This window comes from Hermetia illucens, chromosome 1 (assembly GCF_905115235.1).
Source record: "Hermetia illucens chromosome 1, iHerIll2.2.curated.20191125, whole genome shotgun sequence".
NCBI lineage: Eukaryota > Metazoa > Arthropoda > Insecta > Diptera > Stratiomyidae > Hermetia > Hermetia illucens.
In genome coordinates, this window is record NC_051849.1 from 163,530,577 (window position 1) to 163,602,665 (window position 72,089).

Genomic DNA, 72,089 nt, shown 5'->3' on the forward strand with positions numbered 1-72,089 from the left:
GAAACAGTTTTGTACAAAATTTGGAAAAATTGTAAGCTGAAGCCAAGAACCGTGCGTGGATTTCATCGCCATAGCAGTTATCGGTTTTTCGACCCTAGATAAGAGAAATTTTCAACGGTCCAAAGTTGCAGCCTCCTATCTTCATTGCTTCCCTTTAACCAGTGCGATTAGGTGTTGTCAGTTCTTTGTTCTTTGGCGCTGACTTTGCCCCCATGTAATTCGTCTTGGCTTCATTAATGTACAGTCCGTGATTTAGTGCCGCCTGCTCGATCTGGATGATGGGAGACTGTACATCTCGGGTTGTTCTTCCCATACTATCAATATCGTCAGCATAGGCCAGCATTTGGCTGAATTTGAAGAGGATGGTGCCTCTTGCATTGATGTCTGCATCGCAAATCAATTTCTCCAGGGCCAGGTTGAAGAGGACGCATGATAGGGCGTCCTCTTGTCGTAGACCGTTGTTGATGTTGAAAGGTCTCGAGAGTGATCCTGCTGCTTTTATTTTGTTTCGCATATTGGTCAGGGTCAGCCTAATCAGTTTTATCAATTTCGTCGGGATACGTCGTGTCGTATGCGGCCTTTAGGTCGGTGAAAAGATGGTGTAATTGATGGTCATATTCCGACAATTTTCCATCGCTTGCCGCACAGAGAAAACCTGATCTTTTACTGATTTTCCTGGAGTGAAGTTTCTTTGGTATGAGCGAATGATGTTCTGGGCGTATGGTGCTATCCGCACTAGCAAGACCGCGAGAATATCCTATAGATGGTACAAAGCAACGTGATTTCTCTATAATCGTTGCACTCGCTTTTTATTCAGGAACAGATCATGCTCGATTGTCAGGCATTTATTAGCTGTTCCACACTTTGAGCATTAGTTGATAAATTACTTGGTGTAATTGGTCACCTCCATATTTAACCAATTCGGCTGTAATTCCATCGGCGACTTATGATTTTTAAGACCATGAATTGCACGGACTGTTTCTTCCTTGCTTGGTGGTGACAGGACTTGTTCGTAATCAGTTGGCGTGACCACCAACTCGCCGATATTTTCGTTGTAGACTAGTTCATGAAAATAGTGTGTAGTGAATGTGTTTAGAATTCGCTGTCATATGACTGTCAGAGGGGATTGAAGTTGATGTTCTAATTAGAGCCAACCATGCCAACGAGATAGTGACCTGAGTCTATATTGGCCTCCCCTATATGTTCTGACATTTATTAAGGCTGAGAGGTTGCGTCGTTTGATCAACAAAGGTCAATTTGGTTGAAAGTGATCCCGTTGGGAGAGCCCCACGTATTTTTGTCGACCGCTTTCTGCGCAAACCAGGTACTTCCAACGACCATTTCGCCCGATACTGCTAACTGAATTATCTGCAGTCCGTTATCATTGCTATCCTTACGAAAGCCCCTACTGTTGAAATCTCCAAGTATGATTTTGATATCATACTTTGGACAGGCTTGGAGGGTCTGTTCGTAGAAGCTATCCTTCTCCGACTCTGCAGTCTCCTCTGTAGGGGCGCGAACGCTGAGGAGGCTTATGTTTCTAAGTTTGCCTCGCAAACGCAAAGTTCATAGCCTTCCGCTTATGTTTTCAAAGCCGATAAGAACAGATTTCATTGTTTGGCTGACTAAGAAACCTACTCCGAGGACATGGTTAACAGAATGGCCACTATAATATATGGTGTAGTGGCTCTTCTCCAGGAAACTGGTCCCTGTATATTGGAACAGAATATGGGCTAGCTGCTGAGTAGCATAAAGTAACATTTTGAAAATAATAATGACGCTAACTACAATTAATTGGCAATACGATGCAAATTCAAGCTTTGAATAGCAAGAAGATGAATGTTCTCAGGAAACTGGTTGAATGGTAAGGGCCCTAGGAATCCTAAAATGGAATCTTCTTCTCCTTACTTACTCTTTGTCTTCTTCGATAATTAGTCAGTGGGTCTAGATTGGGTTCATCTAAACTCGCTACCAAGTTCTCTCTGTCGTGAACCTGCTCCGCTTTGGGTTGAGTGGTTTTCAAATTACCCGGTAGCTCGCCGACACATTCCCTTTCGATCCGCCTTTAGATCGTTTCCTATCGGCTTGAATATAGACTAATATTTTCATCTTCATTACGGCGAGGCGGCGTTCATTTTCCTTGGTGTCTGCCCAGGACTCGAACCCATAAAAGCCTGCATGAGGACCGGGATTCATTGACCTGTCGATTTTAAGGAATACCAGTTATAGAGCGATAGAGATATACATGAGGTTCATTAGTGGCTGGGATCACCGAAGAAGCTCATATGACTGATAGCCATCATGACGATTAAATTAGATTTGGTGGCCAGAGACTGTTTTATTTAGTTTGTGTTATGGATAGGGCTGGAATGGTGTAAAGGTGATAATTTTCTGGCAGGTGTTGGCACTACCCAAAGTGTCTCGTGTCTGACTGCAAAGGAAACATTTTCTTGTAGCCACCCGAGTAAAACATATAAAATTCAACTATTATTGCTTGACATAGATAAATCTACATTTTATTTGACTTTAGGTGTGTCTGGCGAGGGGTTGCCACTATGTTGACCGTCTGGTAATGGAAAACTTGATTCCTGACACTATTCAGAAGAAAATACAAAAGAGTACCCTTTATACTATGACGTTGTTAAATAGACGCTTTAATCAACTGTATTACCTACCGAATCAACGACTCAAACCCCGTAGTACACAATTATAGGAGCACAACCTGTGCCGCCTTTCCGCAGACAAATTTCCAAGTTTCATATGTATTTTGACGAAGGTCTCAGGTCCGGGGGCTTCTGTAACTAATAATGGCTCTGACGGAATAGATTCAAATGCTGATGTCTTATCGGTTTTGCGGTAGATATCCTTCTTCTGGGTTAAAATAGCGTATATCACCGCAGAAATTATGAGCACTAGACATGTCAGACCCAGGCGGAATTGTGGCCCTGTAGCAACCAATCCTTTGGTTTGGGAATTACTATGAAATGAACACTACTATTACTAATTACTATGAAAATGATTGATCGAGGTTTTGAACTTGCTTATTTACATTTGAAATCAACCTTCAGACCTTTCTTAAGGTTTTGTGTAAATCAAAACCTTATATGTGGTCCCCCGTTAGTTGGGGGCTTAAGAATACACTCAAAGCTTTCCCTACTTGTTGTAATAGGCGACTAAAAGTGATAGAAATTTGTGGGCTAGCAACCTGCAAATTCTGGAACGTTGGATAGGGACTGACCTGGCGGTAACGACCTGTGGCTATCGAAAACGACCTATGATTCGTTTCTGGATGGTAGCGAAGGTGCTCAAGATGCTCGTTTTCTCCAACTTGAGCGGGAATTCCAGCGATATAAACTAGACATTTTGGAACAAGGCAAAGTAAGATGGTGCGACTCTGGAGAGTACTCCTCTCCCTCTTGCGGCAATGTGCCTTTGTATTCTAGAGAGCGAAGTAGTACCAGACGCGTCTCCGGTGTCGGTCGCTTTCTTGACCTGGGAGCCGGTTTCTGAAGACTTCTAACTGCTAGATTTTAATCTAGGTTGAGGAGCATCACAATTGTACAATGGTTCCCACTATCGGAGACTTCCGACGTAGCGGAGAAGGATGCTTTCTATTAGCAATTAAATGTCGTCCAAAGCAAGCTTTCTATGAGCAACTAAATGTCGTTCAAGGCAAGGCTTCTGATGGTGACATTGTGATCGTGATGGGTGATCTGAATGTCCAGCAAGGTCATAGTGACCGTAACAATAATGGGGAAAGGTTCGTGGATTTCTACACTTTCCACCGCCTCGTCATTAGTAGCACACTGTTCGAGCACAAAGCCTATCATAAGGTCAATTGGGTTTCAACTGACCGACGCCATACGAGCAATCAGATCGACCACTTCGCGATCAGCAGTAGATTCAGGAAGAGAGGCGCTAGTATCGGCCTCGAAAGGGATCACTATCTGATGGTCGCTTTTGTTCACTTGCGTGTTGCGTCTGCCACTTCTAGCAAGGCTGGGGAGCTGCGACCCCTAAATCCAGCACCGACCGCTTGTACAACCCAATTGTCACAGTGGGAGAGCTATCTTGCTGATCGAGCGGCAGATTTACTGAGTAACAACCCTAAGAATATCGATGCCGCCATCAAAAATCTCTCTCTTTTCTTGCGTGCTGCATAGGTCATCCGCCACGTCCTGAAAGGACGTCATAACATCAGACTGTCTGTACTGTGATGTGAAGAAGTGTGAAGTGATTGAAGACTCTACTAGGCTACGAGCAATGGCGGCGCGCTCGAACTTCTGGTGACAGCCGAGCAAAATCCTGGGAATTTCAGCGTAGTGCACGCCGTGATAAAAAAAATTATTCGCTATTGCGCTGGTCAGGGAAGTGGAAAATGCGGCAGATCTCAATGATTTCCGAACTATATACGGCATCATGAAAGAGCTTATATGAGTTGCAAATGTTTCAATTGTCCTGTGAAGGACGTTAACGGTTGACTTGTCATTCACGATGATGAACAATTAAAGAGGTGGAAAGAACACTTCACCAGGGTTCTGGTGGATGAGATGACTGGTCTCCGTAATATGTTGATACGGACTTTTCTTCTAAGCAGAATAGAAATCATTTCGGAGTAAAGCCGCTGAGCTTTAAGATCTTCCCACAGAGTTATTTATCGCGGCAGTTACTGCATCCTCTCGTACCGCAATCTTGGAAATCCGAAGAAGACGATAATTGGTAAGATTCCAAAAATGGGCATCCGTTTTAAGTGTGACAATTGAAGGGGTATCTGCGTGCTCCCTACCATGGCAAAGATAGTAGTTCAAATAATCCTGTAACGCATCGAAAAACATCTCGAAAGCATGATTGACACAGAGCAGGCTGGTTTCCGCTCCGGATGCTCTTGCACTAACCACATCAACACCCTACGGATATTTGGAATAGTGCGCCGAATGTATATCTTCGCTTCACCAGCTCTTCATCGATTTCGAGGAAGCTTTCAATGGCGTGGACTGGGAGTATATCTTAAGGTCTCTATCTAGGAGGGCATTCTGGAGAAAGTAATAACTATTGTCAGAGCAACATATGATGGCGCAATATGTCACGCGCTGCACCGAGGTAAAATCTCGGAGGATTTTGAAGTTCAAAGCGGAGACCACCAGGGTTGTATCCTGTCAACGATATTATTATCTTCTCGTTATCGTTAATGTTCTCCATGCTGCCGTGTGTGAATGTGGAGGAATTCAATGGGCGATGACATCTTTCTTCAAACACCTCGAGTACGCTGATGACATCAAGGTTTTCAGTTTGACTGCATTCGGTGCTCTATATAAAATCTGGCAGTTATCTCAACACTTAGATCAAGTTGGGATTGTTCTCTGCTAGTGTTCTTTCTGTGTTGCTATATGGGAGTAGAACAGTGAATTCAATTGTTACTCAAAAGTTCCAAGTTCATCGGAGTACGCTAGACTGACACTATCTTAAACGACCAACTTGGTCGGCGCTCAGCCTTGGCACTCGTATGCGATGTGATAGGAGGACGGAAGTGGCAGTGGATAGGTCACACATTGAGGAGGGGTGATAACTGCATTGCAGGCTATGCCATACAGTGGAATCCACTCTCCCAAGATGGCCGACAAGTGGGTCGCCCCAAGGGCACTTGGCCCATGTGTATCTACCGCGTATCAATTGTAACACTCTTCGGATGATTGTAAAGATCATTTGTTGATGTTTTATCTCCAAGACTTCCTCAAACCGCGGGTATTGTGGCATCCTTTTTCTCCTTGCAGGTATTACGGAGCACTTTGTGGTGGATGACTTCAGGTTTCTCTTTCAGCTGATTGGCAGTTGGGATTCTGGGTGGAGTCATAGTTCGAGCCCGGATGCTGGAGCCTGTATATGCTCTGACATTCATCAAGGCCGTGAGGTGGAGGCGTTTAATGAACACGTGGTCAATTTGGTTGAAAGTCGTCCCGTCTGGAGAAACCCATGTAAATTTTTGGACCGTCTTCCGCGCGTGCAAGACTGCTAATTGAATAACCCGCAGCCCCTTATCATTGGTGTTTGTTTCTATGTCAGCTATGGCCACTGACAAACTGCATAAATACGGGTTCTATTTTGATGGATCTTTTCACTGCCTCGTGGAAGACTCTGACTTTCTGACTCTGTAGTTTCTTAATGAGGCTTATATTTCCAAATTTGTCTCGCAAATGCTTATGTTTTCAAAACCGATAATAGGATGTTTTATTTTTAGGCTGACTAGGAAACCTACTCCGATGATATGGTTTACAGGATGGAGGTTATAATATTTGCTACAGTTGATATTTTCCAGGAAATCAGTTTAGTGCATTTCTTGTAGCGCTGTTACATTAGCCAGGACATTGACTAGCTGCTAGGTAGAATTCGATCTGTAAAGGGAGCCAAAATTGTTAGTCCGTTTTTTTTCTCGGCTTCGTCGTTGTAAAATCCAGCTGGTCTGAGGTTTGTTTTGTGGTTTCTTAACAATTCTTTTTCCATTTCGGGTTATCAGCTCTGCCTAACCCCCAACTTAAAGGACCAGTTGGTACAATTTGTCCCGCTTTTATGCGCGAGAGACTCGCCTCCATCCTTCTCTCTCTGCAGTTTTTCATCAAGAGTGAACTCCCGGCGATCACCACTTGGAGATTGAGAAAGGGTTTGGTAGTAGAGCTGTTGGTGTTGGTTCAACAGGTGTATCCCAGGTTTTATGGTGTATAGTGTGTACTAATTTTCGTTTTGACCTGGAAGGTATACTGCCCTTTGACCGGCGGCCGCTCAACGCTTCAACAACCATAAATTTGCTTTTCTATTTTGTTCCAAATCTGAAAATGCAGCTATTAAAATTCGTATCAAGATTAGGCTGCTCCCTGTTAGTGCTCTCTCTCTCTCTCTGTGGTACTGTGTGGGAGTACTACATAGAACATGAGCACTACTGTTACTCAGAAGCTTTTAAATTTCACCACGTCATGTCATCATGTCTGTGTCTAGCTGCAGTGTATTTTTGCCTAAAACAATAACTAATGACCGACTAGATCGGCGTACGGGCCGGATATCCGTGGAAGTGTTAATGAGAATATGGGAGTGGCAGTGGATAGGTCACATATAAAAGAAGGACCATAACCTCATTGTGGATTATACCATGCAATAGAACCCGCTGTTCCAAGATGGCCAGCTAGTGGGTCGCCTTACAGCTACGCGGCATAGATCGGTCCAGGATAAGAAGAAGCTTCTCTGAAAATCCTTGATAGTTATGCCTCACATTGCGGTTTGTAGCAACCGCATATATATTTTTCAACAGCCCCTTAGAAAAACGTATGCCATTATTGAAAGCAGAACTGCCAGTCGATAAGAATTAGCTTCAGGTGGTGATTGTCCTGACTTTTGTCACTTTCTTCTCGGATGAAAGCGTTTTAATTTTAACTCCATTACTTCAAGAGTCAAATCAACTTTTTTGGTAGCGTTTTCACTTATCCTGTGATAAAATCATAGTCAGGTATATTTTTGGTGATCCGTGATCAGTTGGATTCACAGTTGATGGATTTTTTTAATTAGAACCTTCCATGGCTAAGGAAAGGATTGCCTGCTTTTTCCTGCATCGATCTCATTCTTCATTTTCCTGCTTCAGCGATTAGATTTTGTCAGACTTTTCACAGCCTTTTACGAGGAATACCAGGCATTGCTAAGTGAACTTTATAATTGAATGCTTTATCTTACTAAGGTGGAAATTTATTGAACAAATGAGAAAGTGTTGGTCCTTTCTATACTACCGTCGTAAACCAAATGTTATTTGATGGATATTTGATAAGTATTCTCTGATTTGTCTAAAGCGTCTTGACCAAGAGAAACTGAAGCTATATCGCGTTAAAAGCCCATGGACTACCCCTTTTATGACTGGAAATGAGACAGAACATTATTTGAGAGAGTGTGGCTCAGATTCGATTTGTTAATGAACAAACTCTACTAATTTTTTTATAACAATGCAAAAAGGATTTACTTTGAACTTCTATATCCTTTTATTTGGCTAATTTAATAAAGTTTTTGATAGCACTGAGGATTAGTTCAAAGCAATAATTTTGTGCTCAGTATTATAACTCTAGATTATGTCGCAGAGATCGCTGCGACTACTTTAATCCCGTGTTCTTTCATCCAAACCTGTTTTCTAGTTGTAGCCATAATGTTGCTGGATATAAACAGATTGTTATACTTGGATTAAGTTTTTGGTATAATGTAATAAGTTAATTGTATTGCAAATGAAATCGGAATACTTCATTAAGCGTGCGTGATCAGTTAACTAGTATAAAAGCTGAATATCGCTGGCCATCATGCATCAGAAACCATCGACAGCTGGGAGAATCGCAAGATCTACCAAGAGAAGTGAAAATTTTCTAGAATTCAAAGATGAAGGTGAATAACTGAAACTCTGCATAATTAAAGAAGTAGTTTAACTCTTAAAATATTAACAATTTGTTTTCAGTTCGCCGCAGCCGTAGTCATCCTTGCTGCCCTTGTGGGCATTGAGTGCTCAATCATCCCCCTTGCACCAGCCCTTTCTTACACTGCCGTAAGTGGTCCTACCTTGGTCGCTGCTGCACCAACAATTCTCGGTCCAGGAATCGCTACTATTCGAGGTCCCGCTATTAGCCCTCTTGCTCCAGCTGCGGTTGCTATTGCGCCAGCTCATGCAGTCGTTGCACCAGCTGTTGTAGCTGCTCAAGGAAGCTATGTAGCTCAAACACGTGGTGCAGTGCATGTTGCTCCCTTAGACGGACATGCAAACTCAGCCGCATCAATTAATTTGCAGCCTGCCCCCGGAACTATTTAAGGATACAAATATTTTCTTATCTTGATCCTGCATGCCATTGATAATCTGTGCCAAGATTGTGTTCTCTTATTAATTTATTAAGAAAATTATTTATAAGTCAAAGCAATAAACGAGATCTCCTTAATCAGTTGTATCTTAGTTCAAAAGGTAGATGAATAGTGGTGAAAATGATGATGGGAGGTGAAGCCAATGTTTACCTGATTTGCTGCAAATAGGATGGGACAATTTTTGAAGACCTTTATGTTCCACTAGACTGACTTGAGTTTCGGGTACAGATCTGCACAAGTATGTATGAACTAATGTATGAAAAGTCCACAATCTGTGCTAAATCAACCGACGCGTCTGATATTTGAATTGAATTGTCGTCAAACTTTATTTTAGCATCTTCCTTCTAGGTAGTTTACCTACCCTTAGTGGTAAAGGAACGTATTGAAAAAAGCGGAATGGGGTTCCTAGAAGTCCTGAATGTGCATCCACTTGATGAGGAATGGGTTCAATTGTCTGCCACTATTTTCATTCATGAGAAAACCTTTTTTTTTTAAATGAGGACTAACGTTTTTGTCTAGGGTAAAAGTAATCCATCAGGTGCTGCCTTACCTCTTCCTGTAAGTGATTTCTTTTAATACTAAAATAAAGTTACACCTGCTCCTGCCGCATTAGACCCAAACTGGGCTCTTTCCGCCTTGAATATGCTTCAAGTTCATGTTGAATCTCGCCCGTCCAAAGTAGGAGTGAATCAGCATCCTATAAGTTCCCTGGACCTGGACGCCGACCAAAATCAAAGTGGCTTTTGATACTTGGAAGTTTTGGTAGTTATGCGCCAAACGTTAGGAGAGACAGACCAAGGGGCTTTTTGTTTTGGAGAAATTAAATTAGAATCAATCGTCCGTCTCTGATAACGTATCATAAATGTAGAGCGGAACTCAGCATCATACTAAACACCGTTTCCCTGGCGGGTACATTATACTCTTTGCGAGACTCGGTAATGTTCTCAATCAGAAATCAGGGAAAGCAACTTCAAACTAGGTTACAGATAAGACTTTTGGAGAAGTACTTAGAGCTAATCTAGTCAGTATAGTTTCCAAGGCTCATGCGTTGCATATGTACGCTGAAATAAAAGTCTGCCTTAAATGACCTAGTTTTATGTAAGCGAAAACATCTCAAATCATCTTGATATTTGCAAATAAGAAAAAAACTCTAATCTAATCTAATCATGTGAGAGATGAGCTTCTTATTTCAAAGAACTTTAAATTTCTCATACACAAGTCAATCATCAGAACTCACAAGAACTAGGGCCAAGCGTAATGGAAACGTTGGCAGAAATGACTAAAAAACTAAAACAAAATAATTCTTTGCGACTTCATTCATATGAACTTGCTTCGTTGTAGTATTGACGAATTGATATGGGATGATGACGTCATACGTGTTGTAGAATGCATGAAATTCACAAAAAATGGCAAAGTTTCACCCCCTATAACTTTGTTAATAATAGTTGGATTTTCTTCATTATTATTATCCCTTACACTCATGCCAAATTTTGTACTTTTGGGACGGACATAAGGGGGGTTATCGGGTAAATTTCTAAAATGTGGAAATATTATTATTAACTTTATTTGTGCAGATATCGGAACCGGATGTATTTTCAGGCCTAGATTTTGTAGAAATGCACCACTGCATTTTTTCAGATTTTTCGGTTGGATAGGTTCTGAAAACGAGACCTGTTACATTTTTTGGGGGACATATTTTGAGCCCTCACTCCCCTATGTTTCACCCGATATCAAATATGGAATCAGTTTCGAAAAGTTCTAATTGAGCCCTTTAATTTGGTACCCCACATGACATTTTATGAAAAAAAATGTTGCACCCTCCATTCACATGCATGGGGAGCCCCCCCCCCTTAAACTTAATACAAAATGGCGCCACTTGCTGCATGTAAAGGGAACAACAGATCACATACTCTTTTCAATTTTCGTGACAATCGGTCCAGCCGTTTTCGAATAAACCGGCTGTGACAGATAGACTGACAGACAGGCATACAGACATAATTCCAGTAACCACAGACGAAGCCTTGGACGCAGTGAAAAAGGTCCGGGATGCCGCAACCTCAGGCATGGATCGAATCCCCAACAAGGTGCTGAAATTGGCAATGAGAATGGCACCAAGTATGTTTGAAGAAGGGTCCTTCCCTGCAGAGTGGAAAATACAAAAGCTTATATTTATCCCGGAGACAGGTAAGCCGATAGGTGAACCAACAACCTATAGATCGATCTGTCTTCTGAATACAATAGGCAAGGTCCTCTATAATCGGTTATATCCATTATTTGATAGCGGAGGTTATTTATCGAATAAGCAGTTTGGCTTCCGGAAAGCTCGGTCAGCGGTTAATGCTACCAAATTGGTTTTTGAACTAGCCAGAAAAGCCTGCGACGAAGGGAAATACTGCGTACTGGTGACTCTTGACATCAAGAACGCGTTCAATTCTGCCAGATGGAATCATATCATCGAAGCGCTCATCGCGGCACACACACCAAAAGACATACTAAATATACTCTTCGATTAGTTCCAGCAGCGGAAGCTACTTTATGATATGGGCGAAGGGTCGAAAATGAGTGTAATAACGGCAGGAGTTCCCCAGGGATCTGTTCTGGGCCCTCTGGTATGGAACTTAATGTATAATGGCGTTTTACGGCTTCCAGTAGCTAAACAAGCTGTTGTCATAACATCCAATCACCCCGACGAAGTATATGTCTATATGCGATGAATATATACGAACGAGACTATACGGACGATCAAGTCTTGGCTTAAAGACCACGGACTGGAGGTTGCCGAACACAAGATGGAGTTGGTGCTCTTTACAAAGCGACGGAAACAGAAAACTGTTGAATTTCGCATCGGGGCGCATGTTGTTAGTTCTCAGCCATCGCTGAAATACCTGGTAGTAATATTCGGCTTCAAGCTGAGCTTTAAACCCCACCTAAAGCTTACTGGGCAGAAGTGGTGACTATCAGCTCAACACTGGCAAGGATGCTTCCAAATGTAGGCACCCCGAAGCACAGTCGACGATTACTTTTATCGCGAGACGCCAGCTCTGTACTTTTATATGCGGCACCAGTGTGTGCGTCGGCGACAAAAATCGTAGAAAATTGCGAACAGCTTCAAGCTTCATATCGATTAAGCGCTCTCCGAACATGATGCGCCTACCGAACAACATCTTATGAGGCAGCATGCGTGATTGCGGGGATAATCCCGGTAGATATTCTAACCGATGAGGCAAGTCGTCTGTACGAAAATCAAGAAAAGAGCCTAAACAAGTAAAGTGAGCGTTTGCGGTCACTGGTTGCATGGCAAACAGCATGGGGCCAAGCGGAAAATGGCCAGTGGACACATAGGCTTATCACAGACATAAGCATGCGGACTATGCAGAACCACGATGAGACGAGTTTTGATCTGATTCAGTTCTTAACCGGACACGGTGGATATAAGAGTTACTTTTATAGGTTCGGGCTAGATGAATCGCCCGATTGTCCTACGTGTGAAAGTACAGCCGAAAATGCAGAACACGTTTTCTTCGCCTGCCCCAGATTTCAAAGCTCAAGGAGAAAGCTTAAGACAGAACTAAATAACCGTTTTACGGTGGAAAATGTGATAACGGTAGTTGCACTGGTGAAACGGAACCATCACTAACTAAAAACAGCAGAAGTATAGCGAAGACATAGAAAGGAACGCAAAGCGGTAGCAGCTCGTTTGGAGTGAACAGTTAAGAACTGAACAGTCCCGTGAAGCAATACCGAAACGGTGGTCCCGCGGGTAGAGTGCGGGGAAAATATGCGAGGTTTTAGTCGGTAAGATTCAGGCATGCCTGTCCTAGATTCCAGATGCGTATCCATGATGGATTTCCTCCCGCCAAAAAAAAAAAGACAGACAGACGGACAGATAGACATCGACTCGATTCTAATAAGGTGATCATTTTTAAGGTTTCACACAAAACTTTAGAAATGATATTTTGAGAACGATGGGGTCCTAAGTCCGCATCAACTTAATGCTGGACCGGAGCAAATGGGGAGCAACTTACTCCCTCTTTCCTGGTCCACGGATCCTTCGCTTAGGGATTGCACCCAAACTTCACAGAAATGTCAAGCGATGATGGCTTTAAAAATGATCTTTCCGTGCATAGATCCCCGCTGAACTCATCAAATCAAGCGCCCTATGCACCATAAAATAGGTTTTTAAGTTAGTTCTCCCCATCTAAAATCACGAACAGATACCGCAATAGCAACCAAAGAATATAATTTTCTCTATCCACAAAAAAGGTAACAAGTTGACATGTGGCAATTACGGAGGCATTTCACTAGTTAGTACGTTCTATATGTATAATCTTCACAAAAAATCTAGAGAGAAGAATTAGGTTTTCGATTGGAAATTCAACATCGATGTCCACCAAATATTCTTGAATTTGGAGCGGGCATATGACAGCCATCATCAATTTCACAATGACCGGTATCCGGTTTAGGCCTGACTTAGTATGTTCCTTACTAAGGTAGACCTACACCGGATACCGGTTATTGCAATATTGACTGAAATGTGATATAAAAATTAATTCTTGACTTGGGAGTTCCAGTCCCACACAACGGCGCAGGTTAGAGTCAATACTAAAACAGTCTGGCACTGGAGTTGTTTCGGGTCGACTCAAAAGGCACGCTGCTTTATAAGCCGTGCTAAATCGTCACATACTCGGACAATATAAATATCAAGGCGCGAGCTTTCACATCGGCAAAGGAGGCTTTTATAAACCTCGATAAAAGAGTAAACTTTAGTTAATCTACGAATTAATGAAAACGAGATGCAAATTATGATGGAAAGGAGAAAAATGTCGCCCACTACATAAAATATAACGTACTGGCTAGTACAACTTAGCAAATGTAAACAACTTCAGTGCGTTCAACTGATGAAAAATGGAAATGAATTTGATGAAATAAAAGGCATAATTCAGTCGGCAAACGGAGCCTTCTACTCAATCCTAAAGGTTTCAAAAGCAGCTACATACACAGGAAAGCAAAGCTTCGAGTATATAAAAGATAATAAGTCCTATTCTATGCTACGGATGTGAAACATGGACTCTAACGCAAACTTCGGAAAACCTGGTCAATACCTACGAGAGAAGAATCCTGAATAATAAGAGCTAAACGAGAGGGCGACCAATGGTGAATCAGATACGATCATGAACTTCTCCAAATATGTGGCGACCCTGATGTTTCCAAATTAATAAAACTTCGGTACGCATGCATGGTCACGTTTAGCGTATAAACGACCGAAACCGGGTATTCGAAGGGAGGATAGAAGGACAAAAGCCGGTAGGAAAACTCTCTCTCTCTTGAAGAGAAGAGCGCGTCACTGCTGATCAAGATGGTTGCAGGAGTGACATCCTGAAGGGCAATGCCCAAAATGGGATGAAGAGCCCCGACGACTGCAACAATTAGATGCACTCCTTTTCTTAGCTCCAATTCTCATCGTCATCAGCATGGCAACCAACAGATTGTGTTCTTCGAACATAAAGAGTAGAGAATGGGATGCCATGTCGAAAGCAGCTCCAATCCAATAGAAAATCCACATGTGAATAATGTTGTTACCGGGCATTGAAATTGAAGCATTTAGGAGACGGCTAACTAATGGTGTCCTGCTTTCGAAGCAAAAGCACTCTATACATAAATTCAGGATGGTTTCCATTGTATCGTTGTATATTCCGCATTACTGCTCAGTTGACTATTCCAAACTGCAGCTTACGCAAATATGAAGAGAGGATCATCCAGCGGCCATCATCTGTATACGTACGGCATTCTAAACAGTCTTACGTTCACTAGCTGTCATACTTCCATCAGTAAGATTCTGCTTCGAAACCGCGTGTTGAAGTATAATTGAATAGCTGACGACTCGTGCTTTTTATAGGCGCACTCCCCACATGAACTTAGGTAATGATTAGACTTCATCACAGAATTGACCATAATATGTGATTTGCCCAATGAATATTTACTTTGAGGTGGCCAAGAGGCTATTGGGAGAGAAAGCTTTGGTTGCGCGCCTAGAACCCTGAAAACCCAGGATCTACTTCATAGAAAACAGTAAAGTAGAAAGGGTCATCAAGCGCGAATGTCCGGAGGCAACCAATGCTCGGATTAATACCATCTTAGAAAACTCCCGAGGCCAAAAAGTCGCTGCCGTGGAAATTGCCTAACACTACTGGGGAAAGGAAGAATTGGTTGGGTAATATGAAAGATACGAATTCAGACCCCCCCCACCAAATGTTACAGATTCTTAAATTATGGGCACATATTTGCAACCACCAAGGGAAGCATTCTGGACGTAACTTTTGCGTCGGAATCACTGGTGTCGCTGGTCGACAGGTGGCGAGTTTTTGAAGATTTCTCGATAGGCAGCCATCAATACATCGGATTTAAAATGGTTGATGCGACCTATCGGTGCGCGCCACCCCAGTGCTCTTTTTGTGCGTGAAACGTCGCGAAGGTAAATACCAGGAGATATGTCAAAATTCCTCCTCCTATGGTGTCACTATAGCTAACACTGTCGTAGATTTAGTTATGAATCCGATGAGCTCCGTAAGGAGTGTAACAAACCCCAGCACAGAGTTTAAACGACCAAGAAAAGACATATATTTCAATGGCAAATTCCAGATCAGCTAAAAGGGAACTCCGCAGCGCAATAAATAGAATCAAATTTTGCTGCTGGTACGACCTGGCTCAGGAGGTGAATGGAGACCGCTGGGGACTCGATTACAAATTTGTGCCTTAAAAGTCAGGGATTTCGCGGAAACCCTGTTAACTTAGGCTGAACAGACAGACCCCATTAAACGGGCTCAATTCCCAGCGCATCCCATCCCATCAGCGTGAATGGCCGCTATGACTGCTCACTTTTCTCTTTTAAAGAGGCATTCCTATCTATGAAAACAAGAAGAGGCTAGGAATAGATGGACGGTAGCCCGGCAGACGTGTGCAAACTACATTAGTACACCAGCATCGGCTGGATCTACTGCTTTTTTCCTTCACGATGGAAGATGGCGAGGCTTGCTTTGATTAGCCAAGGGAAAGGCGACCTTGAGCTGCTGTCGACATACCAACCACTTTGTATGCTTGGCACTGCCGGAAAAGTGCTCATATGTAGACACGCTGAAGCGATACGTGTTGCCGCAGATTCATTCGCACGACAGTTCAGTTTTAGGGCAGGGAAATCACCAGCGGATGCTATAAAGCAAGTCCAGGATGCCGTGCCTCGAGGAGAGACATACAGCTGCCGAGCTGAACGGGAGCTGATCCTCATAACGCTTGAAGTCGGAAATGCCTTTGGATAGACATTCTAGACACACTAAACGATGCTTTCCACCTGTTGAACTATCTCTTACGGATATTGAACGATTACCTGAGGAACCGTTCGCCTTTTTATAAGACGCAAGAGGCTCAGAAGAGGATGGATATCACGTCGGTGGTAGCACAAGGATCCATACAAGGGTCGGACCACTGGAAGGTTTCCAACGGTCGGTGAGTCGATAATCGAGTCGAAATCAACTTTTAGGTAGCTTGGATTGACGCTCGACTCAAAGATGAGCTTTTTCGAGCAAATCATCGACCCTAAGTGGGCTAATGGCATTCATTTTGGGTGCTGGTGCTTGGGTGCTATCAGGAGTCATCTTATCTGCAGCGCAGAGGTGTGAGCTGATGCTCTTGGCAAGGAGCTATATCATAACCTTCTTCCAAAGATACAAAGACGGGGAGCTTTGTGCGTGGCGTCTGCTTATCGCGCTGTGTCAGAACCGTGGCCGTGATGTTGCTTTCGAGAGTGTTGTAGTTCTTGCTAAGGAACGTGAAGTCATATGCAACCATAAAAGAGAACAACTAATTAAGATGGTTTCTCGTGAAGAACTTTTGGCAAAATGAGACAAGAGGACTGCCCAGGTCATTGGCAACTTAAGTGCTTGTTTTTTTGAGTAGGTGAAAATCTTCAAAAGACACTGGCCCTGACACGCCCGCGTGTGGGATTCTTACCCACTAAGACCACCCCCTCGGTTCTTCCTTTCCTCCACAAACCTTGGACAACCTTAGCTCTGGGTCCTCTGGGACACCATCGTAGTTTGGACAATCGGGTGAGGTATCTAGTTTAAACCAGAAGAGGTACTGGCGATATCCTCCATGCCCCGTGGAAAACTGAGTAAGATTATAATTAATCTCACCGTGCCGTCTCTCCAACCACTCCTTGATGGCGGAGATCATCATCAACGGCACAACAACCGGTATCCGGTCTAGGCTTGCCTTAATAAGGAACTCCAGACATCCCGGTTTTGCGCCGAGGTCCACCAATTCGATATCCCTAAAAGCTCTCTGGCGTCCTGACCTACGCCATCGCTCCATCTTAACCACGGTCTGCCTCGTTTTATTTTTCTACCATAGATATTGCCCTTATAGATTTTCCGGGCTGGATCATCCTCATCCATACGAATTAAGTGACCCGCCCACTGTAACCTATGTGTGTCATGGTATCGCTCATAAACTTGGTCATTATGTAGGCTACGGAATCGTCCATCCTCATGTAGGGGGCCAAAAATTCTTCAGAGGATTCTTCTCTCGAACGCGGCCAAGAGTTCGCAATTCTTCTTGCTAAGAACCCAAGTCTCCGAGGAATATGTGGCGCGGCAGGATTTGCAGCATTCGAAATTTTTTTATACAAGGGATCCGAAACAAGAACACTCAGCCAACTTGTAGACCAATGAACTACACAGCGCGCTAATCATATCTACGCGCCATCATAGGCGGTTCCTGCCAATGTCCTTTGACTCCCTCCACAATTTTCAGAGAAACTTGCAATCCGCTACTACTCTTCTGTGTCGCATAGTTCTACGGCAACCTATTCGTTAGTCATCCTGGGATAGTTGATGCAATTCGATGGCAATTAGTTAGTAATCGCCCTTCCTTATTCGTTCTCTTATCAAGACTTTTCATATTTTGTCTGTATTAGCCCAGAATACCCCGATTGTACGATGTAGATATAAACTGATAAAGGCTTGTAGCATTTGAGTAATGGTGGAGATCACTTTCACATAGTGCCGCAGAGAGAACATTGGCCCAGAAGAGTCATTTTCAGATTTGGGAAAAACCAGCGAAAGTGGTTTAGTGCTGCTACTGCATCGAGTGACATTAAATGTAGTGCCATTGCCTGCAGAAACGAGACTTCCTGAATACATAGCAATGACCTCTCTGGGCGAGAACTTTGGTTGGTGGTGATGTTGGTTTGTAACCTTGATGTTTTGGTAATAACAGTACTTAAAAATTTAAATGGGGTGGTTACCAACCCATATATTTCTTTGCCTTTTAGTTGCCTTTTAGTTGCCTTTTACGCAAGCCGGAAATATTTTGAATGCATTTTAAAACTTCACCACCGAGTTTAAAAAAGACTTGGGATGTGATCCTTCCCGCTAACGAGGGGGGGGAATGAAAGTAACGAACTAATGGTAGTCAATATCCATAAATCTTAACAAATACCCGCGTAGACATATGTTTATAATGATGTACTGTCGACTTTTAAGTGCTTCTTCTTTAATCTTTTGTGGTATGCAAGTCATCCAATTGCTATGGGTTGTTCACCTTCTGTTCAATTCCTTTTGAAATTAATGTTGCGAGGTCTACCTACACAAGCTAGATAAATGCATGTCTAAATCTATGTAAATCAAGCAAATTTCAAATGTGGTGAAGAAGATCCTAAAGTCAAGTCAGTTAGCTATTGAATCGATGTTAAGGAGATTGGAAGTATCCGGCTCCTTTGAATTCACCAAATACCAACTGAAATTCAAAATCAGGCTCGAAAGTCGAAGTCCCAAACCTGGCTTAGAATCCATAGTTCCATATAACAACTGGAGGTCTGTTCCTTTTCCTGCAGAACAAGTTCATTTATATAATATATTCAGCACTTATCCCGGTAAATACCACAGAATAAAAGGAAATGCCATTGGTAACGTTGCTTGATTCATTAACATTTATTTCGTAACAAACTATCATAAGAACACAACATGATCATTTTCATCACCGCGGTTATATGGAGACCCTTTGTACTTCCAGTGAAATTGAAAAGATGCGACCTTAAACTGTTCCTGGGGCAGCTTCTAGGTTGATTGAGGCAGCTGAGTTGGCATGACCCTCCAATGGAGCGACATGAACTGCTCCACGTGTTTGGGCAACATAGCTTCCTTGGGCAGCAACAACAGGTGCAACTACAGCCGGTGCGACAACAGGAGAAGCAATGGCAACAGAAAGCGGAGCAACAGCTGGTCCTCGGATTGTAGCAATACCAGGGGCAGCAGCGATAATGCCTGGACCGCTAACTGCTGTATAGGAAAGGCCTGGAATAATGACCGAGCATTCAACGCCAAAGACGGCAGCAAGAACGATTGCGACAACGACGAACTATAAGAACAATAAAAAGAATCTTTACTCGAAAAGCAACTGAATTGAGTTAGTTTTGGATTTTTACCTTCATATTTGTATCTGTCTTATGCTTCCAACAAAGGGACTGCGTTAGATTCTTCCTTTGAGCTGTTGATGGCTTCTGATGCTAAATCAAGCAATCCGCCCAGCTTTTATAGTTGTCTTACTTCACGCATTCAAAGAATATTCAATCCATCTTGTAACTGTAACAGAGAGCAATTATTGCATTATTCTTAGAAGCTCGACTGCCCTGAAGGTAATGTAGCTCCCAAGCTAATGCCGTCATCAAACGGGTTCAACGTAAGAATCTACATCATTATCATGGAGAAAGTTGCCCCGTCTCAATTAGCATCGATTGAGTGATTATAGTTCTTTGATAGAATTCAATAATTGAAGAAAATTCATTATAAAAGAATTCAGATACATATAAGGTGGACAGGTTTTATTTGAGTTTCCTTTTATAAAGGAATAATTACTGCTCCTTTCATTGCAATCAACTGGGTTTGACTATGATCTAGTATGAATCCATAATTTATGAGGTACGTCAAACAGTTTAGATAGTGGGAGTCAAGGTACAGTTAGATATGAATGGAGGCAAATTTGTATGTGCAGAAGCTACTGGATTTTCAGTTTTGTTGTCAGTCAAATATGTCCTTGAGTTTCGAGATTCCTTTTTCATAAAACTATTATTTTGATTAGGTTTCAATTCCTTGTAGACAAGTCTAGAAGAAAAAGCAGAGCTTGAATATACCATGTTTATTTTCATGTCATTGGCAATGAATTTTATTCGTGAAATTGCTGGCGAATATATTAGACTGTTGTTGCTATTTTTATGCAATTCTATCATTTTAAACTTTGATACCGAAAATATAAGGTAAATATTAGAATTCACATTCAAAATATTTCTTACCTGACAGAAACTTTAATAGCTAACTTTATCTGAGTTACTTTATCTACAGTTATAAATGAGGAATTTCAACTAATAAAATTCCATAGTGTTGTTCTCATAATTTTGTGGCACCAAGGAAGACGTTTTTAAAAAGGCTTCTTCCATTGTCTAGGATTTTATTTAATGACGAAGTGGATCGCATTGGGCATGGGACTGGCGACCGGGATAAAGGACCCCTCTAGCTTCACTCCCACAACATCCCACAGAACTTTCAGGGAATTATTTCGAACGAAGGACAGTTAGTAACTTAGACTGAGATCGAAATGAAACTAACCACTCAAGGAATTTTGCCGCGCATCAGCTAGGATGGCGTTTAAGAAGCTTCATATATGTTTTGATTATATATAGCATATTGTCATCTGAAAACAATTGTTCATTCGTAGACGGCCAATGTTCGCTTGGTGAAGCCTCAGTAGAACTGATGTAAATATAAATTCGGGCAGTCAAAGTGTTGTATAGGGGGGCGAAACGTGGATTGGCATCAAGGGCTGAGTAGGGCCGACAACCATACACGGAGCCTCTGACTGGATGGACAACACAACGGCGAAGCCGACATCGAAAACGGACTAATGATTTGTGCATTTTCTAATGGAACGTGCAGTTCCTGCACAAAAGGAAGGGAAGCAAACCGATAACCTGTCCCAATATAACACGGTAATATCGTCGCAAGTGATGCGTTGGATAGGGACCGGTTTCTTGGAAAAAAGCCGCAATACCATATTTTATAGTGGTCATTTGGTAAACCATGTGGTCGGAGTAGGTTTCCTAGTTAGCCAAAACATGAAACCAGCTGTTATCGGCTTTGAAAACATAAGTGAGCAGCTATGTAGTCTGCGTTTAGGAGGCAAATTGCGAAATATTAGCCTCATTGACGTTCACGTCCTGTAGAGGAAAGTCGGAAAAGGATAACTTGTATGAGGGAGTAGAGTTTACTCCCGAAATCGTCCCAGATATAATATCAAACTCATACTTAAAAAATTTTAATAGCCAATTAGCGACGCTGCCTTTATTCGAGCGATACGTTGGCTCCCGTCGTTTACAAAAAACTATCCAGCCAATAGTGTTGCACGAAATGATTGTTGAAAGTACTTGGTTTGCGGGGAAACCCAAACATACCTGCGCCTTTCCAGATAAGCGTAGCCGTAGCATACATAACATGTGAGCGAGAGAACGACCGTCTGGTTGTTAATAAAATCCGGCTCAGCTAATCCGCATGGGGGAGTATGATCCAGCCCTGAAAATCTATAAGAGAAATAGCGATGGTAGAAGACGAGGCAGACCCTGCCTCGGATGGAGCAATATTTTAGGCCAGGACGCCAGGCAGCTTTTAGGGATATCGAATTTGTGGACCTCGGCGCAAAACTCGGCTCGGAGGTCTGGAGATACTTACCAAGGCAAAGGGTAGTATAGATCCCAGGGCGAAATGTGGATTGGTATCCACGATAGAGCATAAAACCTGGGAAACGTCTGTTGAACCAACACCAACAGCTCTACTACCAAACCCTATCTCCACCTCCACGTAGTGATCGCTGGGAGTTCTTTCTTAATAGAAAACTGTAGGCGGAGAAGGATGAAGGCGAGTCTCTCGGTCCTAAATACGAGAAAATTGTATCAGCTGGTCTTCCACGGTAGGCGTTGGGTAGGGCTCACAAACCTCACATGGAAAACAAACCGCTACGAAGTCACGAAAATATCCTCGGACTGGATTGATAATACAACGATGAATCCGGCAACGACAATGGAATAACGATTTATGCATTCCCTCATGGAACGTGCGCTCCCTGTGCCTACTTGGAACTGCCAAGTAGCTAGCCGATACCTTGTCCAAATACAAGGCTAATATAACAGCACTGTAAGAGATGCGTTGGACAGGGACCGTTTTCCTGGAGAAGAGTCACTATAACATATATTATAGTGGCCATCCAGTAAACCAAGTGTTCGGAAAAGGGTTTCTTAGTCAGCCAAAAAATGAAACTTGCTGTTATCGGCTTTGAAAATATTATATAAGCAAAAGGCTATGCACTCTGCGGTTCCGAGGCAAATTTAGAAATGTAAGCCTCATAAACGTTCACCCCCCTACAGAGGAGACTAGAGAGTCGGAGGAGGATACCTCTACGAGGCAATTGAACGGACTGCGGATTATTCAGTTAGAAGTATCGCACGAAATGGTTGTTAAGTAGTTAATTTGTTCCGATAGCCGTCCACAATCAAACGTGGGCCTCTCCACACGGGACCACTTTCAACCAAATTGACCACGTGTTGATCGAACGGCGCCACCTTTCAGCCTTGATGAATGTCAGAACATATAGAAGGGCGTATATAGATTCCGATCACCATCTCGTTGGCATAGTGCTCCGAGCTCGAATTGCAACAACACCCAGAATCCCCTCTAACAATCAGGGGAGAGTAAATACTGAAGCCATCCATAACACAGCCCTCCGTAACTTCCATAAGAGGGAAATGGATGCCGCAGTAACTGGAACTAATAGATGTCCCGGAGATGAAGCATTAACAAATGATCTTCACAATCACCTGAAGAGTGTTTTCATTGATATGACCACAAATATATTTGGCCCCAGGCACAAGAAAAGTCGGAACGGTTGGTTCGACGATGAATGTAAGCTAGGAACGGAACGGAAGAATGCAGTTTGGGAGGTATGGTACGGTAAATAAGTAAAATTCTACACTTTTATGCTATAAGAACTACTCAATGGAACTTATATCAAGACTATAAGCACACGAGTTTAACTTTATTATAAAAATGATAACAGGATTGGGATTTTACAGAGTGTGAGAATGATAGCGAGATATCAAATTAGGAACTTGGCGCGCTCGACGAATTGATGTGCTCGATCTCGGTGTAGTAGTAAAACTAAACTCATTTTAACATTTCTAAGTCCCTTTATACAGTTCAATTTCATGTGTATTGTAAGTGTCTGTTATTCATGGATGCTGATGCATGTGTTTGGAGAAAAATGGAAAATAAGAACCCGGTGTATAATATTGTTTAAATATGTCTCGAGCAAGTTCCCGTAAAACAATAGATTAGAAAGTGTATGCATATGTTGTATGAGGAAGCTCGATAAAAATAAAATGATTGCTTTTGAGAAACCAGTCTATGAATAAATATGGCGATAATTAGATTTATTTTTTGGTGTGTACAGTGTTCGTATTTTATGTTTAACGTAGTTTTGATACATTTTATTTGTTGTATACTTTTGTGGCGTGGACGCTACAGCAGCATATCGAGTAATAGAACGCGGTGATACGCAAAGACCTATCAAGAACTACATCGAGCGGAGAAGTGGCTTCACAGACGGAAAAAAGAAAGCTTGAAGAACCAACTCCTGAACTAGAAAAGTGCAGGGAACAACCGCGTCAGGCGCGGAAATTTTACGAACAAGTCCGCAGGATGAAGCTTTATACACCTCGACGCTCATTCTGCAGAGATAAAGAGGGAAATCTGATTTCCGACAGAATGGACAATCGCCAGGAGCCGATGGAATTACAGCCGAATTGGTTCAATATGGAGGTGACCAACTACACCAAGGTATGGGACAGCGAATCAATGCCTGACGACCGATAAAGAGACATTATCTGACTCATACATAAAAAAGGAGATATCACGCAGTGCAGCAATTATAGAGGTATCACGTTGCTGAGTACCATCTATAAGATGTTCTCCGCAATCTTTCTAGACTGGATAGCCCGATACGCCCGGAACATCATTGGCCCATACCAAAGACGCTTCACTCCCGGCGAATCAGCAACAGATCAGATTTCCTCTCTCCGGCAAGCGATGGAAAAACTGCTAGAATATGGGCATCAGTTGCACCATCTTCATCAACTTTAAAGCCGCCTATGATAGCATAACCAGGGTAAAACTTTACACGCCATGAGAGAATTCGGTTTCCCGACGAAGTTGGTAAGACTGACTAGGCTGACCCTGACCAACGTGCGATGCCAGATAAAAGCAGAAGGATCTCGAGACCATTCAACATAAACAACGGTCTAAGACAGGAGATGTTCTGTCATGCGTCCTCCTTAACCTCGCCCTGGAGAAAGTGATCCGCAATACAGAATAAAATCCGACTCAATAGGTTGCGGTGGGCTGGGGAAGATCCAGCCGGTAAAGTCTATAAAAGCAATAGCAAAACTTTATGCAATAATCATTCTTCTGCCGTGCCCGGGTGGACGGCTCAAATCTCACTGGTGGCAGGGGAATTTTTTTATCGTGGCTGAGTGTCTAACACCAGTCGACTCAGCTGTGAATGAGTATGTCAAATCTCGAGCGAACGTAATGCTCTCCACATTGCCTCCTACAATGTACTGTAGTGTGCCGTTAAGGTCTTGAATGAAGTACTCAAGCACACTCCAAGGTCTTGATACAATGTGGATTGTTTTTCCAACGATTATTATTATTATTCTCGTGCCGATAAAGAAGTGTATTAAGTGTACACACCGATTCCGCATCAACTGTAACTAGTGGTGGCAAACTTTTCAACCATATACACTTACGAGTGCAGGCAAGTAGGCGTAAGTCTGGGGCTTGGACGAACGTCTCATGGGGTTTGTTGTAGCGGATTTTACTAGTCCTATGTTAGACGTAGACTTTCTAGGCTACTATGGATTGCTAGTGGATCCGCAGGATTGGTCTCTTATAGATCGCTTAACTTTCCTTAGGTCTTCAGGAAAGCTTATCACCTGCTCTACTGTCAGACTTTCAAACACAAAACCTTATTAAAATCGGTTTACTGTCTGCCTGTCCGTCTGTCTGTCTATCTGTCCGTGACATGCATTTTCCTCGGAGATGGTCGTAACGATTGCACCAAATTTGGTAGAAAGGTGGGAACTGTGAACGCTCACACATGTAGTGAGTTATATTCCTTTACGTCGTCTTTAAGGGGGGGGTCCCCATACATGCAAAAGGGGGTGTACATTTTTTTCATCAAATATAGTTATATGGGGTATCAAATTAAAGGTCTCGGTTAGTACTTTTTGAAGCCGGTCTTAGTTTTGACATTTGTGGAAAAGGTGGGGAGTGCGGGGGTTTGAAAGTGATCATATTTTTAACGAACCAATTCTCAGAAACTACCCACTGAAAAATCTGAAAAAAATCAGGGGGCTGTTACTATATGGTGCCTAGGCTCCGAAATACTCTCGATGCCGATACCTTTTCAAATAAAGCTAATAATATCATAGTACATTACCTTGAGTTCACCCTAGAATCACGAATTGCAGCAACGTAGGCTGTAACATCACGATCCTGCTAAATTTAGTGAAAATCGCAATATTACTAACTAAGTTATACCAGGTCAAAACTGTCGCTTCTCTGCAAATTTAAGACTATGAATGTCAATATCACTTGAAGGTGGAAATTTTCACATAATATATGCATATTTTACGTGCTACATGCTAATGGGACAAATGCACACTCCAATCTCTTTATAAAAGAAATACACAAAACCTGTCATACCTGAAGCGTCTAGCTTCCGATTTCCCGACTTGTTTTTTAAGGTTGGCAAACACTCAGAACCATAGAAGGCAACAGTCTAGATGACATTGCAGTACATTTCAAATTGCAGACGTTCGTTGATACATCGATTACAAATCACGATCCAGGTTGCGTTAATGGGAAAAGCAAATTCATAAGGCAGTTCTTCATTAGCTGGTAGCATTGACCCGAGATATTGAAATTGCTCAGTTCTGGGCAGGACACTGCCACTTAAATGATAGTGCCTGTTTCATGCGGAGCGGTCGATGAAAAGTCAGTTTCATTCAATCTAACACCATGTTGCATGAGGCGATCTTTCTACTTTTGGACAAGTCGCTCGAGATCATCTTCGCTATTAGACGTTATGTAAGCATTATCTGCATAAAGGAGTGTAAAGAGTGCTGGACGTTGGATATCCCGTGTGATAGTGCCCATAACTAGAACAAGAAGGAGTGGTGAGCGAGCGCTTCCTTTATGAACAGCAACAGAGACACGAAGCGGTTTTGATATACCCGCAACATTTCGAACTTTACTTTTCGGCTCGTGGTAGAGCAATTGAACCCAACGCACGAGTTCTTCTGGCACAGAGGAGGAATTAAATAAGGATATTTAAAACAATTATACAATCTGCCACCTGGGCGTTATTAAATAAAGTACAAAATAAACTAGAAAAGGCAATGAACATATTTGAATGGTATATCTTACAGCGAAACCTAGGACAGGTAGGGGAGCCCACTTAAAGGAGCATTTGATCCAATACTAAGTTCTACGAGTTTATAGAGGATGGTCACGAGCCGTACATTCAAGTTTAGTGTAGAAGGCAAATTACTTAGAGGGCGCCCCGAAAATATGGGGGAACTCATCGAAGAGGAGACGGTTTAACACTGTTCAACTGGAGGACATATTTGGAGAGCCGAGAAGATTAGAGGGAGGGGGACAGACCAAGATCCATTTTATTTTTTATTTTGAAGAAGAAATTTTCCGTTCAATTCAAGGAGCCTTTCGTTCTTCTCTCCTTCGAATTTTTAGCAAAACCATTCAGACGTCTCTGATTGGATGGGCCTCCAAACATCACGTAGACCCCATGTCATGGTTCTGTGACAGCTGAGGTTAAAGGTGAATATGATTGTTGTGATTTCTCGTTTGTTAATCGTGTATCGTTGGCTTGTAAAAAGTTGACTTGAACGCTGGACAAGCAGTTTATTTTTTCCAATATTTTTTCTCCGAACTAACCCCGCTAAAGGGGAAGAAAGCGATCGACTGCCGATACAGTTAAGAAGGAGCAACTAAAGTTTCTCTTTTTCATTGAACTGATTCAAGCCCTGCATAATTCACCACGGGAATTCATATGTTACAGTTAATATTATCTACCGTTAACTTGCTTAGATCCAAAGAACTTGTCGGATCAGATGGCCCATCCTCTTTACCGTTTTAGCTGTTCGTTAAGTTTACCAAATTAAAACACTGAAAAAACAGTTTCAATTGCAAAATCACATAATTTTATTCAATTATTCACGATAGAATCCTGTCAGTTTTCCGATCAAATAGATTTACAAGGTGCCTGGTGCTGGTTCGAGGTTAACAGAAGCTGCTGAATTGGCATGTCCTGGCAATGGAGCAACATGGACGGATCCACGAGTTTGAGCTACATAACTTCCTTCAGCGGCTACCACTGGAGCAGCAACGACTGGGGCGGCAGCAACAACGGGAGCAGCTGGGGCAAGAACGGGTGCGGGAGCAACAACTGGAGCGGCATTGTATGCAGTCACAACTGGAGCAGCACCGTAAGTGCTAACAAATGGAGCGGCACTGTAGGCGCTGACTACTGGTACTCCATTAACGTATGGGCCATGGGCAGTGTAAGACAATGGCGATGAGTGAGCACTGTAGGTCAAGACATGACTTTCAATTCCAAGGGCCAAAGCCAACAAGACTACGACTGCTGCGAACTAGACAATTTGTTAAGATTTAATTAAATTAAATTAAATCTGTTAAATAAAAGGTTTAATTCTAATATTCTTACTTTCATGTTGATTGGTTTGGAGGAATATCAGCTTCTTTTAGCTCGAACTGGAGAATCTTATTTGATGCCAATACGAAATTTTGGCAACGCTTTTATACTCTGCCAATAATGTTGCCACTTGATCCAAACCGGAATCAAAAATTATTCATAAGTGCAAATCCAAATAAAGGTAACAAGAGCAAATAACCGATAACATCGTTAAGTACTTATCCGGTAAGTAATTCTTTTCGATAGTTGCCTCGGGTAAAATGAGGATTGGTTCAAAATTGATGGTCATTGAAGAGGTGGTTTATGCTTAGCACAAGTATCGCAGTTAGTCAAATGAGATTTTCCATCTTTTTCAGTGGGTTGAATGCCTAATAGTTAAAAGATAATTATTGCACATTGATATTTAAATATTTTCATTATAAAGGAAGGAGTGAGGAGATAGTTTCATAGTAAAAGATTAAGCTTTAATTTATGTTTAGAATTTCTGGATACTCCGGTTTTCTAACACCCTTTAAATACTATATTGTATCCAATAGTCAATAGTATAAGTTGGCACCTTTGCTTAAATAATCGGAATAGGAATAGGACTAAACATGGTATTTCCTAGCAAATCCTTTCTTTGCTATGGTTTTCTAACTTCAATAATTGCACATTCTATCTAAAACCTTTCGAGGTAACGAAGCAGAACTAATGATTACATTTCTATGTGCACATTGACGTTGTTTTCACATGACATAGTCGCATATTACTTGTGTTTATAAATCGTATTCATATTAAAATTATATTCTAATTTATTTATTTTATGCAAGTAATTGATCGAATCATTGGATTGCGATAAACTGAAAAAATATCGACATCGTTGTATAAAAAAGCAGTAGCCCTAAATCTAGAGCTGCGGGTGTAGTACAAGCCTGCTCGGATTCTTTGCGAAGGAAGACTGGATAAAATTGTTATTGAATAATAATAAATGATGAATTGTTATTCAATCTTTTGCCTATTAAGATATGCGTATACATATTCATATTTATCTATTATTCCAGGGCAATGATAACGTATATTGGCGTTCATTCAGACGTGCGAAATATGAAGTGGTTTTCCGTTGTCAAGGATTTATTTATAAGCGGACCAACAACTACAATTGAGGCAGAATCTATAACATCGCATTTTAGATTCGATTTCATTGAGGTCGTTGGTTTATATTCAGATTTAGTTATGAATATGTTTACTTTTAGTGTGATTCATAAGCTCTGCTTTTTCTTGCAATGGTTTTCGTTAGCATGAGAAATAAAGTTGTTCTTCCTTAAAAGTATGTTGGGGTGTAACAATTAGAACTAATACATGGCGAGCCTATGTTCTGTGTCTCCGAATAGCTCAGTGGTTAGAGCACTAGGCTCTTGTATGGAAGGTCGGGATTCAAATCTTCAATCTCAAATCTTTTGCTCACGAGGCGAGCGCAATGCTGAGCAGATTGCCTCCTACATGGTTTGAAAATCCTGTAATGTATGGTTACGTTCTTGAATGAAGTGTTCTAACATAAGATTTTCTGAACGCAATCCAGTTTTGTGTCTCCTTGACATTTTTTGCTTTGCATATGAGGGATCCTAAGTCCACATTTACTTTATGTCGGACGGCACGGAGAGCAACTTACTCTTACTTTTTTATCCACTGACAGCTTGGACTCAGTCCAAATATTCAAACAAGTCGGGAATCCGGAAGCTGGGCGCTTCAGGTATGAAAGGTTTTGTTTGCTTCTTCTGTGAGTATATTTGAGTGTAAAACTAACCCATCTGTATGTAGCCCGTTATGTATATGCATTTAGCATGTCTGACTACCCACTTTAGTGTGATATTGATATTGAGATGCAGTAAATTTGCAGGGTAAAGTCAACTTTGAGCTACTGTAACTTTGTTACTAATGGTATGATTTTGATCAAACTTGGGGATAATATGCTTCATATTATATTTTATACTACTACCATATAACTCTGGGATATACTTAAGGGGGAGCGGGTTACTCAATTTCCCCAAAAATATGATAATGTACTATTATTAACTTAATTTGAACGGATATCGATATGGAGAGTATTTTGAGGCCTGGGCACCATATAGAGGCAGCTTCATGATTTTTTTCAGATTTTTCGATTTTTCGGTTGGGTAATTTCTGAGAATGGGTCCGTTAAAGAAATCATCACTTTCCACCCCTCCCACTCTCCGCCTTTCTAATAAATCTCAAAACTAAGACTGGTTTCGAAAAGTACTAATCGAGTCCTTTCATTTGATGCCCACGTGACTATATTCGTGCTAATCGGTATAGCCGTTTCTGAGAAAAGTGCGTGTGACAGGCCGACAGACAGACAAGGACCTATGATGTATACAACAACCTGCGGAGTCACAAGGATCAGTCCTCGGTACTCTCCTGTGGATAATAATGTATGACGGAATTTTAAAGTTGCAACAACACAAAGGAGTGACAATCATTGGCTTCGCAGACGATATCGGAGTAACTATCGTGGTACAAGACATTGATGAGATCGAGGTGCTCACAAACGAGGCAATTTTTGAAATCAGGTCTTGGCTAGAGGAAGCTGGTCTGACATTCGCGTAGCAAAAAACCGAGGTAGTCTTGATTACCAAGCGAAGGCGATAAAGATCAGAATTGGTGAACACATCATACAGTCGCATCCAACGCTTAAATACCTAGGAGTCATGGTTGACCAAAGACTGAAATTCAAGTCCTATCTTGAAAATTTAGTAACCAAGGCTTCCGGAGTGGCTACATTGTTGGCAAGAATGTGACCAAATATAGGAGGTCCTAGGCAAAGCCGTCCGCTCCTGATCTCGAGTGTTGTTAGCTCCATCTTGCTTTATGCAGCTCCAGTCTGCGCATCGTCTTTGAAGGTGGAAGCAAACAGAAGAAAAATCGCAGCCCCATACCGATTGAGTGCATTGCGAACGTCATGCGCTTACCATACAACTTCAGATGAAGCAGCTTGTATGATAGCAGGCATGATCCCCATCGACATCTTGGTGAACGAGGGTCGACGCCTCAATGACGAATGCAATCGGCGAGTCCTATAAATCGTCGGCAATTGGCACGAAGTGAATCTATTTTGGAATGGCAGAAAAGATGGGATGATTCACCTAAAGGACGCTAGACACACAGGATTATTCCAGGTGTCTCTAAATGGATCAAGCGAAGGCACGGTGAGGTTAGTTACCACCTAACTCAATTCCTAAGCGGACATGGAGGGTACCGTGTATGGCTTTATAGCTTCGGGCGTGACGACTCCCCGTATTGCCCGACATGCGTGTGAATTCCGGAAGATGCGAAGCATGTTGTTTTCAACTGCCCGCGGTTCGCCACACACCGAGCGGAGGCGGAAATTGACGCCGAGGCACGGTTGACACCCGAGAATATCGTGGACCACATGCTAGCCTCTGAAACATCTTGAAGGGCGGTGGAAAAGTTAATGAAGGCGATCCACAATCTGCTGAGGTGGGAGGAGCTTCGGAAGAAAGTTACAAATAACAACAGAAGCCGCAGTTCATAACTGATCCTGCCCCGCAATGTAATACCGAAATGGCAGCCCCGCGGGGTAAGCGAAGGAGAAGGAGGTGGTTTTAGTGAGTGAAAGTCTCACATAACCTTATGGCAGGAGCCAGCGGTAGGTTTCGAACCTTTCCACCTTCCAACGTATAAAAAAAAGACAGACAGACAGATATTGAACATTGACATAAACCTTAAAACCTTAAACACAAGTCGGGATACCGGAAGTTCGTACTTCAGGTATAAAGTTTTTGTGTTCATCTTATGAAGGAAGCTTTTACGTAGAGATAGCTACAAATCCAACATATTCCTTCATATTTTTCAAATAGACATAGATATAATCCTCACCCTAAATAAAGAAACGTTGCCTGTTACCGAATGCCACTACGTATTTAATTTGGTCGTACCCATATTTCACGCACAAAAGCATACATATGTACATATATAGTACGTATATTGAATACCGCCAGTTTAATGTACAAATATATCAATCTGAATTACACGCTACCCGCAAACTACATAAGCACCTCTATATACCTACCTACACACATAGCTGTTACTGGTTGTGAGAACGAGACTTGCTTCACTTTTTGGGGCACACATTTTGAGCCCTCACTCCTCTATATTTCACCCAATGTCAGAAACAGGACTATTTTCGAAAAGTACTAATTGAGCTATTAGATGCCCCATATGAGCATATTTGGTGAAAAAAAATTTCACATGTATCGGGAGCCCCCTTAAAACGCTACATAAAATGGCGCCACTGGTTATATGTAAGGAGATTCATAGACCACACCTCCTTTTATGGTCCACGTACCAAATTTTCTGACAATTGGTTTAGCCGTTTTCGGGTAAATTGGGTGTAACAGACAAACAGACAGTCCGACATTGAATCGATTTTAATAAGGATTTCTGTAAATTTGAATAGACAAATCGGGAAACCGGAAGCATCAGGTACGAAAGGTTTTGTATATATCTTACATAAAGACATTTGAGTGTGCATTTGTCCCATTAGTACGTAGCACGTAATATATGCATATATTATGTGAGAGTATCTAAGTTCGGGTGATATTGAAATTCATAGTCTTGAATTTGCAATGAAGTGACAATTTTGATGTAGCATAGCATCCAATGAAGTTTTAAATAGGATATAATTCTCGTGTTTGCGATTTTGTAAAAAGAATAATTTCCATCTGTGTCCACTTTCGATCACGCTGCTCCCAGGGTAGAGGTGAGACAACATCTGATGAGTTAGTTGTCTTTTTTACCTCTTTTGAGATTGGTGGGTTTCTTTGTCTTCATTCACAAAGTCCCCTGTTAACAAACAGTGCATGATCCAGATCTTCGACAGTCATCCAATGTAAAGACTTATAACCACCATGCCCCGTGAGAGGCCTTTGGTCAATGCATTCTTTAATTAGCTAAATTATCGTTTCATCTAGTCGTTTTTTTGCTTGTCATTTGTCATTTCTTATACAATTGTTCTAATTGCTTCTTGAAAATCCATATGAGTCTATAATTGCTACCACATGGGGTCATCCTAATTTTATATGACGACTTTAGGGAATCACTTGTAATAAGTTATTAATTTCTTAGCTAGAATACAAGACGATGTTTTTGTGGACACTTACATACTATCAGTATTGGAGTAAATTTGTTTCCTTTGTTATAGGGCGTAGAGAAGATGACAATGAAGTGATCAGAATCGAAGTCGTAGAATGGTTGAATACCTCTTTTATAGCAGCATAGCTATTGGCGGAAAATAGCTCAACTTGATCTTGGTGTTAAGATATTGGCAATTTTATATTTTTCAGAAAAGCAAAGGCATAGATAGCGCCATTAACATGTCGAATGATGTTATGTTCGGTACTGCCATCTACAGAAATGAAGTTTGTTACCTATACAAAGTGACTGACACCCTCGATATTCTGCCCATTAATGCAAATATGGTGAGTCCGGTGACCACTCAGACTGAAAAACTTCGTTTTATTGGTATTTTTTTTAAACCCGACCCTGCTTACCTCCTTAGAGTCTAGCAGATGTAATCAACATAGTCGAAATAATTAAGGAAAGATGGCATCATCCATTAAACCAAGATAGCCAGTATTTGTAACAGAATGCAATCGAGCTCACTTCGATTTTGGACTTCAAATTTCGTAGCGCTTCACAGTTTTGCGTCATCTAAAGCTTTCTGATAATAGCTACGGGATTTTCCTCTTCCACTTATGGGCAGGCAGGCTGTCCTCTGCCCGCTTTCTTGAAATATACGAAGAGTAGGAGAACCGCCTATCTGAGCTGCGCAATGCTCCACAATAATGCAAAGAATGTTACTGCGGTCGGTGTAAGAAATAGGTAACGTAGTCTGTTTCCTATCAAGCAAGCTTTGTTTTTTGGTTTGTTCCAGGGTTATTATAGCCACTATCTCAGTGACGAAAAGAAATATGCAAATACTACTCCAATTGTCACGTTCGGCATGGGTCTATTACCCAAAATTTACTAACAAATTGAAGTAATAACCCTATGAAGATTGTTGCACATACCATATGTCCTCACCAAATTTCGTGACAATCCTTTCAGCCGTTTTCGAGTAAATTGGGTATGACAGACAGGTAAACTGTCAAACAGACAGGGAGGTGGACTCAAAGACATTGAATCGATTTTAATAAGGTTTTGTTTCATATATAATCTTAAAAACATGCCTATGCGTCATTAATAGTAAAGATGCTTCTCCCTTAGGTAGAATCTAGGATATCAGCCAACTCAGCTGTGAACTAGTACATAAATCAAATCCACTTGAAGATGCATATAATGGTCATCTCCATCGGAACTACATTTGGCAAACAAAAAAATAATAACATAATAGCATACAGAACATAATAGAAAACAGAACAAATGCGAAAATTTATTTATGTGCCCATACTCACCTTCCTTGCCATTTCGTAGAACGGTCATCATCAGCATGAACGGCGCAACAACCGGTATCCGGTCTAGGCCTGTCTTAGTAATGAACTCCAGCTACCCCGGTTTTGCGCTGAGGTTCACCAATTTGATATCCCTAAAAGCTGTTTGGCGTCCTGTCTTACGCCATCGCTCCATCTCAGGTATTGTTCGCCTCGTATTCTTTTTCTACCATAGATATTGTCCTTATAGACTTTCCGGGTGGGATCATCCTCATCCATGGGGATTATGGGCCCCGCCCAACCCAACCTATTGAGCCGGATTTCATCCACAACCGGATGACCATGGTATCGCTCATAGATTTCGTCGTTATGTAGGCTACGGAATCGTCCATCCTTAAGTAGGGTACTAAGGAGGATTCTTCTCTCGAACGTGGGCAAGAGTTCGCAATTTTTTTGCTAAGAACCCAAGTGTATGAGGAATACATGAGGACTGGCAAGATCATAGTCTTGCACAGTGAGAGTTTTGACCCTATGGTGAGACGTTTCGAGCGAAACTGTTTTTGTAAGCTGAAATAGACTCTGTTGGTTGCCAACAACCATACACAGATTTCATCGTCATAGCTCTTATCGATTGCGATTTTTGACCATAGATAGGAGAAATTTTGAGTGGTCTCCAAGTTGTATTCTCCTATTTCTATCCTTCTCGTTTGGTCAGTGCGATCCGATGTGGTTAGTTCTTTGGTTTTTGACGCTGACGTTGCCACCATGAACTTCGTATTGCCTTCATTAATGTGCAGCTCGAAATGTCGCGCCGCCTGCCCGATCCAGATGAAGGTACACTGCCCATTTCGGGTTGTTCTTCCCATAATGTTAACATCACCAGCGTAGGCCAATGGTTCGGTGGATTTGAAGAGGATGATGTCTCTTGTATTGACATCTGCATTGTGAATCACTTTCTCCAGTGGGTTAAAGAGGACGCAAGATATGGCATCCCCTTATCTTAGACCTGCTGTTTTTATCTGGCCTCGCAGAATGGTCGCCGTCAGCCTAGTCAGTCTTATCAATTTCGTCGGGATACCGGATTCTCTCATGGCCCAGTACAGGTGCGCCCTGGCTTTGCTGTCATAGGCGGCCTTAAAACGGACGAAAAGATAGTGTAACTGATATCCATATTCAGCAATTTGCCGCACAAAGGAAATCTGATCTGTTGCTGATTTGCCCGGAGTAAGCCCGATGATGTTGAATTTATAAGGTCTGAGGCTATCCGGCCTAGCAAGATAGCGGAGAATATCTTACTGGTGTGCACCTTGGACAATCCTGTTCCTCTTAATCTTCCTAGGACTGGTTGGAATCGCTTGAAAGTGTACTGCCCAGGGTGTACACCAGTGCTGTTCATAAAGACCAGTGCCATCTTTCCGCTCTCAAATTTGAGGCGTAATGATACATCAATATCCATCGAGAAAGCTATTCAAGGCTATGGGGTCAGGCAAACGAGCTTCTATTTGCTTGTAGGTCTTGGCTGTATGAACGCTACGCATGTGGGGCTCCTTTTAGTTCTACGACAGATATATTTTTTTTAAACCACTACCTAGTGCATTTCTTTAAGGATTTCATAACTGAAATACTTTCTTGATACTGTCATAGTGTCACTCATAGAAAGTATATGTGACAACTGCAGAATGTCCCATCTCTTATCGAAAAACAGCCCATCTCATCCTGATTGACAATCATCTTAAAGAACCAACCAGAAGGGTAACGACTCAAAAGGCACCGAAATTAACGAATCCGTAATATTTACCCAAACCTGAAATTCACAAAAAGGAGAAGTAGTTGCCACGACATCTAGAGGGATACATAGATGGGAAGCTTTCAAAGAAAGAGGCACTACTCGTAACCGCGAGATTTCTCTGGTTTTGTCAATATCACTGGAGCTAGTATTACAGTTTCACATTCCAGGAAATATCTGCTTTCATTAAGCTTTTGGCGACAGTCTAACCAGCATTGTTCGAGTAATTCGGTGTATTAAAAATTGCAAAATTTATTTTCAATCCAAAATCAGAGTGTTTTTCAGAATGTTTATTTCGCAATCGAGAAACTTAATCAATTTTCCTTTCGGGCTTTTTTTAAGTATTCATATTTTTCATCGTGGTATTTATGATACTTCTAGTTTGCTAACGATTCTGTCGTTCAACCAATTATAGCCATCAACTTTCACTACTTTCGGATTGAACGTGTCACCCAATATAATTCTTCCCAAAGGATCGTAACCAGCAAAGGCTCTTATTCCCGGCAAGACATCATAAAGTTGTCCGTGGACGGCTACAATGACTACCAGGAGTAAAACTGCAACAATGAACTGAAATGCAAGGAAGAATTATAGACAATTAAGTTATTTTATGGTTTAGACTATTAAGTTATGTTATGATACGTAAAGCTGCAGCAGTACCTTCATGATTGTGGATTGGAACAAATCGACGTACGAGAAGACTTGATCTGATTGTTGCTGCAGAGGGAGTGGCGCATTTTATACTCAATAGGAAGCTACTTTGCATCTTACAATGTAATGATGACCTACTCACCTTGAAATCATGTTGAATCTTAAAATGAATTCTTACACTGTATGTAATGTTGGAGAAAACTAGGTTACGCAGAAAACAGTTGCTCTCTTCCTTCACTTGATTAGCTTTGCAAATTAGTTGCGTATATCAGTTTGCTTCCACACCCAACAATTTGCATACATCTTTGTTGCAGGGTTTCAACTCTTGGTAGGTGGTAATTAGGTGATTCCAAATCTGCTTTCTTGAAAAAGGTTTGAAGTTTATATTTATGAATTAGTCTTATTTGGAGGTTGATTTTACTATAAAAGAACAGATCGTTGAACAGAACTGCATCATACCTACGAAGTCTCCGTACAACGTTCGTTTCCTCAACAAAATCCTAGAAAAAATGAAGGTAAGAATGGATTTAGCTCTTTTATATTCTCTAGTATAATATCATAGATCAAAATATCACGAATATTCATTTCCTTTTTGCAGTTCCTTGCAGTTTTCCTTTTGGTTGCTTTCTTCGCCGGAATTGAAGGACAATTCTTAATTACTCCCGGTTACGATTTTGGATTTCCTTATAACGGATTCGCTGCCCGATACTTCTCCAACCCTGGTTTTGTCGATACAAGAGTTTTAACTGCACCTACTTGGTTAGCTGGTGAAGGAAAATATGTAGCAAAAACTCTCGGTGCTGAACACGTCGCTCCTTTAAAAGGTCATTTGAAATCCACCGTATCACTTAATGTGGATCCAGCTCCAGGAACTTTGTGAAACCATTTACCACCTCAACTGGAATGAAGGACAACGACTAAGATTTCATTGGAAAATATTAGCTGATAAATAAATATTCAATTTGGAAAATAATTCTAATTACACATTTGTTTTTTGTTTCTCCCCATACTTATGCGACTTTGCTTGGTATCTACTCGAGCTCAGGATATAATTACTACTGGTTTGTTCTGGATAATACATAATTTGTCATGTACTTTTAGTTACGGACTTCATTTGTTCTTAGTTGTGATTTCAGCAATGTGCGAGTATATTTAGCTTGATGGGAGATTTAGGATTTCCTTGGAATACTTTGAAATAAAGAAGATTTAAGAGGCTCCCCAAACAAAAGGCTTTCCAAACAAAACTTTATTTAAATCGGTTCAATGTCTGTCTGTCTCTCACCACCCTGGCTATGAACAGCATGCAAGTATGCCGCGGTCCTCCTACGTTCAGCATCATCCTTGCCAGAGCCATACTAGTGGTGGATGCTTTTTCGCAAGTATGCTGTATATGCTGCTTAAAATTGAGTTTTCCGTCTATCATCACCCCCAAGTATTTGATGGCCGGCTTGGGAGTGATGATACGATTGCCGATTCTAATGCAGGCGTAATTTCTCTTGCAGCGCTTAGCGATGAGGACCGCTTCCGTCTTTTCCTCAGCGAATGCCAGTCCAGCACTCTCTAACCAAGCCTTAAAAACACTCATTGCTTCACTTGAGTACAACTCAGCAACCTCGAGAAGCTTTACAACCACAACAAGTGCTATATCATCGGCGTAACCCAACACTGTGGCCTCCTCCGGAACCGGAAGGTTAAGTACACCATTATACATAATGTTCCACCTGTAGTGGGCCCAGTACAGAGCCCCGTGGGACACCCGCGGAGACAACGTGCTCCTTGGGTCTATCATCGGTATTCTACCAGAGTGCCCGCTCATGCAAGTAGCTGTCAATTATAGCGGCGAGGTAGGTGGGAACACCAATCGTCGCCAGAGACTTTCGTATAAGGTTCCAACTGGCCGAGTTGAATGCATTCCTCACATCTAGGGTCACCACCACACAATATTTGTTGTTACAACCCCTTCCGTGAATTGCATTTTCGGCCAAGCCAGTAACCATTTTGATGGGATCAATGGTTGATCTGGCTTTACGGAACCCATACTGCCTAACTAAAAGGCCCACTTGGATCTCCATGACTGGCAGTAATTTTATAAATTTAAATTTATAAATTTTATAAATAATCCGCTCCAACATTTTCCCCATTGTGCCTACAAGACATATTGGTCTATAGGAGGACGGTTCCCCAGGCGGTTTGCACTTAGCCAGCAGCACCAGCTTCTGCCGCTTCCATTGTGCAGGAAAGATACCCTCGAACATGCACGTTTCGAACAGCTCCGCGAAAATATCCGGTCTACATTTGACGACAAGTTTGAGGGCCTAATTCGGTATACCGTCTAGACCCGGGGCTTTCCTGTTGTCTGTAGATCTCCAGTAGCTCATCCCTGGTGACTGGTGGAGTCGACGTCACAATCAGGGGACGCTGGAAGGTGTCAGTACCCCCTTCTTGCTGGGAAAATAACCCCTGGATTATTTTCAACAAGAGGATAGGGCACGTGATCTGCGGAGATGATCGACCCCTGAATCGTCTTGTCACGACTTTATAGGCGCTACCCCACGGATTTATGTCCGCTTCCGAACAGAGCCCCTTAAGACATCCCCTCTTACTCCGCTGGATAGCGAGCTTGAGGTTCTTACGGGCTTCCCTATAGGCATGCCCCTTTTGCCCTTAATCGATCCTACCTATTGCCTTCTGAGTCGTTCGTCTGGCTCTGTGGTAAATCGATCGAGCAAGTTCACTATTCCACCAATAATTCCACCAATAATTGTTTAACATGGAGAGTTGTATCCGTGTAGGTGCCTGCTTTGCTAGGCAGGTTTAGCCACACTTCCATGAATGTTTGCTCATCCATCGCTTTTGCAGACCATCCTGGTGTGCTTTTGGATTTCGGCTTCCGTGGTGCGGGTCGCCCGCCTTGTGGCTCCATGCTTAGTTCAAAGGTAATTGCCTGGTGGTTGCTGTACGTGAAGTTCTCGCTAACATGCCAGGAGATGTCACGTGCTAATGCAGGGTTGACAAAAGTGAGATCTACAATTGAACCAATTCCCCTTTTCCGATAAGTGTTTACATCGCGTTCGTTGGCCAGAACTACATCTAACTGAGAAAATGCTTCTCCGCCCCATTACATTAGTCTCTTTGCTGCCCCACTCGATAACCCACGCACTAAAGTCACCGGCTATCACCTTTGGACCTCGTCCCCTTGCGTCGTGAACAAGATCGTCTAATAGGTCTTCAAACTCAGCCAGCGTAGGGCTCGGTGGGGCGTAGCAGCTTTATACGAATATACAGCTTATTTTTGCCCACACAAAGCCACTAATCGCCTGACCCATGCTATATTGTATGGCTTGAAGACTGCGAGCCCAAATCGCCGCTCCACCAATCGAATCTGTGCCCCATACACCACCGTAGAGATTTCTGTATGGTTCACTAATGATAACAATCTCCATCGCGGACCCTGCAATGATTGAGGTTTATTTGCATTAACCTCATTTTTTCACAGCAGTTAACGTCTTCCTAAGTTCTAGCCATTTAACACTTCCGGCAATATTCCGGTTATCCCGTCCCTCCCTCCCTTTGCATAAAATGCATTTGGGGTCTCTATTGCACTCATCGGCAATATGTCCTTTCTCCCCACACCTTCGACATCGATCGAACCGATCGATGCAGGGTGGAAAGTAATGGTTTCTTTGACGGACCCATTCTCAGAAACTACCCAACCGAAAAATCTGAAAAAAATGATAAACCGGCCTCTCTTACCTTTTTGAGAGACAATAAGTATTGCGACTATATTGACACTCATTAATAATTCAACTTCATAATCCAAACTTGAGATTCTAATGAGTTTTGAAAGTGTGAAACAAAACCTTATGAAAATCGATCCGATGTCTGCCTGTCCGTCTGTCTGTCTATTTGTTTATCCGTCTGTCACACGGAATCCACTCCGAAATTTGGTGAAAATATGTGGTCTCTGAGCCGCTACACGTACAACGCGTGGCATCTTTTTGTGTTGGGGGTAATGTGGGGCTCCCCATATATGCGAAAGGGGGATCAACATTCCTTTTCCCAGAATATGGTTATGTAGAGTATCAAAGGTAAGTACTCAATTAGTACTATTCGAAAATGAAAATTCTCTCTCTCAGGACTCAAAATGGGCACCCCAAAAAGTTAAATAGCTCTTGTTCTCAGAATCTATCCAACCGAAGAATCTGAAAATAATCACAGTAATGCATCGATAAAAAATCCAGGTCTCCCATTACGATACCTGCTCAAAGTTAATAATATATATAAATTTGTGGAGGCATTTTAGTGTGCCGTCACTTAGCGAAGATTCGTCCGAACTTGACATCAAAGTAGCGCAACTTACCGCGACTGGCAACCGCCTATTTGTTGACAGCAGGCTGACAGCCACGAGGCTAGGGGAGAAACCGGGCAGAAAAAATAGTCTTTCTTTAACTGAAAAGTGGAGAGTCGTCAACAGGAAAATATACTATATTTTTGATTCAACAAAATAAAATATTAAATAGTTAATCAATTAATAATTAGTCATTAATTACTACAATATTACATTAACGAATACTTCCCGACTGTTTACAAGAAAAAGCCCTTAGTAGTTAGTAATAAGAAAGGGAAGCATGTAGTTATTGCAATTATTCAACTGCAACAATTGGTGACCCCGATACAAAGTGATCTAGCGGCAGAAAATTCGGCAACCCTAACGATAACAACAATGCCTGTAGCCTTTGGAACTGCAGCCGATCAATAAGGCAGTAGCCCCAACCTAAATCCGCAAGATTTAATTACGGTGGCAGTGACCTAGTACTCATCGCCTTTCGCATTTGGAAGGGCAGCGCGAGCTACCCCGGCGCAGCATCAACCAATTCATCGTCATCAGCTAGAAATTTCTCTTTACGTGATGACGGCTGACTGCTATTTCACATTTCAGGCAACGAGGCATTATCTGTATCATACATAAAAAGGGAGATATCACACAGTGCAGCAACTATAGAGGTATCACGTTGCTGAGTACCACCTATAAGATATTCTCCGCTATCTTGCTAGGCCGGATAGCCCCATGCGCCCAGTACATCATTGGTCTATACCAAAGAGGCTTCATCCAGGCAAATCAGCAACAGATCAGATTTTCTCTCTGCGGCAGGCGATGGAAAAACCGTTGGAATATGGACAACAGGTGCACCATCTGTTCATCGACCTTAAAGCCGTCTATGATAGCATCGCCAGGGTAAAACTGTACACGGTCATGAGAGAATTCGATATCCCGACGAAATTAATAAGACTGACTAGGCTGACCCTTACCAATGTGCGAGGCCAGATAAAAGCAGCAGGATCACTCTCAAGACCATTCGAAATCAACAATGGTCTACGACAAGGGGATGCCCTATCATGCGTCCTCTTTAACCTGGCCCTCGAGAAAGTGGTCCGTGATGTTGAGGTCAATGCAAGAGGTACGATCTCTTTAAGTCCATCCAACTACTGGCCTATGCTGATGATATCGACATCATGGGAAGAACCACCCAAGACGTACAAACTGCCTTCATACAGATCGAGCAGGCAGCGCGAGATCTTGGGCTGCATATCAATGAAGGCAAGACAAAGTATATGGTGGCAACGTTAGCATCGAAAACCAACCAACCAACAACATCAAACCGGACTGGTCAAACAGGAAGAATGAGGATAGGAGAATACAACTACAATGAATTGGGAGTAAATTTAGAATAATTTCGAGTACCAGGGTCGGCGTACTATTCATTGCTCCAATAATTCATAGGTAACCGAGCCTCTGAATCTGTGCCAGCATTTCCCTTCTGTTGGCAAGGTTCAGTCTCGGCTACCAGACGATGCACGCATACATCAAATGGGCTTTATTATGGATGTATATATCCAATGAATCCGTTTTGGTGAAAGTCCCCAGGTCTTACCTATTGGAGTTATATGACCAAACCTGCACCTTTTTCGTCCCTTCTAACTGTCTGTTTCACAAATTCTAGCAAAACATAAATTCAAACAATTTCCAAAATCGACTTTATTAGGTATTGAATTTTTCCATTTTCCAATTCTAATGGAATATTTAGAATACTTCAAGTCGTTCAACCAATTGTGACAGCAACTTTTTCCCAAAGCATCGTGACCAGTAAAGGGTCTTATTCCCGGTACTCCCGGTTTTTACAGAAAAGTTTAGAAGCATAGTTCTGTTCGTTGCACTAAGATCCATTGTCATTAATCATTGATGCATCTTTGAGGAAACGCTACCTTCGGATCCCGCTGGGAAGGAGCAAAAACGCTACAATGAACTTAAATTCAAAGAAAAGCATTTTAGATAACTAACTAAGTTATTGAATGACAGGCAAACTTTCAGTGGTACTGTCATGATTTTAAGTCGAAAGTAAAGATTGAAGCCAATAGAAAGTTGATTTTCATTGTTTTGCATGTTACAATGTAATGATGGTATGCTCACCTTGGAATTATCACTCAATTTCAAAATGAGTTTTAACACTGTATGTTTTAATTGATGAGTTATTTATATAACGCATACGCGCAATTTTCAGAGAAACTGGATCACGCAAAGAAAGTTGTTTTCTTCCCCCACTTGATTAGCGTTGCAAATGGCTTAGGTACGATTCGCTTCCACACCCGTAATTTGCATACCACTTTGTTGGAGGGTGTCGACTCTTCGCCAGATGCAGTTGATAATCATGTAGTTACAAATTAATTATTCTGTGAAATGTTGTAAATCTCCGTTTATGAATTGGTTGTTTGAAAGTCAATTTTACTATAAAAGAACGGATCGTTGAACGAAACTTTATCATAACCACGAAGTCTTCGTACAATATTCACAGTTTCAAACAGATCCTAGAAAAATGAAGGTAAGACTGAATTTAGCTCTTTTATATTCCCTAGTAGATAAAAATACCACAAATATTCATTTTCTTTTTGCAGCTCCTTGCAGTATTCCTTTTGGTTGCTTTCATCGCCGGAATTGAAGCACAATTCTTAATTAGTCCTGGTTACAACTTTGGATTTCCTTATAGCGGATTCGTTGATCGTTACTTAGCCAACCCTACTTTTGCCGACACAAGAGTTTTAACTGCACCTACTTGGTTGGCAGGGGAAGGGAAATATGTAGCGAAAACTCGAGGTGCTGAACACATCGCTCCTTTAAAAGGTCATTTGAAATCAATAGTGTCACTTAATGTGGATCCAGCTCCAGGGACTTTGTAAAAACATTGGCGAACCTGATTGTGTACAACGACTAAGATTGGAATACAAAATATTAACTGATAAATAAATATTCAATTTTAAAAATTAATTCTAAATGCATTTTAGTTTTCCATTTCTGTCTGCCAACTTGACGATTTCGTAAGTATTCTTCCCATGTTTATTCGACTTTCTACCATGGCAGCAATTTACTTGTACTTGCTCTGAGCGTACTAAGTTCGCGTTCTAGTTTTGCTTTTGCATTCATTTACCCTTAGAAGTCCAAAACGAAAAGAGGATATGTGCTCAAACATTCAAAGGAAATAGACACTTTCGACCAATAGGTAGATAGAGACCAATACGAATCAAGCCACTGACCGTTAAGTCGTTTTTAAAAAATAACCTGATCTGGGCGAGCCAGAGATATTCCAGCGGAAGGCAGGCATTCTGCAGCATTTTCTGCCTTCCTGACTAGCTTAATAACAAATCGCGTAGCACCTGAGAAATGAATATTCTTGATGGTTCTTCCCATAATCGATATTCGGTGATTGCAAAGTGGTCAATCAGATTGTTCCTAATTGACTTTATGACGTCTCCTACCACTTGGATTTACAACGTAAAAAATCACACTGTCGCAAAGGGGAAGGCAGACGTTAAGGCTTGAGTTGAAGAAAGGAAAATTCCAAATGAATTTACGGCGTCTGCTACCACTTGGCTTTACAACGTACAAAGTCACATTGCTGTAAGAGGGAGTGGGCAGGCAGGCCTTCAATATCCCTATTATTTTGGTAGGTGTCCCGCTCGAGCTGGAGAAAGCGAGAATTCTAGGGATCCTGGATATCGTTGTCGGAAAGCGTGTGCAGTTTCCAGAAACCAATCGTAATCCATTTTTCATAGCCAAAATCTTCGGCGTGAGGTCAGTTCCTTTCCGAGGCGCTGTTGACTTCTCGGTAGCAGTGAAGTTTTGGAAATTGCTGGTTACTAGCCCGCAAATTTCTATGCTTTAGTCTCCTTCTACGAAAAGTTTGGACGACTTTAAGTGTATTCTTCAAGCTCAATGTACAGAGCTTGGTGTTTCGTAAAATTTGCTACAACAAATTCTGGTTGCCAGAATTAATAGTGCTTTTTCTTCTGGATTGTACCAGTCGATAGGAAACTTAAGCCCATCCGATAAAACATCAAAGGTGAACGACCGACGAAATTGATGGTACACTCATATATTTGGAGAATAATAGAATCCAAAGCCGTTGTAACAGAGACGGAATTTCAAGCGATGAACCTAAGTACTTCAGGTTCATTAGCAATCCTGTAGAAAAATCCTTTACATGTGGGACGAAAGACGAAGTTAGAGAACATGTGGAACGACGAGCCACCAGCACTAACAGGGGTCTGTACCCGAAATTACACTGAATAATTGATGCCCTTAACAGGGGAAGGTATCAAGGAATATGTAATCATCCTTTTTTTTGTGTTCTGCTAATAAGCAATCTTGCGTACTCGAAAATGTCCCAAATGCCCCAAACCCTTATAAAAACCAAAGGATACAAACTGCCGGAGGAGAGAAGTCAGGTCATCGTATCACTATATCTCACTCACAGCAGTCTTTCAGCGTCTTTATATAGCCATTTCAAGGGAAGTAAAAAATCGAGATAAACATAAAGTACATTGTTTTTTTTTATTTTTAATTATTTTTTTAAAAATATCTGGAAAAGTAAAAGAGATAGTGAACACGCTAAGGCACAAAAATGTGACCTTCTTTTTGCTCAAGCACTAAGTAGGCAGTTTTTCACTTCCGGTTTTTTTTTTAAGATTTTTAAGAAATTTGTGTTTTTTTTGGGAAAATAAAAACTTTTTTTTGAGGTAAATAAGATTGTTTTACGAAACTACTCACTATGAACACACCAAACTTTCTGAATTTATTGTAAGGCGTTTAATACAGTTGATTTTCAAGGGATTCGGCTTTGTTTCAATTTGTATGAGAAAATAAGGTTTAATTTCGATGGATTTTTATATCAAAAATTGAGATAATTACATTATTTTAATTATCGATTCCTTATTATTTATCCCACTGACTTCACATCGTCGATATATAACTTTTATTTCCTATACAATTCTTTATCCCCACCCCAAATTTCATGTCAATCGGTCTTGACTAAAAAAATTCGGAGGTGGCAGCCGATTTTCAGCTTTAATTACCGGACTAGTATGGATATCAGTCATTTAAGTTGATTTTCGCAAAATGTGATGACGAAAATTGAAACCATTTTCCTATGCCCAGAGAAAATCCAACTTCCGCTGATGTTCTGCTCCACATCTAGGTCCCTCAAATATTTTCATTCCAAAGTACTTTATGTTTATCTGGATTTTCTATTTCCTTGAAAAGGCTATACAAAGGCGTTGAAAGACCGCTGCGGGTGAGATATATGTACGTCGGTAAAAATTAGTGATTCCCAGAATCGTGTATCCTTTGATTTTTATCAGGGGTTAGTTGGGTCGAGGATGGTTTGGTGTATTTAGGATATTTTTGAGTATGAAAAGTTGATTGCCTATTCACAGAACACAAAAAGAAAGATGCTTACATCATCCTTGATGATTTCCTCTGTTATTTAGTGTAGTCATGGCTCGTCATTCCACACGTTCTTTAACTTTCTTACGTCTCTCTTTCCACATGTAAAGGATTTTTTTACAGGATTGCTAATGAACCTGGAGTACTTAGGTTCATCGCTTGAAATTCCGTCTCTGTTACAACGGCTTTAGATTCTATTATTCTCCAAATATATGAGTGTACCATCAATTTCGTCGGTAGTTCACCTTTGATGTTTTATCGGATGGGCTTAAGTTTCCTATGGACTGGTACAATCCAGAAGAAAAAGCACTATTAATTCTGGCAACCAGAATTTGTTGTAGCAAATTTTACGAAACGCCAAGCTCTGTACATTGAGCTTGAAGAATACACTTAAAGTCGTCCAAACTTTTCGTAGAAGGAGACTAAAGCGTAGTGATACGATGACCTGACTTCTCTCCTCCGGCAGTTTGTATCCTTTGGTTTTTATAAGGGTTTGGGGCATTTGGGACATTTTCGAGTACGCAAGATTGCTTATTAGCAGAACACAAAAAAAAGGATGATTACATATTCCTTGATACCTTCCCCTGTTAAGGGCATCAATTATTCAGTGTAATTTCGGGTACAGACCCCTATTAGTGCTGGTGGCTCGTCGTTCCACATGTTCTCTAACTTCGTCTTTCGTCCCACATGTAAAGGATTTTTCTACAGGATTGCTAATGAACCTGGAGTACTTAGGTTCATCGCTTGAAATTCCGTCTCTGTTACAACGGCTTTGGATTCTATTATTCTCCAAATATATGAGTGTACCATCAATTTCGTCGGTCGTTCACCTTTGATGTTTTATCGGATGGGCTTAAGTTTCCTATCGACTGGTACAATCCAGAAGAAAAAGCACTATTAATTCTGGCAACCAGAATTTGTTGTAGCAAATTTTACGAAACACCAAGCTCTGTACATTGAGCTTGAAGAATACACTTAAAGTCGTCCAAACTTTTCGTAGAAGGAGACTAAAGCGTAGAAATTTGCGGGCTAGTAACCAGCAATTTCCAAAACTTCACTGCTACCGAGAAGTCAACAGCGCCTCGGAAAGGGACTGACCTCACGCCGAAGATTTTGGCTATGAAAAATGGATTACGATTGGTTTCTGGAAACTGTACACGCTTTCCGACAACGATATCCAGGATCCCTAGAATTCTTGCTTTCTCCAGCTCGAGCGGGACACCCACCAAAATAATAGGGATATTGAAGGCCTGCCTGCCCACTCCCTCTTACAGCAATGTGACTTTGTACGTTGTAAAGCCAAGTGGTAGCAGACGCCGTAAATTCATTTGGAATTCTCCTTTCTTCAACTCATCTGCCTTCCCCTTTGCGACAGTGTGATTTTTTACGTTGTAAATCCAAGTGGTAGGAGACGTCATAAAGTCAATTAGGAACAATCTGATTGACCACTTTGCAATCACCGAATATCGATTATGGGAAGAACCATCAAGAATATTCATTTCTCAGGTGCTACGCGATTTGTTATTAAGCTAGTCAGGAAGGCAGAAAATGCTGCAGAATGCCTGCCTTCCGCTGGAATATCTCCGGCTCGCCCAGATCAGGTTATTTTTTAAAAACGACTTAACGGTCAGTGGCTTGATTCGTATTGGTCTCTATCTACCTATTGGTCGAAAGTGTCTATTTCCTCTGAATGTTTGAGCACATATCCTCTTTTCGTTTTGTACTTCTAAGGGTAAATGAATGCAAAAGCAGAACTAGAACGCGAACTTAGTACGCTCAGAGCAAGTACAAGTAAATTGCTGCCATGGTAGAAAGTCGAATAAACATGAGAAGAATACTTACGAAATCGTCAAGTTGGCAGACAGAAATGGAAAACTAAAATGCATTTAGAATTAATTTTTAAAATTGAATATTTATTTATCAGTTAATATTTTGTATACCAATCTTAGTCGTTGCACACAATCAGGTTCGCCAATGTTTTTACAAAGTCCCTGGAGCTGGATCCACATTAAGTGACACTGTTGATTTCAAATGACCTTTTAAAGGAGCGATGTGTTCAGCACCTCGAGTTTTCGCTACATATTTCCCTTCCTCTGCCAACCAAGTAGGTGCAGTTAAAACTCTTGTGTCGGCAAAAGTAGGGTTGGCTAAGTAACGATCAACGAATCCGCTATAAGGAAATCCAAAGTTGTAACCAGGACTAATTAAGAATTGTGCTTCAATTCCGGCGATGAAAGCAACCAAAAGGAATACTGCAAGGAACTGCAAAAAGGAAATGAATATTTGTGGTATTTTTATCTACTAGGGAATATAAAAGAGCTAAATTCAGTCTTACCTTCATTTTTCTAGGATCTGTTTGAAACTGTGAATGTTGTACGAAGACTTCGTGGTTATGATAAAGTTTTGTTCAACGATCCGTTCTTTTATAGTAAAATTGGCTTTCAACCAATTCATAAACGGAGATTTATAACATTTCACAAAATAATTAATTTGTAATCACATAATTATCCACTGCATCTGGCGAAGAGTCGACACCCTCCAACAAAGATGTATGCAAATTACGGGTGTGGAAGCGAATCGTACCTAAGCCATTTGCAACGCTAATCAAGTGGGGGAAGAAAACAACTTTCTTTGCGTGATCCAGTTTCTCTGAAAATTACGCGTATGCGTTATATAAATAACTCAGCAATTGAAACATACAATGTTAAAACTTATTTTGAAATTGAGTGATAATTCCAAGGTGAGCATACCATCATTACATTGTAACATGCAAAACAATGAAAATCAACTTTCTATTGGCTTCAATCTTTACTTTCGACTTAAAATCATGACAGTACTACTGAAAGTTTGCCTGTCATTCAATAACTTAGTTAGTTATCTAAAATGCTTTTCTTTGAATTTAAGTTCATTGTAGCGTTTTTGCTCCTTCCCAGCGGGATCCAAAGGTAGCGGTTCCTCAAAGATGCATCTATGGATGTTAGTGGAACCAGCGACGGAACTGTGCTTCTAAATTCTTCTATAGAAAGCTTGGTGGGAGTAAATACGCAGAACAGGTTTGGCAATTGATCTATGTTTGCTCTCCTAAGAAGTAAGGTGGAAGGTTTCTATACCGTTGAACACGTGCACGTTTTTGAAAATTTTTTGTTTGATCTGAATCATTCCGGGCAGTTAAACAAGTGTTTCCGGATGGCACAAAAGGTTAGAGCGCTAGGCTGTCGTAGCGGAAGATCGGTGTTCGAATATCACAGCTGGCACAGATCCAGTAGACATTATTATATCCTTCGATCCAGGAATAAATAATTAGATGCATACAGGAATCATCTCTTGGAATTTCGGAGGAAACAATATGACCCTTTCTACTGTTCCCATTCAATGACGTGTAATGTTAAAATGAAATAAAGTGTCATGGAAAAGGAATGCAACCACACTTCTCTAGGCAGCAGTCAATTATTTATATTTGATGCATCCATTTCTCCTTTGGTTGTGATGACTGTAGCTGTTTATGCATTTGTGGGGGTGGGTTACCGGTAGTAAGAGCGTTTGCTGGTCACGATCCTTTGGGTTGTATTGGGAGACACATTGAGTTCGAAAGTAATAAAAGTTGTTGTTACAATTGGTTGAACGATGTGAAGTATCCTAAATATTCAACTGGAAGTGGAAAATCGAGAAATTTGAACACCTAAGAAAATCGATATTGGAAATTGTTTGAATTTATGTTTTGCTATAATTTGTGAAACAGACAGTCAGAAGGGACGATCGGGAATTTCGTCTATTTGTTTTAGGAATCTTTCTTTTGTGTCAAACACAAAATTTTATAAGCTTCTGCTCATTAGATTGTAGCATTTGTTGGTTCGTCGGGAAAGAAATTAAGGAAAATAAACCTGCTCTCGAATGTGATAAGGATTTCTTTCATTTACAATTTATTATAAAACGTTTCTGTTTTCTTCTAAAAATCCTAGTCGGTTATGTCGCTCTATTCTATTTCTAGACTAGACTAGACTAGTCTAGATCAATTTGTCCCCCAAAGCTTAGTATATAACACTCTTTTCAGCGGATGATAACTGAAGGATGACCCACAATATTTCTTATTGGATAAAGAAACCACATCTGCAGGTCATCGAACTCCACCTGAAATGTCTGTCATTAAAGTAAGTAGCTGCAACTTGAGAGTTCTGGGGTATGAATGAGCTCTTCTCTGGTGCTTTATTGATAGTTCTCCCCTCCAAACTAGTAATAATTCCGATTTAACGAAACGTGACAGTGCATCCGCTAGTGCCACTGTTTTTAATGTAGTTAATTTCAGTTGTGAACTGACAAATAAAATTTAATTGCCCTAATTGACCCTTGCTTCCGATTAAAGGGATATACCCTCTGCCGAGGGCTTGAGATAAGTAAATTTTTACAAAACAAAAAAAAATTTACACAGCCCTCCGTTTCTTATGCTTTATGTCTTAACTGACAGAATTCGGAGGTTGGAAGCTTTAATGGCTAGACTATACAATTTTTTTGGGAATGTTCAGCTCTGGCCAAGCTCTGGTCAATAAGGCGGATTTACGCTCAATATAATTCGTAGTCATGTTGTATTCTGCAAATTATATAAAGAAGCACATAACATCTGCGAGCCGCTTCGGTCACGCTACTCCCAGGGCAGAGGTGAGGCAGCGTCTGACGATTTGCTTCTGCCCTGGTAAGAAACCGTAAAGCCGACATCGCCTGACATTTGGACTATACAAGCTTAATGAAAAACCAGAGAAAACCCATTTTCATTTGTCAATTTTCAAACGAAGTTTTACACATCACACCATGAACATACAGCAGCGGATGTATTGTCCAGATTCTGCGAAATCGAAATTTTTACTAATTTTGATGGGAGAATGATCCATAAAGCTCACGACAAAACTCAAAAGCTATATATACCCAGAACCCAGGGACTCTGAAGAAGTATTTACTCACTCTGCTGACAGGACTCACTCAATTCGTAGGAAGGTAAGTGACAGATCTGGCTTTGAAAGAAACATTTTTTTTGGCTTGAAACTAGAGAAGACACCCACTTGGGCGGTTCCTTAAATTCCACATAAAACGATGTAACTCACCGTATGCATGAACGTTCATAGTTCCCCCCTTTCCACCAAATTGTGGTGTTAATCGCTATAACCGTCTCCGATAAAAATGCGTGTGACCGACCGACAGACAGACAGACAGTAAACCGATCTGAATAATGTTTGTTTCACAAAAAGCCTTAAAAAGGAAACTAGAAGAGGAGAGCAAAAGGCGCCACACCTGCAGTGATACAACGATGGGTAGCTTTCGAAGAAAATAGATATGCCTCAATGATTTTATTAACAAACTACATCATTGGAGCCCTTCTACATTCCTGGGAGCGCCTGTTTTGTTTAATGTTTTCGCCGAGGGTAAACAAGCGGGTCAATTCACTTAATTGGAAATTTAAAACAATCGAATCTTTGGATCCTGACGTCACTAATGACTCTAAAATCATAAAAATCACAAAAATGTAAGCCATCGACTATGATTACTTTCTGTCTTAATATGTCACCAAGTACAGCTGCTCTCAAAGGATTACAACCAACAACGGCTCTAATTTCTGTCAAGGCATCATAAGTTTGTGCTTGAACAGCTACAATGGCCACCAGGAGCAAAATAGCAAAAATGAACTAACGTTGAATTAGATAAAATTTTAGATTAAAATATGATTTAGATTGAGACTGGGTAAGATTCTTGTCATCGAGTGGCTGATGCATTTTACACTCGCTAGAAAGGCGATTATCACTGCTTTACATCTTACAATGTAATGATCGTCTGCTCACCTTGAAAATATTGCTGGGCCTTTTTACATTGTATGTTTCAATGGTAGAGCTATTTATATAACCCATAATTGCTTAGTGAAAACTGGATTACGCAGAAAACAGTTACTGTTTTCGTCCACGTGATTAGCGTTGCAAATTATTTGCATATATTACCCGTAATTTGCGTACATCTTTGTTGGAGGGTGTTAACTTTTCGCCAGATGCAGTTGGTAATCATGTAATTACAAATCAATTATTTTATGAAATGTTTGAGATCTCCATTTATGAACTGCTCTTATTTGCAGGTCGATTTTACTATAAAAGAATGGATCGTTGAACAGAGCTTCATCATAACTACGAAGTTCACGTACAACACTCACTTTCTCAAAGAAATCTAAGAAAAAATGAAGGTATGACTGCCTTTAGTTTTCTTGAATTCTCTAATAGCTAAAAATATCAAAAAATATACACTTCCCTTTTGCAGTTCCTTGCAGTTTTCCTTTTGGTTGCTTTCTTCGCCGGAATTGAAGGACAATTCTTAATTACTCCTGGTTACAACTTTGGATTTCCTTATAACGGATTCGCTGGCCGTTACTTCTCCAATCCTGCTATTGTCGACACAAGAGTTTTAACTGCACCAACTTGGTGGGCAGGTGAAGGAAAATACGTTGCAAAAACTCGAGGCGCTGAACACATCGCTCCTTTGAAAGGTCACCTAAACTCAGCCGTATCACTTAATGTGGATCCAGCTCCAGGGACTTTTTAAGAACATTGGTGAAATAATTTGAACAAAATGAAACCACTGAATTTTAAATGGAAAATATTACCTGATAAATAAAGACTCAATTCAAAAAGTAATTCGAAGTTCAAGTTTGTTTTCTATTTCCGCATTCTAAATTGAGTATTAGTGAGTATTCCTCACCTGTTCAGCCACTTTAATACCATGGTAGCTACTGGCTTCTATCTGTGTTGGAGCTTAGTTCTTCCATATAACTATCACATTCGATTGAGAGGTGCAACGGTGAAATATGTCAGATCTACAGCCGATCGGAATCGGAATACCTAAAATGGCGAAATTACTTAATTAACAAATAATGCGATAGAACTTCGATTGCTATTCGGCCCAGCAATTCCCTTAATGAGAGAAAGTGGAAACCTGACGGCGGGCGGCCTGTCGGTGACACTGTTGCCTAACTCCTCTAAAATATGGAAGAGGCTCCTCTCGGCAGAAGGAAACTTTAGCCGCAAAGGAGAAGAGATTACAGGCTTGCCTGTTAGAACCTTCTCCTCCGCCTGTACCCTGAAACATGGAAGAAAGGGAAGCTGGTAATGTGGAGACAACTGCTCTAACGCCGATTTATAAAAACAGATCCATGTAGCCCGAACATAGTAAATCTGGGAGGGCTCCTAGCCGACGTCAACGGAGGGCAGTGCGAAAGAAGGCGAAGTTTCTTGGGAACGAGGACATGGACATTGCTACGATATCGGACGCAAGAAAGCGGAGCTTTTTGCGGAAAGTGAGAATAAGCTGGTGACCCTGGCGAGATCCACACGGAATGCAACTGACTTTTCAGTTACCGGCGCTTTTCATGTTAGACTACACTTATGGCTACACACATAAGAGTTAGTCAAATTAACCTGCAGCATATCAAAGCCAAAGCTTCTTCCTACCTGCTGGCGGCGACGTTGGCAAAGTTGCTGGACAGTCATTATATATTTCTGGTTCAAGAGCCATGGGGTCATTTTAACGAAATCTGTGGTATTGGATCAGTCAAGCAAACCAGGATCATCTTCGATGAAAATCTTGGAGACCTCGAGGGCCTGCATTCTGACGTCAAAATCGTTAGAGGCAACCATGCTGAGACAATTCTGTTCCCAGGACCATGTTGCGGTCAATTTACAATACCAGGTTAATCGTAAGAGGAAAAACGTCATAGTTACCTCTGCTTACTTACCCTATGATTCCTGGTGCCATCCACCGACGCAAGAACTAAGGGATCTAGTAATGTATGCAGAATCAAGTGGCCTTGAACTTTTAATAGGTTGTGATGCGAACGCTTAGCATATTTGTTGGGGCAGTAGCAAATGCAATCCTAGAGGAGAGAAGTTGTTTGAATTTATGACTTTAGCTGGTCTGATCACCGCGAAAGTAGAGTGCGCCCCTATGTTCGTGCGGCCTAGAAGAAGTGAAGTAATTGACCTAACAATGTGCCCTTCAAATTTGTTAGAGTTGATTAGAAATTTGCGAGTGCTAGATGAAGTCTGAATCTCAGATCATTCTAGGAAAATGATTCGGACAAAGTTCAATGAACTTCTTGGCGACTAAGAACTCCTTTGCCGATAAAAGATCAATTGAGTGCTTTGAAGAGGCTTGCCCCATTTCCCGACGGTAACGTGGTAAAACGGTCCCATGCAAAAACTCAGGAAATCTACCAGGGGACTTCTAAATCGTGTTTGTAAGGCAATGAAGGTAAAGACTAGCTAAACTTATGGAACTCGCAGCGTGAATGTAAAAGGCTCATAAAACATTCGAAGCTAGACCCTTTTAGAGCATACTGTGAGGAACTGGAAGGTGAAGTGGAAACTTCCAGCCTGTGCAGAGTCCTTAATAAGGATGGGTCGGTCAAGTTGGACTCTCTTAGAAAACCGGATGGTACCTTCACGAACTCAATAGTTAAAAAGAGTAGTAGTAGTAGAGAGTAGACTCTCTGGGAAGTACACCACCAGGGAGAACAGGTCTCAGAATTGGAAAGAAGAGGGTTAGCGGTTTCTGCAAACCGTTCAACACGAAGGTGTTGCAAGGGGAATTGGGACATTGCGAGAGCGGTGGTCACCAATGATAAAGCGAGAGCCGCTAGACTATCATTTGAACACTTCAAACCACCTGGCATGGATGGCATCTACCCAGCGATACTTAAGAAGGGTAGAGAGCAATATCGGAGAAATATTTTTCGAGGATGTCTTGCTCTGGGCTATGTGCCTTCCTCTTGGTTAAAGGTGAAGATAGTCTTTATACCAAAGCCTGGGAAAGATGACTATTCAAATCCAAAGGACTTCAGGAAAATTAGCTTAACATCACTTTCGCTGAAATGTCTGGGGATTCTGGTCGAGCGTCACATTCGCGAAAAGGCGCTAAGGTCGCACCCACTAAATGGAAACCAATATGGTTAGTAATGTAGAAAGTCCTATGAGTCTGCTCTTCATTCTTTGGTTTCAAAGATAGAGGGCGGATATCTGAAAGGCGAGTACACGATGGGTGTATTCGTGGACATTCAAGTTCGTCCAAAATGTGATGCTGCTAAAGGGCGTGGTGTTAACAAAACTATAATTAAATGGAACAACGCTATGCTAACGTAGAGATTGCTTTGTGCTGAAGTGGGTGTTGATTGCTACCTAAGAAACGCCCCTTTAAAAACAACGCATTACGTGTATAATTTCGGTGCTGCTTGTAAAAAACGTTCCGTTACTAGTGTCATGCAAACTCCATCGGTAGTCCGACGGCCAGCAACAGACCCCTGAACAAGTACCTCAAGAAGCAGTATAAGTAAAATCGACAGGGCACGCACGGCAGACGTGACGCGATTCGATCATGCAATCGTGGGTCTATTGGGCTCTTGTTGGACGGAGAAGAGAGTGAGATTACTTGCGACTGAAGGAGCGTTTGATTTGGCGGGTTTCAATGAATGAGGAAACTAAGCTGAATCACCTGCTGACCGAGCTTACGTTAGGCGCTCTGTCCCTCAGCCAGCTGCTTCGAGAAGTGAAGCAGCTGGACGGGGATAAAGCGAAAAGCATGGAGTTGCGGAAGACCCTGTGGCTGTAGTGCCCCCAAAGGGCACATGCGCTTATTTAGCTTGCGCGGACTAGGATCGCTGAAAATGCTGACCGCTATCGCCGATAAGATTCGCGAGATGCACGTGTTCCCCTTGGTTGCAGAGGTGTCATGAGACACAACCGCTGAATAATTGAAAAAATCCGAAAATCCGAAACTTGATTTCGGCCGCTATTTCAAAACTAGTGCCGACGAACGGTACTTTGAGTTAGGAAGGTGGGTTACGATCACGGTCTGCTTCCCGGAAAGGGCGATCGTGGAGGCGTACACCGGGGCCCTCAAAAGATTCGAATATTTGCTGGTATAAAGTAGATAAATGTTCCATTCCATGCATTTTTCCGCCTTACGATTTATGACCCCTTAAGCAGGTGTTGTTTTTTGATTGACAACAGGGTGGAGGTGTTGGTTCTCCCCGGAATCCGCCCCGCGGACTTCCTTTGCCATTATGGGCTGCTGGTGAACTTGCGAAAAAAGTCCTTCATAGATCCCACAGGGAAGGCGGAATGGAAGGGAAGATTGCAAGCTGCTCCAATGACACTCTTTTCTTAATTTTCGAAGACGTTGACGACCTACGTATTCGGGCATTTGCTCGAAAATTCAGCGACGTAACTACAGAACGCAATTTCTCTAACCCAGCTAGATATGATGTTCACTACCAAATCAACACTACCGGCTCTCGGTCCACTACCAGCCCAGAAGCATGATGTTGCCAAAACAGAGTTTTCTGAGCTCGTAAAACAAGTTATTTTTAGCCCTTCAAACAGCTGTTGGTCATCTCCACTCCATATGGTCCCTAAACCAAACGGCGAATGGAGGCCTTGCAGAGATTACAGAAGTCCAAATGCTCAGATAGTTCCTGACCGCTACCCCATCCCACTCATCTGTGATTTCGCGCATTACTTGACAGACTGTCGCGTTTTATTGACCTTGGATCCAGCTAAAGCGTACTATCAAATCCCTGTAGCTCCGGAAGACATTCCAAAAACTGCTATTTGCAAAACTTTTGGACTCTTCGAGTTCGCTAAGATGACATTCAGCTTCACTCTGTTCTACGAAATTTAAACTTCTGTTTCGTCAACATACATGATGTTTTGGTCGTTTTTTTCTCAGTTGGGCTGACCTGACGTGTGTATTCTGCCTCCAGAGGTCGCTGTTTATTTCGGGCGGAATTAAGTGAAATCCGTTCTAGAATTAAGGTGACTATAGTTCTAAATGGAACTTAAGGGAGGTCCCCATATATGCAAAAGAGGGGTGTAATATATATATATATATATACGTTACGTTGATGAGGAAACATGAAAAACATGACCTAAAAATACACGCTAACCAAAATTGTTTACGTTTAATTTTACACATTACTTTGGAAATTACCCAGACGAAGCAGTTGAGTAAACAGTTTTCTTTTACCAATAAATTCAACCAGCAAACTAAACAGAATGCTCAGTCTAATTAGTGCACCTAGCGGAAGCTATGCCGGTACGATCAAGTTGTGTGTAGTTAAGTTTAATAAATAGATTAAGCTCTTAAACTTGCGTGCGTGTTAATCTTTAAATACTTGGAGGAAGGTATACGCAACAGCAGCGCACACGTAGTATACACAATAGCAGCCCTTACGAGGTACACACCTAACTTAACTTCTCCAGAAAACTGGAAACCGTTCTCTCGAACACAGCCGTGGCCTCGACTTCCCCGTAACAATACAATATAGAATATAATCTTGTGGGGTATCCACCAAAAGGTCTCGATTAGTATTTTCCAAATCAGTTCTTAATTTTAGAGCAGATTGCGAAATGGGGGAGTGGTCAGGGTCATAAAAGGGCAACTTAAATTAAGGGGCCATTTTCAGAAACTATATACCAGAAAAATCTGAAAATGATGATGCCTCTATATGACATCTAGGCTATCTGAAATACCTTGCATATCGATATCTGTTAAAATAAAGTTAATAGTAGTATATTAATATATTTTTAAAATTTATTGTGAACCCTCCTTAAGTCCATCCTAGCGCATCAATATAGGCTTTAATATGGAGCAGCACTGATTATTAACAAAGTCACTGTAGGTCAGTTGCCTTTTTTGCGTCAAATTCGTACTCCTTCAGAGATAAAATGTCAGTGGAACTGAATTAAATATCCGGTACGTTCAACGTACATACACTACGTGCTATGTATAAATGAAGCCATCGTGTACCCGAATATTATTACATGAAAGACCAACAGAATCTTTTCCCGGTTTCTTGGTTTTTTTTATTGAAATAAAGTTTTGTTTCACACATTCTATTAAAAGGGCCATACGAGCAGCACAGCTGAAGTCCGAAAAGAGTGTACACGGGGACGGCAGGTGATAGTAATTAAAACCCAAATCGACTATGTCGGGCTCCAAAAAAAAAAACCCTAAACGCAATAGTAGAACGGTGGCACATGTCTTCTAAAAGTGTATTATATACAACCACGATAGGCCCTGGACCACCCTTCTTCGTTCAATCCTCCTTATTCATCACAAAGAGGACCATGCAATGCGCAAATGACACAAAAATAAATAAAATACGTAATATTTACACAAATAAAAATATAATTTAATGAAAAGCGAAACAGCGTGAGTAAATGTGACAGTCATGAACTGCAATTTTGAGAATTGAGACTCAATTTGGTTCTAAATTTATTATCTTTTACTGTATCTTTGTACACAGCTATAAAATTTCCTTCCGAATACTAAAGTAATTAAAATCAGAAACAAAATGAAAGTGTCCTTTTGGACTATTCGTCAGAGAAACTCAATTCGAATGCGGGTTCTCATGTCTTTGCATTCGTATTCCATCCATTTATGATACTGCCAGTTTACTAACGATTCTGTCGTTCAACCAGTTATAACCATCGACCTTAACTACTTTCGGGGTCAATGCGTCACCCAGTGCAATTCTTCCCAAAGGATCGTAACCAGCAAAGGCTCTTATTCCTGGCAAGACATCATAAATTTGTGCCTGGACAGCCACAATTACCACCAAGAGCAAAACTGCAACAATGAACTGAAATTCAAAGAAAATTTATAACAAATTTTGGATTATTGGTGAGATTATTCTATGATATCTAAAGTTAATTTAGTACCTTCATGATTTTAGATTGAAACAAGTCGACGGATGTGAAGACTAGATCTGATTCTTGTTACTGAGGGAGTGGAGCATTTTATACTCAACAGGAATCTGTTTTGCATCTTACATTGTAATGATGGTATGTTCACCTTGAAACTATCTGAATCTTAAAATGAGTTTTTATACTCTATTTCAACTGATAAGTTATTAATATAATATGTAATTGTTGGAGAAAACTAGAGTATGCAGAAAACAGTTGTTCTCTTCCTCCACTTGATTAGCGTTGCAAATTTATTGCGTATATCAATTTGCTTCCACACCCGTAATTTGCATACATCTTTGTTGGAGGGTGTCAACTTTTCGCCAGATGCAGCTGATAATCGTGCTTGAAATCCATTTGTGAATTGGTTATTTGGAAGTCGATTTTACTATAAAAGAACGAATCGGTGGATAAAGCCTTATCATAATCACGAAGTTTTCCTGCAATATTCACTTTCTGAAACAAATCCTACAAAAATGAAGGTAGCAATGAACGTAGTTCTTTTGAATTCCTTAATAGCTAAAAGTAATCACCATATTCTTTCAGTTCCTTGCAGTTTTCCTTTTAGTTGCTTTCTTCGCCGGAATTGAAGGACAATTCTTGATTACTCCCGGCTACGACTTCGGATTTCCTTATAACGGATTCGTTGGCCGTTACCTTTCCAACCCTGCTTTTGTCGACACCAAAGTTTTGACTGGACCTACTTGGTTGACGGGTGAAGGAAAATATGTTGCAAAAACTCGAGGTGCTGAACACATTGCTCCTTTAAAGGGTCATCTAAAATCGACCGTATCACTTAATGTGGATCCAGCTCCAGGAACTTTCTAAGAACATTGGCGAACATAATTGGAACAAAAGGCAACAACAAAGAGTGGAATATAAAATATCAGCTGACAATAAAGATTCAATTTGAAAAATAATTTTAATTTTAATTCATTGTTTCCTATTTCTTCATAAATTCTTAGAATTCCTCCACTTTGCTTCTATCTGTGCTGAGTATTCCAAGTTGGCATTGAAGTTCTGCCTTGGCATACCTTGGAAAAAAGTTTTAAAGTAAGTGGAACTTAGTTCTTTTGCGTAACCGTCATATTTGCCCTACTTAACTTGAGAAATCTTCGCAAAAGAGAAACTGCTAATCCTGATCTTTATATGAACACAAAAGACAACTGCAACGGAAAAGGATACGGGTTCAATTTTAAAAACTATCTGGAGGACATTGTGTGTTTAAGCATCCAAAAGAACCGAAAAAAATGATAGTCACCAAAAAATCAGAAAGGCATTTTCGAGTGACAGTAACATTTGGTTACGGATGGAACAGAGGATGTGATGAAACAGACAATAGAGAGCAGAGCGAACTGACGACTGACGATCGAATTTGACAAAAAACCTACTTCTTCATAATATTGCTTGTTGCGCACGGCCCTCCGGACCAGAGTGTTGGCTAGGCGTTTGGTTTGCCCTACGTACATCCGGATAGCTAAGTGGTTAGAGCACGTACGGAACGTACGTCGTACGGAAGGTCGCGGTTCAAATCTGGCGACAGTGGGATTTGTATCGTGATTTGACGTCGGATACCAGTCGACTCAACTGTGAATGAGTAACTGAGTCAAATCAGGGTAATAATCTCGGGCGAGCGCAATGCTGACCACATTGCCTCCTACAGTGTTCTGTAGTGTACCGTTACGGTCTTGAATGAAGTGCCCTAACACACTTCAAAGCCCTGATCCAATATGGATTTTTGTGCCAACGATTATTATTAGCGGCGTCTTTTTTCTTGCCTAATTGCGTTTTGAGCGTGTGAATTCTGCTTGATCCTACTGCTTCGATGCCTTCTTCGACCAAGATTCATAGTAAAACTGGGAACATTTCCGTAGAGTAATTTATGCTGGCTCTTCATCCTCTCATGTTCAAACAAAGTTGTTAGGCTCTTTCGTTCTTTTGTACCTAGCATTTTCCTAATTAAACTCTGGATTAGAGTTGGCCGAAATCCATTTTGTGTAGCTATATCCACAATGTATGCCTTTTCTTTTTTGAACCTTTCTTTCGTAAGTGGTATAGACAAAAGTCTGTGCACCATGAGTCGGTAGGCGGCAAGTGGCTGCCGAAATACGTATTCAGGGAAATAAACTAAATTTAATTCATTGACAAAAAGGAAAAGAGAATCAGTTTGTTTGTTCGGACTACTTCTTCAGTTATGTACGTCGTTCTTTCGAACCTAGTTGTGGTGAGTCAGAGAGATTCTTTAGGAAGATAATTCAAACACTTGCCTCAATACAATAAGGCACCAGCTTCTTGAAAATAAAATAAGAACACTGGGGAAAATTATATTATTATTATTTATTCTAAAATATCAGTTAGAAAATAAACTTTAAAGGGTCCTATCATGATTAGGCGGAAGTTATTTTCACGGAGGCATCCACAACAGTGTGTGGTCTAATGAAGATGTGAGATTCCTCCGGCACAAGGTTTCGGCTAAATTTATAATATAATTATACTAATCTAGTTTTATGAAATGGGTAGGAAGGCATTAGTACCTAACAAGTAATACATGCTTATATTATATGAGAATATCCACTTTCGAGTGATATTGACATTCAAAGTCATGAATTTACAAAGAAGTGACAATTTGGACCTATTATAACTTTTTTATTAATGGGGCGATTTACACCAAACTTGGTGAGATTGTGCTCGATGTTATATGTTAGGTGAACATATACATTGCTGGGATCCACTTCTTCCAAAAATCTCCTTTCAGAACATTAAAAAAAAATTCGGCGGGGTTTCTGTGCTATTTCTGCATCACGGCACGAAACAATATTTCATCGTCCTCTTTGGCATTTCATGCGGGAAATTAATTTTGACAGTTTTATATTTTTATGAGTAACTGCCAGTTGCTCGGCTCCTGAAGTTTCTTGGCTCGAGCTGTGACATCACACAAAATGGCGGTCTTTTCAAATGCTAACAATTTCAAATACACAGTTTTTTTTTCAGAAACGGTCTTTGAGAGTTTTGTTAGATTGCATCATTTGCAATCATTTCTATGGGATTTCCTTAATTAGTGCAAATAAGGTGGCAAATATTCCCATAACTGACTTCACTGCCGGGAATGCAAGCCATAAACATACCTCTTTGACTAACATATCGTAAATATACCTAGATTTCATCTCCTGGTTCATAATCGCATTCGAAAGGTATGCAATAAAAGGTAGAGACAAAGAAATCAAGAGTTTATTCATTCTATTGACAGGACTCAGTTCACAATGCGACATTTCAGCCGGAATTATTCGCCCACAAAAGGCAGTGGGATTATGGTCTATAGTATAGCCTCTATTACTGCGAAACTTGACGATTCACAATCAATTTCTAAAAAATATACTTATAATAAATATGGTAATATATTACTTTTAACTTTATTTAAACAGGTATCGGCACGAAGACTATTTTGAAGTCTCGATACCACGTGGATAAACCACAACTTTTCTTTTAAGATGTTTGGAATGTGTAGTTTAATACTCGCTTCGGAAAGTGATATTCGAGGTCTTTAATTTGATACCCCATATGCCTGTATTCGGTAAAAAAAAAGTTTACACGCGCGTTTACACAAGCATGTTACTCGTTGCATACAAGGGTATTTACAGGTCCCACCTTCTTATCAAATTTCGCATTAATAGGATAAACCATTTCTGAGATAATAGGTGCGACAGCCATACAGGAATGTATGAGAGAATCCACAAGTGGGTTCGTATGGGCGAAGAAGACGGCATATACGTTCATAGCTGCTATGATCCTCCAAGCTTGACATTGGCTAAATTTGAGAAGATTTTGCACAGATTCGTCTTGGACGCTTCCTCACAGTTAGATACCATATTAGCTAACGATGGTCAGGTTAATAATGATAATAATCGTTGGCGCAACAATCCAATTGGATCAGGGAAATATATTAGAGCACTTCATTCACGACCGTAACGGTACACTACAGGATTATAGTACCCTATAGGAGGCAATATGGTCAGCATTGCGCTTGCCCGAGATAATTACTCTGACTTGACTCAGGTACACATTCACAACCGAATCGACTGGTATCCGATATCAAATCACGATACAAATCCTACTGCCACCAGCGAGACTTGAAGCGTAACCTTCGGTATGACAGCCTTGTGCTCTAACCACTCAGTTGAAGTTATTTGGATACGGACGGTCAGGTTAATACTTACTGGAAAGGGAAGCCCAATTTGGCTGTGGATCTGACTTTTGTTAGTCTTTCAATAGCGCGTGTGTGTTCTGTAACATCATTGACTTGAAAAGCACCTGCTTGCCCAAGAATAACGAGAATGTCAGGTTGGTTTGCGAAAGCAATTGATGATGAATTCACAGATAGCAATGGGTAGAATAGATCAGGAGGTCAAGCATCTTGCTTACAAGGAAGCTCGTAAAACCTGAAGCTAGTTATCGACCAAAGCAAGAGGGACTGCTTCAAATCATTATACGAAAAGGCGGATATAGGTCCACGAGGTAACGTTAACAGGGTTGCAATGGGGAGATTCAAAGGCCAGACAGCTCCGCGTCTCCTATTGTTCAGGGTTTGTTTCCTCAGGAGAGCTCGAGCTGTTATATTCTGCAGGCACCCCTAGAGTGGCTGTGATAACTGTGATATTTGTAGAGTTGTTAGAAGCATGTTTGGCGGATGGCATCTTTCCTAAGCCCTGGAAAAGACAAATGGTAGTACTGTTGCCTACATATTTGTACAGGGTGCGGCAGCATAAGTTCCTTTTTTCAAAACGCAATAAAAACTATTGTATGCATCGAAAAATATTTATTTATTTTTTATAATGTAGGTACATGTCTAAAGTTTTTATTTACATTGTTTTGAAGATCAAATCTGTTAGGTGACGTCTCCCATTCTCCATACATTGCGTAAACCGATTTCTGGCGTTTGTCATGACTCTTGTTAGCAACATTGACGCTCTCACTGCTTCAATGTTCTCAAGTGATCTAACGGGCCGAGGGACTCCAGTTCTTCCTTTTGTCGAACTTGCAGTTTGCCTGAATGTAGTGACCCATGTAACAATTGATTTGCGATTCCGAAATGCATGCTGTGTTGCAATAACCGAACATCCGCTTGAAAAGTAAACCTCAGCGGCAAAGGCATGATCCTGACAATTCCAACGCATGATGGTGACTGAACCGTGTCGGGACAAAACTTTACAGTATCCCCTCTTGAACGAGACCACTAGCGCTCCACTTTGACATCAACTAACTGAGTGGCGCGCATTTTACAAAAGGAAGTTATGCTGCCGCACCCTGTATGTCTATTGGACGCTTGAGGAAGTTGGACCCTTGGGGAAGATGTTGTCGCGAACAATCTACTGTAGAGAACCTGAGGGGTATATCAGACCCACAATTCGGCTTCCTTATGGCATGGATTAACCATCGACTCCATCAGCCTTGTCGCTGGTTTAGTTGAAAATGCAATGCACGAAAGGGGTGGTTGATTACCATTCAATTGAAAATGCATTTAACTCGGCCAGTTATGAAGAGTTCTGAGTTACAGCTATTTAATAGGTGGAAGAATTTGATACGACGCAGGCAAAGCAAACAGAGAATATATTGTTTCCGAAGGCATTTCATAGGGCTCTGCTCCCTGACCGCTATTGGGGAACATCATCATCACGAAGCCGCGTAAGTAATCCACAGCTCGCATTAGAATGTGGAAGCACTTCAAAATCAGCAATTAAATACCTCGATGATGGTAGATGCGAGGCTGAATTTCAAACAGTATATACAACATGCTTGCACCAAGGCATTTAATGTTAGCACGGTTGTAGCGCAACAGGATTCGCGGCATTCGAAATTTATTTCAAATGTTGCGAATGTGACCGGTTGGATGACGCCACCACCGCTCTCCACGCATTTTATAACTCGCCACAGGAGTGGAGAGCCAGCAGTGAAAAAGTGCCGTTGGTTGAAGGCAGAGGGACCGCATGGAGAATAACCGGTCTCCTCTGCCTCCAGCTTTGACCGAAGACGGCCACGGGCGGACTTTTTCTGAAAATGTTTCCGCCATTCTTTCACAAAAGCGTTTTAAAATAGTAAAGTCATCAGCTCGCAAGTGAGAGCGTGTAGTGCTGCGTGTGGGTGCTGTCGAGGGTACAAATAAAATTATCGGTCGAAGATCAATCTCCACATTTGGTCGACTGATAGACGATATTTTGGGGATAGTAATTTTACAACCATCAGGCGTTGAGCAACTGGAACGCGAACGAGGAGGAACTATTTTCTATCCTGGCCAGAAAACGGTGATTAGACGTGGACGTGAAGGGTAAGTAGAGGAGACACTAGAGCACAGTCTAAAGTGAAATCGCAACAAATTGTACTTGATTTCGAACTGTCCGGCTTGGTGGCAATTATTACAGCGGAATATTAGCATTATTCAAGTGGCCACTATAGAGAACACGGTCAAACGGAGAGGCTACAGCCACGTGCATCCCGCTATGAAATACTTTGCGGTGGTCCTGCGGGGAGAGGACAGGAGTTAGGGGTGGGTTTAGAGGGTAAAAATCCCACACGCTGGCACATGTGTCCCAGTGTCTTTAGAAGATTTATAGACGGACAGACAGACAGTAAATCGATTTTAATAAGGTTTTGTTTTAGACTTTTAGACCTTAAAAAGTACAGAGTCCAAAAGACAACAAAAGTACGAAAAAGATGAAACAGAACTCAGCGTGGTTTTTCCAAAATTCTAGTCATATGATTGTCAGTATCCACAAAGTTTGCACACAGTTATATCATTCCTCCTGAAAAGGAATGGTGGAATGGTGGCAAATCTGTTTGCAAAGGACATTGATATGCAATTGCAATTCACGTTGTACCACCTCCCTCGATCGTACTAGAACTCACTGGAAACGTTTTGAATAACACCCTTCTTAGGATAGTTCACTGAAATTAACTTAAACATAACAAGGTTAAGCAGCAGCTTAGAAACATAACTAATCACCAAAAACTGTCTCCTTTCTTACGAATGAAAGACTGAAACACAAACTCTAGATATCTTGGCGCTGGAGCACGCTCAAAGTCATCAAACTTATCGCAAAACTGACTAGACATGGTTAAAGGTTGCAAATGATACCATAATCAATAAAATCCGGAGCATTTACCCGAACAACCCGATAAATGTGACAAACAGGCACTACCATTCTGTAAATTGGCTCAAGATCTAACTCTAGGGTATCGAACATTAATTCATTCAAGGTTTCTGAATCATAAAAATATATCAAAGCGAACTTTCACAATCGAAGTGCCCTGCCTGACCATATACTTGCCAGGTTTTACCAAAAGGGAAACTCAAACTATTTTCCAATGCATGCTTTTATTTTAACTACTCAAATTTATAAAATTTGTATTCCATTATGATGTTAAGGGAGCTACTTGGATTCATTTGTAGAAAACTGAGAAATAAAGACTTTTGAATGAAGCTTGAGTTTTATTTTGAAAGTTTTAGGCGAAAATTTGATATCTATATTTAGTTGTTTCATTTTAGTATCAGTGTCGTAGTTATCTTGTCACACTGACAAACTATTATCTTGTAAAACTGAAATAATAACGAAAGTATCATCACGGAGATTCCAGGTGCATTAGTGCTGCCGCTAGTAAGATTATGCATTCACTTCCTTTTTATTGTTTTGGATATAATTCCATATTGGGAAATACTTTCATATTCTCTTTCAATAAATAATTTTTTGTCATTTCATTTTCCACTTTGATCCTTTCAAATCGATCCAATCTGTACCAAGGGCATATGGACTTTTTGAATTCGTTAGCTATGCTATGCAGGTTCTGCGCCAAAATCCCATGTATTTTTACAGGGGGTTCCGATTTTACATTTGCCACCATCTTGGATGGTGACGGTCACAAGCTTTTTTTGTAACGAATTGCATAATATGCGGAGATGTTATGAATGTAATTAGAACGCTCATTACGTAATATTCTGTTATATTGTGAATAGTTTCGGAAGATCGTTGCTCGTTATGGATGTTCTCAATAATTTGTCATCTTAATAGATGGCGCTACCGCTGTTAATGATATTGCGGGGATGCACTACCAACTGCATGACATTATAGAAATGCATCGCTAACTTCCCTCCATTGATGCGTCATGCCACTCACTTGATTATCAACGTTTGGCGCGAACGGACGTGTTGTACAATTGATAGTTCAGTTTAATCTCCTTGTTATTCTTTAGCAGGTCAGGAAACCGGAAGCTTGACGGTTCAGAAATGAAAGGTTTTGTATATTTCTTTTATAAAGGCCGTAACACATAATATACGCATATATTGGGCGAAAAATAAATGTCGTATTTTGTCAATAGATGGCGACACTTAAACATATCTTCTGTTGTAATTATCGCATCGGGTCATTCTATACGGCGATTTAAAGACGTCAATCTGTGCTACAAGCGCCTCTTTGACAGTGTTGTGATCGTACGTTTTAGTCTAAAGTTATAGCGCGTCGAAGATAGAGTCCACTAAGGAAGAAATTCGTCATATTTTACGTTTTTACTACCTGAGAGGTACAACTGCAACGAAGGCGGCCGAAAAAATTTGTGAAGTTTATGGGCCCGATACTGTAAGGATTGGGACAGTGCGGCATTGGTTAGGTCGATTTCATTCTGGTGTAGTGGATTTCGAAGATATACCCCGTGCTGGTAGGCCAATCATCGTAGAAACCGATAAAATCGTCGAAATCATCCGAGTCGGCCGGCGATTGGCCAGGAACTAGGTATAGACCATAAAATCGTTTGGAACCATTGCAGAAGATTGGATTCCAAAAAAAGCTAGATGTTTGGGGGCCACCCGAGTTGACGCAAAAGATCTCTTGGACCGAATCAACGCCTGCGATGCACTGCTGAAACGGAACGAATTCGACCCATTTTTAAAGCGGATGGTGACTGGTGATGAAAAGTGGATCACGTAGGACAACCTCAAGTGAAAAAGATCGTGGTCGAAGCACGACGCGCCGCCCCAAACCATCGCCAAACCCGGATTGACGGCCAGGAAGGAAGGAAGGAATGTTTGGTGGGATTGGAAGGGAGTCATCCACTATGAGCTGCTGCAATTCGGTCCTCCACTGTGAGCAACTCAACCTTTTGAAACAGACGATTGACCAGAAGCGGCCAGAATTGGTCAATAGGGATGGTGTTGTCTTCCACCAGGACAACGCTCGGCCTCACGCATTTTTCATGACCCGCCAGAACCTAAGGGAGCTCGGATGGGATGTTCTATCGCACCCACCGTATAGTTCGGACCTGGCATCAAGTGATTACCGTCTCTTCTGGTCCATGCAAAACGCTCTTGGTGCTACTAAGTTGGCCTGAAAAGAGGCTTGCGAGTTTTTTGCAAATAAGGAGGGGATAATGAAATTGCCTTCTAAATGGCAATACGTTTGCAAATAAAACGGGGCATATTTGACTTATATCGGATAATTCTAAGTATGTTAAATAAAGCCTCAAATTTCGATCGCAAATACGACATTTCTTTTTCCTCAACCCAATATGAAGTGAGAATATCACTTTCGGGTGATACTGACATTCAAAATCTTGAATTTCCAAAGAAGTGGCAACTTTGATCTATTATAACTTTGTTAGTAATAGTGCGATTTCCACCAAACTTGGTAAGATCAAGCTCTATGTTATAGCCTACATTGCTGCTTCTGGTGGTGCTATGATGAACTTAAGGGGGTTCTGTAGCCAATTACTGAAAATTAAAGTAAATTACTATTATTAACTTTATTTGAAGAGATATAAGTATGGAAGGCATTTCGGAGCCTAGTCACCATAAATTGGCAGCTTCTTGATTTCTTTTCAGATTTCAGTTAGGCAGGTTCTGAGAATGGCCTCGTTAAATAAATGATCACTTTCGACCCTCCGAAGTCTCCACCTTTCCAGCAAATGTCAAAACTAAGACCAGACTAGCTGAGACCTTTTATATGGGATATCACATGACTAAATTTGGTAAAAATAATTTACACCACCCTTTTGCATGTATGGGGACCTCCCCTTAAATTCGACGTAAAAGATGTAGCTCACTGTATGCGTGAGCATTCACAGTTCCCACCTTTCCACCAAATTTGGTGTCAATCGCTGCTACAGTCTCCGAGAAAAATGCGTGTGACGGACAGACAGACAGTAAACCGACTTTAATTAGGGGAAGAGCCTACAGCTCGTAAACCCAAAGAATGGAGAAAGGTGGGCGGCAAAAGGCGGCAGAGGGAGAAAAAAAGATAGATTCGTCCGGAAATAATCAAATCATCAACAAGAAAGGAGATATGTCCTACGCCGATATTCTTCGGAAAGTCAAAGCCAATCTGGATTTGACAGACTTGGGCGGAAGTATGAGTCGTATCAGGTGTATGCACAGGGGTGATCTTTTGCTGGAGCTAAACAAATCTAGCGAGAAGACAGTGGATAGTTTGCGCGGTCAGGTGGAAAAGGTGCTAGGTGAACAAGCAGACGTGAAAGCTCTAAAGCAACAGATAATAATCGAGTGCAAGGACCTTGACGAGATCACATCACGAGAGCTAAGGGAACGATTCAATCTTAACGAAATAGAAGAAAGTGCCATCAAAAGGTTGAAGAAGGCATATGGAAGTACACAAACAGCTATTATTAGCTTGCCGGCGGAATCAGATATTAAACTGATTACTGCGGCAAGGTAAGAATAGGTTGGGTCGTGTGCCGATTTAGGGAGCAAGTATCTCTAAAGGGATGCTTCAGATATCTCGATTTCGGTCACTTTGCAGCAGCATCTAGAAGTGAGCATGATTGGTCGAGAAGATGCGAGAAGTGTGGAGAAGAGAATCATCTTATCAAAGACTGCACTGGAGACCTACGATGCATGTTGTACAAAGGGAAAAAGGGAGTGAACGGCCGGCACGTTGCAGACGGTGGCAGGTCCCCGACATATAGGAGGGGGCTGAATCGTAGGGCTAAATGAGGTTGATACAAATCAGCCTCAGACTTGCTCTCGCAAACCATTTGAGAGTCGAATATGAACGTGGCGGTAATATGTGAATCTTACCGAAATTACGTTGGTGCCACGTGGGTGAAAGACTCATCAGGAAACGCAGCGATGCGGCCATGTGGACGGAAACCCAAGAAACAATTTCATGCCTAGGAACCGGCTCTGTGAGGCCAAAAGTCAACGGCGTCCATATCTACATAGTTATGCTCCTCCAAGTTTAATATTAGCGCAATATGAGGAGATACTAGACAACTGGGTGTGGGGACTACAGCCCCAAAATCATTGGCGGCGATTTCAACGCGTGGGCCTTAGACTGGGGCAGTCGAGTAACAAACACCAGGGGCAAATCTCGCTTAAAACTTTCGGGAAGCTGGACATCGTACTACCCAAGGTGGGCCCACCTTCCGAGGCAGAGGGTTGGACTCAATCGTCGATTTAACCTACTTCAGTACCTCGTTGTTGAGAGACATGATCTGGCGGGTGAGTGAACATTACACCCACAGTAACCACCAGGCCATCTTTCTCGACAACAGGAACGGTGCGGGCGACAGTCAAGTGAGCATCAGAAGCGGAAAAACCAGGATAGGTGGGTGGTCCATTGGAACGTTCGACGAAGAGACATTCCTGGCGATTTTAGAAGGAGGTTGCGACCCGAAGGGAAGGGCGCTGGAAAAAGTGAGCCAGTTATGTCAATGGGTAACTGAGGCATGATACTCTACAATACCGCGACGGAAGTTTCACCACAGTAAGAAATCAAACTGCTGGTGGAGTCAAGAAATCGCGCTCTTGAGAGCATGGTGTCTGCGAGGGCGAAGGCTTTGCCAAAGGACCAAAGGCTATACGGGAAAGTAAGCGGAATTGCCACAAGCACTTGTGCCTTGAGGCAAATACGAACCCGTGGGGCGCTTCATATCGGCCTCTCTGTCTTTTGGACACTATGCGAAAGATGTTGGAGAGGGTGATATACAACAGGCTGCTTCCGTTCGTTCAGTTAGCGGGTGGTCTATCAGAGCGACACTACGAGTTTCGCAGAGTGCGGTCCACAGTCGATGCCATTGCATAGATTTGGTCCGGGAGGAACCGGCCACTGGTAAGTACTTCGCGGTGGTGACGCTGGATGTCAGGAATGCCTTTAACTCGGCTAACCAGGTTTGGATTAAGGACACCCTATCTAAACTGGATGTCCCTGATTACTTAGTTCGGATAATCGGAAGTTATATTTGGGAGGGACTTCTTTGGTACAAGACCGACGACGGGCCAAGGGAATATGTTGTGACAGCAGGTGTTCCCCAAGGTTCTGTACTGGTCCTTGTTGTAGAATAAAATGTACGACGGAGTGCTCGGTCTTCATGTGCCAAGGGAGGCAACATTGATTGGTTTTGGAGACGAATTGGCAGTGGTAGTAGTGCAAAACAGCACTAGGATGTGTAAATTTATGCAAGCAAAACCATTCATGCCATCAAAGCATGGCTCTAGACAGTGAAATTGGACTTGGTGGTAGATAAGACGGAGGAGGTCTTTATTACCAATCGCAGTAAAAACAACACTGTCAAAAACCGTGTTGGTAACCACGAGGTCGTTTCAAAATCAATCATTACATACCTGGGGGTAATGATCGATGTCAAGTTGACCTTCAAGGGGCACCTGGACTATGCACGCGAAAAGGCAGCAAAGGTTAGCTCATCTCTAGCAAGGATGATGCCTAATATCGGGGGCCAAAATCTAGTCGCCGGCTGCTTATCACAGGGGTGGTGAAATTCATCCTGCCATACGCGGCTCCTGTATGGACGTGCGCACTGGATAACACAGTGAACCAGAGAAGAGTAAGTTCGGCATACCGGTCAATCGTGCTGACGGTGTGCAGTGCATATTGGACGGTATCTGGTGAGGCAGTGTG

The 72,089-nt window shown here is 41.5% G+C and overlaps 4 protein-coding genes across 6 annotated transcripts; 2 read left to right on the forward strand and 2 right to left on the reverse strand.

The window, feature by feature from the left end:
• The first annotated feature begins 8,248 nt into the window (after nt 1-8,248).
• LOC119661196 (adult cuticle protein 1-like) lies at nt 8,249-8,945 on the forward strand. The gene is made up of 2 exons (XM_038070418.1): nt 8,249-8,403; nt 8,474-8,945. The coding sequence occupies exons 1-2, from the start codon at nt 8,398-8,400 to the stop codon at nt 8,819-8,821; spliced, it is 354 nt and encodes a 117-aa protein (XP_037926346.1). The 5' UTR covers nt 8,249-8,397; the 3' UTR covers nt 8,822-8,945.
• Nucleotides 8,946-18,830: 9,885 nt separating this feature from the next.
• LOC119661307 (adult cuticle protein 1-like) lies at nt 18,831-19,508 on the reverse strand. The gene is made up of 2 exons (XM_038070599.1): nt 19,349-19,508; nt 18,831-19,281 (listed from the first exon to the last, which is right to left on the reverse strand). The coding sequence occupies exons 1-2, from the start codon at nt 19,352-19,354 to the stop codon at nt 18,958-18,960; spliced, it is 330 nt and encodes a 109-aa protein (XP_037926527.1). The 5' UTR covers nt 19,355-19,508; the 3' UTR covers nt 18,831-18,957.
• A 7,713-nt stretch (nt 19,509-27,221) lies between these two features.
• On the reverse strand, nt 27,222-27,903 carry LOC119661232 (adult cuticle protein 1-like). Its single transcript, XM_038070461.1, has 2 exons — nt 27,769-27,903; nt 27,222-27,694 (listed from the first exon to the last, which is right to left on the reverse strand). Exons 1-2 carry the CDS (start codon nt 27,772-27,774, stop codon nt 27,296-27,298), a joined length of 405 nt encoding a protein of 134 aa, XP_037926389.1. The 5' UTR covers nt 27,775-27,903; the 3' UTR covers nt 27,222-27,295.
• A 9,151-nt stretch (nt 27,904-37,054) lies between these two features.
• LOC119661224 (adult cuticle protein 1-like) lies at nt 37,055-53,076 on the forward strand. 3 transcript variants are annotated; one of them, XM_038070449.1, is made up of 2 exons: nt 37,055-37,154; nt 37,238-37,618. In XM_038070449.1, exons 1-2 carry the CDS (start codon nt 37,149-37,151, stop codon nt 37,517-37,519), a joined length of 288 nt encoding a protein of 95 aa, XP_037926377.1. In that variant the 5' UTR covers nt 37,055-37,148; the 3' UTR covers nt 37,520-37,618. The 3 variants fall into 3 exon arrangements, with proteins under 3 accessions (XP_037926377.1, XP_037926378.1, XP_037926376.1); XM_038070450.1 differs by lacking the exon at nt 37,238-37,618 and adding an exon at nt 52,703-53,076 and having other exon boundaries at nt 37,081-37,154; XM_038070448.1 differs by lacking the exons at nt 37,055-37,154; nt 37,238-37,618 and adding exons at nt 52,499-52,628; nt 52,703-53,076.
• The last annotated feature ends 19,013 nt before the right edge of the window (nt 53,077-72,089 follow it).